The 57,732-nt window shown below is 45.4% G+C and overlaps 1 protein-coding gene and 1 long non-coding RNA gene across 2 annotated transcripts; one reads left to right on the top strand and one right to left on the bottom strand.

The window, feature by feature from the left end:
* Positions 1-23,363: 23,363 nt before the first annotated feature.
* Positions 23,364-31,103, bottom strand: LOC132402313 (oocyte zinc finger protein XlCOF6-like). The gene is made up of 2 exons (XM_059985186.1): positions 31,045-31,103; positions 23,364-28,240 (listed from the first exon to the last, which is right to left on the bottom strand). The coding sequence occupies exon 2, from the start codon at positions 27,690-27,692 to the stop codon at positions 25,602-25,604; it is 2,091 nt and encodes a 696-aa protein (XP_059841169.1). The 5' UTR covers positions 27,693-28,240; positions 31,045-31,103; the 3' UTR covers positions 23,364-25,601.
* Positions 31,102-37,486, top strand: LOC132402314 (uncharacterized). Its single transcript, XR_009514880.1, has 3 exons — positions 31,102-31,311; positions 33,496-33,684; positions 34,937-37,486. It is a non-coding gene; the product is annotated as an uncharacterized LOC132402314 (long non-coding RNA).
* Positions 37,487-57,732: the final 20,246 nt, after the last annotated feature.

Consider the following 57,732-nt stretch of genomic DNA (forward strand, 5'->3'; position numbering starts at 1 on the left):
CAAAAATTAATTGATTCTGGGATGGTTCTGGAGGAATGGAAAATTGCAAATCTTACTCCACTTTTCAAGAAGGAAGAGAGGCAGAAGAAAGGATATTATAGGCCACTTAGTCTGATCTTAGTGGTTGAGAAGACACTGGAGTCAATTGTTAAGGACATGGCTTCAGGGCTCATGATAAAATAGGCTGTAGTCAGCATGGTTTCCTGAAGGAAACACACACAAGATGCTGGAGGAACAATAGACAACAGACAGTAGGTGCAGGAGTAGGCCATTCAGCCCTTCTAGCCAGCACTGCCATTCAATGTGATCATGGCTGATCATACACAATCAGTACCCTGTTCCTGCCCTCTCCCCATATCCCTTGACCCTGCTATCTATAAGAGCTCTATCTAACTCTCTCTTGAATGCATCCAGAGACTTGGCCTCCACTGCCTTCTGGGGCAGAGCATTCCACATATCCACCACTCTCTGGGTGAAAAAGTTTTTCCGCATCTCTGTTCTAAATGGCCTACCCCTTCTTCTTAAACTGTGGCCTCTAGTTCTGGACTCACCCATCAGCGGGAACATGCTTCCTGCCTCCAGTGTGTCCAATCCCTTAATAATCTTATATGTCTCAATCAGGTCCCCTCTCATCCTTCTAAATTCCAGTGTATACAAGCCCAGTCGCTCCAATCTTTCAACATATGACAGTCCCGCCATTCCGGGAATTAACCTTGTGAACCTACGCTGCACTCCCTCAATAGCAAGAATGTCCTTCCTTAAATTTGGAGACCAAAACTGCACACAATACTCCAGGTGGGGTCTCACCAGGGCTCTGTACAGCAGCAGAAGGACCTCTTTACTCCTATACTCAATTCCTCTTGTTATAAAAGCCAGCATGCCATTAGCTTTCTTCACTGCCTGCTTGCTTTCATTGACTGATGTACAAGAACACCTAGATCTTGTTGTACTTCCCCTTTTCCTAACTCGACTCCATTTAGATAGTAATCTGCCTTTAGTTCTTGCCACCAAAGTGGATAACCTCGCATGTATCCACATTAAACTGCATCTGCCATACATTTGCCCACTCACCCAACCTGTCCAAGTCACCCTGCATTCTCATAATATCCTCCTGACATTTCACACTGCCACCCAGCTTTGTGTCATCAGCAACTTTGCTAATGTTATTTTTAATCCCTTCATCTAAATCATTAATGTATATTGTAAACAGCTGCGGTCCCAGCACCAAACCTTGCAGTACCCCACTGGTCACAGCCTGCCATTCCGAAAGGGACCCGTTAATCACTACTCTTTGTTTCCTGTCAAGCCAGCCAACTTTCAATCCATGTCAGTACTCTGCAATCAATACCATGTGCCCTTATTTTGCCCACTAATCTCCTATGTGGGACTTTATCAAAAGCTTTCTGGAAGTCCAGGTACACTACATCCACTGGCTCTCCCTTGTCCATTTTCATAGTTACATCCTCAAAAAACTCCAGAAGATTAGTCAAGCATGATTTTCCCTTCATAAATCCATGCTGACTCGGACTGATCCTTCTACTGCTATCCAAATGTGTCGTAATTTCCTCTTTTATAATTGACTCCAGCATCTTTCCCACCACTGACGTCAGGCTTACCAGTCTATAATTCCCTGTTTTCTCTCTCCCTCCTTTCTTGAAAAGTGGGACAACATTAGCCACCCTCCAATCAGCAGGAACTGTTCCTGAATCTATAGAACATTGCAAAATGATTAACAATGCGTCCACGATTTCTAGAGCCACCTCTTTAAGTACCCTGGCATGCAGACCATCAGGTCCCGGGGACTTATCAGCCTTCAGACTCAACAGTCTATCCAACACCATTGCTTGCCTAATATAAATTTCCTTCAGTTCATCCTTTACCCTAGTTCCTTTGGCCACTATTACATCTGGGAGATCATTTGTGTCTTCCCTAGTGAAGGCAGACCCAAAGTACCTGTTCAACTCATCTGCCATTTCCTTGTTCCCCAAAATAAATTCACCCGTTTCTGTCTTCAATGGCCCAATTTTGGTCTTAACTATTTTTTTGCTATTCACATACCTAAAGAAGCTTTTACTATCCTCCTTTATATTCTTGGCTAGTTTACCTTCGTACCTTATTTTTTCTTGGTGTATTGCCTTTTTTGTTATCTTCTGTTGCTCTTTAAAAGCTTCCCAGTCCTCCGGTTTCCCGCTCATCTTTGCTATGTTATAATTCTCTTTTATTTTTATACTGCCCTTTACCTCCCTCATCAGCCACGGCCGCCTCTTACTCCCCTTAGGATCTTTCTTCCTCTTTGGAATGAACCGATCCTGCACCTTCTGCATTATTCCCAGAAATACCTGCCATTTTTGTTCCACTGTCTTCCCTGCTAGGGTATTGTTCCATTGAACTCTGGCCAGCTCCTCCCTCATAGCTCCATAGTTCCCTTTGTTCAACTGTAATACTGACACATCCGATTTTCCCTTCTCCTTCTCAAATTGTAGGTTAAAACATATCATATTATGGTCACTACCTCCTAATGGTTCCTTTACCTCGAGGTCCCTGATCAAATCCGGTTCATTGCTCAACACTAAATCTAGAATTGCCTTCTCCCTGGTAGGCTCCAGTACAAGCTGTTCTAAGAATCTATCTCGGAGGCACTCCACAAACTCCGTTTCTTGGGGTCCAGTACCATTCTGATTCTCCCAGTCTACCTGTATGTTGAAATCCCCCATGACAACTCTATCATTACCTTTGCAACATGCCAATTTTAACTCTTCATTCAACTTACACCCGACATCCAGACTGTTGTTTGGGGGCCTGTAGGTAATTCCCATTAGGGTCTTTCTACCCTTAGAATTTCTCAGCTCTATCCATACTGACTCTACATCCCCAGATTCTATGTTCCCCCTCGCAAGGGACTGAATATCATTCCTCACCAACAGAGCCATCCCACCCCCTCTGCCAGTCAGTCTGTCCTTTCAATAAGATGTATATCCTTGAGTATTCATTTCCCAGGCCCTGTCCGCTTGAAGCCATGTCTCAGTTATTCCTACAACATCGTACTTGCTAATTTCTAACTGAGCCTCAAGCTCATCTACTTTATTCCTTATACTTCATGCAGAATTCAGCAGACCAGGCAGCTCCTATGGAAAAAAAGTACAGCTGACATTTCAGCCCAATACCCTTCAGCAAGACTGGAGATAAAAAAGCTGAGGAGTAGATTTAAAAGGTGGGGGAAGGGGAGAGAACCACCAGGTGATTAATGAAACCTGTTGGGGGAGGGATGAAGTAAAGAGTTGGTTGGTGAAGAGACAGAAAGCCACAGAAGAAGGAAAACTGGGGAAGGAGCACCAGAGGGAGGCGATGTGTGGGCAGTGGGATGAGCTGAGAGAGGGGAAAAAGGGATGGGGAATGGAGAAGGGGGAAGCTGCTTGGGGCCATTACCGGAAGTTTGAGAAATCGATGCTCATGTATCAGGGTGGAGGCTACCCAAATGGAATATAAAGTGTTGGTCCTCCAACCTAAGTGTGGCCTCATCATGACAGTGGAGGAGGCCATGGCTGGACATATCTAAATGGGAAGTGGAATTAAAATAGCTGGCCACTGGGAGATCCCGCTTGTTCTGGCAGATGGAGCATAGATTCTTGGTGAAGTGGTCTCCCAATCTAAGTCGGGTCTCACTGACGTACAGGAGGCCACACTGGGAGCACTGAACACAGTAAATGACCCCAACAGACTCACAGGTGAAGTGTCACCTCACTGGGAAGGACTGTGTAGAGCCCTGGATGGTAGTGAGAGAGGGGGTGTAGGGCCAGGTGTAGTACTTGTTCTGCTTGCAAGGATAAGTGCCAGGAGGGAGATCAATGGGGAGGGACAAATGGACAACGGAGTCACGTAGGGAACGATCCCTGTGGAAAGTGGGGGAAGGGAAAGATGTGTTTGATGGTTGGATCCGATTGGAGGTGGCGGAAGTTTCAGAGAATTATGTGCTGAATGTGGAGGCTGGTGAAGTGTTCCTCTTGTTCCTCAAGAAAGCTCTTGCCTGACAAACCTAATGGAATTTTTTAAAGAAATAACAAGCAGGGTAGACAAAGGAGAATGGGTGTATGTTTTGTACTTAGATTTTCAGAAGGCTTTTGACAAGGCTGCTTAACAAGTATTAAGGAAAGATTCTAGTGTGGATAAAGCAGAAACTGATTGGCAGGAGGCAAAGAGTGGAAATAAAGGGAGCTTTTTCTGGCTGGCTGCCAATGACTAGTGGTGTCCACAGGGTCCTGTGTTGTGACTGCTTTAAAAAAAAGACTTGGAAGACAGAATTAATGATTTTTTGGCCACATCTGCAGACAATATAAAGATAGGTGGAGGAACAGGTAGCTTTGAGTAAGTAGAGAGGCTACCAAAGGACTTAGGAGAATGGGTAAAGAAGTGGCAGATGGAACACCATGTCAGGAAGTGAATGGTCATGCACTTTGGCAGAATGAATAAAAGCAAAGACTATTTTCTAAAAGGAGAGAAAATACAAAAATCTAAGCTGAACAGAGGGACTTGGGGGTCCTCATGCAGGATTGCCTAAAGGTTAATTTGTAGGTTGAGCCAGTGGTGAGGAAGGTAAATGCAATTGGAGCATTAATTTTGATAGGATTAGAATTTAAAAAAAGCAAGGGTGTAATGTTGAGGCTTTATAAGGCACTGGTGAGGCCTCACTTGGAATACTGTGAGCAGGTTTGAGCACTTGTGGACGTGATCAGGAGACCCAGATGGTAGTTTGCCTCCCTGCCGCCAGGGTCTGGGATGTTTCTGATCGCTTCCAAGGTATCCTGAAGTGGGAGGGTGAGGAGCCAGAGGTCATGGTACATATAGGTACCAATGACGTAGGTAGGAAAAGGGAAGAGGTCCTGAAAGGAGAATATAGGGAGTTACGAAGGCAGTTGAGAAGGACCACAAAGGTAGTAGTCACGGGATTACTGCCTGTGCTATGCGACAGTGAGAGTAGGAATGGAATGAGGTGGAGGATAAATGCATGGCTGAGGGATTGGAGCAGGGGGCAGGGATTCAAGTTTCTGGATCATTGGGACCTCTTTTGGGGCAGGTGTGACCTGTACAAAAAGGATGGGTTACACTTGAATCCTAGGGGGACCAATATCCAGGCAGGAAGGTTTAATAGAGCTGTTAGGCAAGGTTTAAACTAATTTGGCAGAGAGGTGGGAACAGGAATGATGGAGCGGAGGAGAGGGAAAACAGAAATAGATCTAAGGTAGTGAGCAGTAAGGATGTCAGGAAGGACAGGCGGGTGATGGAGCAAATTTGCAGCCATTGGGGTGAGCTGCAGTGCAATCAATGCAAAAAGTATCAAATACTGGACTTAAGGTGTTATACTTAAATGCACGCAGCATAAGGAATAAGGTGGATGATCTTGTTGTACAGTTACAGATTGGCAGGTATGATATTGTGGCCATCACTGAGACGTGGTTAAAGGATGCATGTCTCTGGGAGCTGAATGTCCAAGGATACACGGTGTATCAGAAGGATAGGCAGGTAGGTAGAAGGGGTGGCGTGGCTTTAATGGTAAGAAATTATATTAAATCATTAGAAAGAGTTGACGAAGGATAGAAGGTACAGAATCTTTATGGGTTGAGCTAAGAAATCGCAGGGGTAAAAGGACCCTGATGGCAGTTATCTATAGGCCTCCAAACAGCTGCAGTGATGTGGACTACAAATTACAACAGGAAATAGAAAAGGCTTGCCAGAAGGGCAGTGTTATGATAATTGTAGGTGATTTTAACATGCGAGCGGATTGGGAGAATCAGGTTGGCACTGGATCTCAAGAGAGAGAATTTGTAGAATGTCTATGAGATGGCTTTTTAGAACAGCTTGTTGTTGAGCCCACCAGGGGAACGGCTGTACTGGATTGGGTATTGTGTAATGAACCAGAGGTGATTAGCGAGATGGAAGTGAAGGAACCCTTAGGAGGCAGTGATCACAACATGATTGAGTTCACTGTGAAATTTGAGAAAGAGAAGCCGAAATCCGATGTGACGGTATTTCAGTGGAGTAAAGGAAATTACAGTGGCATGCGAGAGGAACTGGTCAAGGTTGACTGGAAAGGGACACTAGCCGGAAGGACGGCAGAGCAGCAGTGGCTGCAGTTTATGTGAGAAGTGAGGAAGGTGCAAGACAGATATATTCCAAAGAAGAAGAAATTTTCGAATGGAAAAAGGATGCAACCATGGCTGACAAGAGAAGTCAAAGCCAAAGTAAAAGCAAAGCAGAAGGCATACAAGAAAGCAAAACTTAGTGGGAAGACAGAGGATTGGGAAGTTTTTAAAAGCTTACAAAAGGAAACTAAGAAGGTCACTGAGAGGGAAAAGATGAACTATGAAAGGAAGCTAGCAAATAATATCAAAAAGGATACTAAAAGCTTTTTCAAGTATATAAAGAGTAAAAGACGGCTGAGAGTAGATATTGGACCAATAGAAAATGATGCTGGAGAAATTGTAATGGGAGATAAGGAGATGGCGGAGGAACTGAACGAGTATTTTGCATCAGTCTTCACTGAGGAAGACATCAGCAATATACCAGACATTCAAGGGTGTCAGGGAACAGAAATATGCACAGTCACAATTACGACAGAGAAAGTACTCAGGAAGCTGAATAGTCTAAGGGTCGATAAACCTCCTGGACCAGAAGGAAGTAGCAGTGGAGATTGCGGAGGCATTAGCAAAGATCTTTCAAAAGTCGATAGATTCTGGCCTGGTTCCGGAGGACTGGAAGATTGCAAATGTCACTCTGCTATTTAAGAAGGGGGCAAGGAAGCAAAAAGGAAATTATGGACCTGTAAGCTTGACATCGATGGTTGGGAAGTTGTTGGAGTCGATTGTCAAGGATAAGGTTACAGAGTACCTGGAGGCATACGACAAGATAGGCAGAACTCAGCATGGTTTTCTTAAAGGAAAATCCTGCCTGACAAACCTAGTGCAATTTTTTCAGTAAATTACAAGTAGGCTAGACAAGGGGGATGCAGTGGATGTTGTGTGTTTGGATTTTCAGAAGGCCTTTGAAAAGGTGCCGCACATGAGGCTGCTAAACAAGATAAAAGCCCATGGAATTACAGGAAAGTTACATACGTGAATAGAGCATTGGTTGATTGGCAAGAAACAGAGAGTGGGAATAAAGGGATCCCATTCTGGTTGGCTGCCAGTTACTAGTGGTGTTCTACAGGGGCCCGTGTTGGGGCCACTTCTTTTTACGTTGTATATCAATGACTTGGATTATGGAATAGATGGCTTTGTGGCTAAGTTTGCTGATGATACAGAGATAGGTGGAGGGGTCGATAGTGCTGAGGAAACAGTCTGCAGAGAGACTTGGATAGATTGGGGGAATGGGCAAAGAAGTGGCAAATGAATTACAATGTCGGAAAATGTACGGTCATGCACTTTAGTAGAAGAAATAAACGGGCAGACTATTATTTAAATGGGGAGAGAATTCAAAGTTCTGAGAAGCAATGGGACTTGGGAGTACTCGTGCAGGATACCCTTAAGGTTAACCTCCAGTTTGAGTCGGTGGTGAGGAAGGTGAATGCAATGTTGGCATTCATTTCTACAGGAATAGAGTACAGGAGCAAGGATGTGATGTTGAGGCTCTATAAGGCACTGGTAAGACCTCACTTGGAATACTGTGTGCAGTTTTGGGTTCCTTATTTAAGAAAGGATGTGCTGACATTGGAGAGGGTTCAGAGAAGATTGTCTAGAATGATCCCGGGAATGAGAGGGTTAACATATGAGGAACATTTGACTGCTCTTGGACTGTATGCCTTGGAGTTTAGAAGAATGAGGGGGGACCTCATAGAAACATTTCAAGTGTTGAAAGGCTTGGACAGAGTGGATGTGGCAAAGTTGTTTCCATGGTGGGGGAGCCTAGTATGAGAGGACATGACTTGAGGATTGCAGGGCACCCGTTCCAAACACAGATGAAATTAATTTTTTTTAGTCAGGGTGGTGAATCTATGAAATTTGTTGCCACAGGCAGCAGTGGAGGCTAAGTCATTGGGTGTATTTAAGGCAGAGATTGATAGGTATCTGAGTAGTCAGGGCATCAAAGGTTATGGTGAGAAGGTGGGGGAATGGGACTAAAGGAGAGATTGGATCAGCTCATGATGAAATGGTGGAGCAGACTCAATGAGCCCCAACAGCCGACTTCTGCTCCTTTGTCTTATGGACTTATCTAAGAAAGAATGTTCTGACATTGGAGAGGGTTCAAAGAAGGTTCATGAAAATGAGTCCAGGATTGAAACATTTGTAATATGAGTAGTGTTTGATAACTCTGGGCCTCTACTCACTGGAATTCAGGTGAATGAGGGGTGATCTCATCGAATGTTGAAGGGCCTTGATAGAGTGGAGGTGGAGAGGATGTTTCCTATGTTGAGGAAGTCTAAGACCAGAGGGCACAGCCTCAGAATAGAGGTGTGTCCTTTTAGAACAGAGGAAGAGGAATGAGGAGGAATTTCTTCAGCCAGTGAGTGGTGAATCTGTGGAATTTGGTGCCACGGGTAGCTGTGGAGGTGAAGTCATTGGGTATATTTAAGGCAAAAGTTGATAGATTCTCAATTAGTCAAGGCTTGAAAGGATATGAGGAAAAGGCATAAGATTGGGGCTGAGAGGGAAAATAGATCAGCTGTGATGAAATGCAGAGCAAACTCAATGGGCCAAATGGCCTCATTCTGCTCCTGTATCTGATGGTCTTGTGGTTTAGCTGTGATTGGTGTATCCAGGAGAAGAGGAGCAATTGGTAGATGGGAGGAGGGGAGAGTAGGAATAGTGACAGAAGCTAGGATGTGATGGGTGGATCCAGATGAGAAAAATGGAGCATGGAACCAAATAAGGGAGGTGAGGTGGCACTGGGATGAACAGTGGGGGGAGATTCAGTGGGAGGAGTGTGCAGGTGATGGGCAAATAGTGTGGATGAAGGAGAGGATAGAAAAAGTGCTAGAGGCTGAGGTGGGTATAGGAGGAATGGTTTAAAATCAAGAAGAGGGAGAAGAGAGATATAAGGGACTGCAAATGCTGAAACTAGAGTAACATACTCTAGTAGGTTGGTGGAACTCAGTGGGTCAGGCAGGATCTGTGGAGGGAAATGAACAGTTCATATTTGCAGGTCGAGATCCTTCATCAAGACTGGGTTACCGAAACTGTGGTCCATATTCCAGGGTCCAGCAGGGGATTAGCAGACAGATTTGGCCTGTGGGTGGATGTGCCCTAGAACATTGCCGAGATAACGTCCTGAACCAGAATCCCATCTAGTTCCCAGCTCTCAGTGATTGGGAGGGAGCTGCTGTGGAAGTCTGCGCCACCTGCAGGAAGGGACTGGCATGGCAATGACCGCCTGACTCCTAAAGACACAAAAAGCCAGGAGCTGTCTGCTGGATGGACTAGGCATCTGTGGGGGAAGGGGAAAGGAAGCGTTGGGGTTTCTGGTCCTGATGTAAGGGTTTTGATCTGAAGCTTCAATAGTTCAAATCCCAGCACAGACAGGGCTCAATCTTGAGCAGTCTGTTTCTTGACGAAGAGGAGTCCTTCAACCATCAAGCACCCCTCTATTCTGATCCTATTTAAATATCTCACGTTTCTAACAACTGCCCCTTTGATTGTACCTCCCTCCCACACACTGGAGGAAAGTTACAGCAACTAATTAACCCACCTATTCCCCCCCCACCCCCCCCACCACCAGTTGGGCAACGCAGTAGCATTTGTGGAGGTGGTGGCTCTCAGCACTTGCTTTTGTCCCGCTTGCTCACGCTTTTTCTGCTCAGAAAAACTCAACGGGTTTGTCAAGTGCAGGGTGCTTGGACTCAAGGTGCCAAAGCAGTTTTGAGGGCTTCATTGCCTCATTAGACAGCTTGTCTCCACATATCACACACAGGGGGCTAGGAGCGTGCGACTCACCGGTCGCATTAAAGCCATATTTTATGTATGACTCGTATTATTTTCTGTTGAAGGAAGCTTTTTTTTTTGCAGTCTCGGCCCCAGCTGTTTCCGCGCTATCATCATCGTTAGGTCTTTTATGTCCCCTACCACCTCGTCCAAAGAAACTCTCAAGCAAGGTTTGTTTTTTACTCATCGAGTAGTTGTAGGTTAATGACCCGACTGATGGCCTCGCGTGCGTTCAAATTCAGCAGTGGGCGTGACAGGGAATGAGGAAAGGTGCAACTCACTCATACGGTTTCCTCGTGGCCCGGTGGTTGGGGACCACTGCCTTAGTGGTTAGCATAACACCATCACAGCAATAGTGACCCCAGTTCAATTCCCACCACTGACTGTAAGGAGCTTGTATAGTCTGTCCTTGAACATCTGGGTTTCCTCCAGGTGCTTAGCTTTCCTACCACAGTTCAAAGATGCACAGGTCAGTAGATTAATTGATCATGTGGGTGTAATTGGGTGGTGTGGTCCCCTTGGGCAAGACGGGCCCGTTACCAAGCTGTATCTCCATATAACAAGTAAACCCTGCACATCTCTGAGATGTGATAGGTAACAGGAGTACCAGGGGAAACAAGCCCAGTCACTGGAAAACCCAGGGGAAACATGCCTGGTCATAGGAGAACCCAGGGGAAACTTGCCAGTCAACAATGTTGAGCACCCAGGGGAAATATGCCCAGTCACTGGAGAAAGATGGGGCAAGGGCGCCTGGTCACTGGAGCACCAAACAGAGACATGCCCTGTCACTGATCAACCAGGGAAAACACGCCTGGTCACTGGAGATCCAGGGGAAACAGGCATCACCAGGGAAACATGCCCTGATGCAGGTTGCAACCAGGGGAAACTGTCGGACACTGGATCACACGGAATAAACCTGCTGGAATCACGCTCCTGGGCAAGGAGTGCTCAGGGCAAACTCGCCCGGTCCATGGGGCACTTCAGGCAAAACACGCCCGATCATTGACGCACCTTGGGGAAATATACTTGCTCATTTGAGACCCAGGGAAACTGGAGCTGTTGGGACTGGTTTAAACTAATATGGCAGGGGGACGGGAACCAGTATGACAGCGCTGAGGATGAGCCAGCAGGTTTACAAGTAGATGATGGATGTAACATGAATGTAAGGAAGGACAAGCCTATGAATAGTACAAATGCAGACAGTGCAAAGAGTTAAATTGTACAGCAGAGGCAAAATTTAAAAGGGTGAAGAGTACAGGGCTGAAGCTGCTGCGTTTAAATGCATGAGGCTTTCGGAATAAGGTGGGTTAAGTAGTGGCACAATTAGAGATTGGTCGGACAACACTGTGGCATTACTGAGTCATGGCTGAAAGAAGACCATAGTTGGGACATTAACATCAAAAGATATACTTTGTATCCAAAGGATATGCAGGAAGGCATAGGTGGTGGTGTGACTCTGTTGGTAAGAGATGGAATTTCATCATTAGAAGGAGGTGACATAAGGTCAGAGAATGTTGACTCTTTGTGGGTGGAGTTAAGAAACTGCAAGGAGAAAAAAACATTATGGTAATCATATGTAGGCCTCCAAATAGAAGCCAAGATGTGGGTTTGAGATTGCAATGGGAACTGGAAAAGGTGTGTAATAAGGGTAATGACACAGTTGTAATGGGGGACTTCAATATGCAAGGAGATTGGGAAAATCAGGTTGATGTTGGATCTCAAGAAAGGGAATTTGTTGAATGCCGATGAGATGGCTTTATAGAGCAGCTTGTGCTTGAGCCTACTCAGGGAAAGGCTGTCTTAAACTGGGTGTTGTGTAATAACTCAGGTCTTAATAGGCATCTTGATGTAATGGAACCTTTTGATGGCAGTGATAATAATATGATTGAATTCATACTGCAACTTGAGAGGGAGAAGCATAACTCACATATATCTGTATCTCAATGGAATAAGGGGAATTACAGAGGCATGAGACAGGAGATTGTCCAGGTGGATTGGACAAGGATACTGGTGGGGATGATGGCAGAAGTTTCTGGAAATAGTTCACAAGGCGCAGGATACATATGTTCCATAGAGGAATGTCAGAGGTTGGCAACCGTGGCTGACAAAGGAAGTTAAGGACTGCATAAAAGCCAAGGAATGGGCATATAAGGTAGCAAAAGTGAGTGGGAAGTTGGATGATTGTGAAGCTTTTAAAAACCAACAGAAGGCAACTAAAAAAAGCTATAAGAACTTGGATTAACCAAAGGCATTTATGAAATGTCACACATGAGGCTGCTTAACAAGATAAATCCCTCTGGCGTTACAGGAAAGATACTGGCATTGATAGTGGAATGGCTGACAGGCAGAGAGAGAGGGGAGAGAGGAGGGAGAGGAATGGGAGAGAAGTGCAGGGAGAGGGGGAGAGAGAGGAGGGAGAGAGGGTTGAGAGAGGGAGAGATGGGGATAGAGAGTGGTATAGAGGAAGAGAGGGAGGGGAGAGAAGGAGAGGGAGAAGGAAGAGGGTTGGGGAGAGTGAGGGGAAAGAGGAGAGAGAGTGGGGGGAAGAGGAGAGAGAGTGGGGGGAAGAGGAGAGAGAGTGGGGGGAAGAGGAGAGAGTGGGGGAAGAAGAGAGAGTGGGGGAAGAAGAGAGAGTGGGGGAGGGATAGAATAGAGAGGGTGAGGGGGTGAAATTGAAGGGGGAGAGAGGGAGAGACAGGTGTGAGAGATAGGAAGAGTGAGGTAGTGGAGAGAGGTAGGAAGAGAGTGCAGGAGAGAGGGATGAGGCCGAGTGCACTGTGGGAGAGAGGGGACAGGAAGAGGAGAGAGGTGGAGGGAGAGGGGAGAGCGGGGTATACAGAGAAGGTGAAAGAGGAGGTAATGAGGGGGAAGGGCAGAAAAAGAGATGGTAGAGAGAGAGGAGAGAGGGGAGAGTAACGGGGAAAATGAGAACAGTAGTTATCATGGGGGCTTTAACTTACACATAGATTGGGTGAATCAAGTTGGTCAAGGCAGTCTTGAGGAGGATTTCATAGGATAGCATCCATGATGGCTTTCTTGAACAGCATTTTACTGAACCTCCAAGGCAACATGCTATCTTAGATCTGGTCCTGTCCAATGAGACAGGTAAAATTAGTGATCTTGTAGTTAGGGATCCTCTTGGAAAGAGTGATCACAGTATGATTGAATTTCTCATACAAATGTAGTGCAATAGTTCAATTTAAAACCAGTGTGTTATGCCTAAACCATGGAGACTTCAATGGGATGAGGGAGGATTTGTCTAGTGTAGAATGGGACCACAGGCTTTATGGTGGGACAGTTGAGGAGCAGAGGAAGACTTTAAAGGTTTCATGGTGCTCAGCAGAAGTATTTTCCAGTTAAAAACAAGGACAGTAAGGGTGGGGAGAGCCAGCCTTGGATAACAAGGAAATAAAAGAAGGGATCAAATTAAAAGATCATGCATACAAAATCACTAAGAATAGTGAGAAACTGGAAGATTGGGAAAACTTTTAAAAACAAAGCAATATCTAACATGTCAAAGAGAGATGTTATGGATGCAATGGGAGATGAGGACCTCGATACAATAACTATCACTAAAGAGGTAGTGCTGAGCAAACTTGTGGGCCTGAAGATAGACAAGTTCCCTGGTCCCTCCCTCTCTCTCTCCCCTTCTCTCCAACTCCCCTCTCTCTCTCCCCATTCACATCCCCCTTCCAAACCTCTCTCCCTCCCTCTCCCTACCACCCCCCATCCCCTACCCCATTCCTCTCTCCCTCCCATCCTGCTCCCCCTCACTCCCCCCTCCGTCTCCTCTCCCACTCCCTCTCACACCCATCTCTCCCTCTCCCCCTCTAACTCCCTACCTCTCCTTCTCCCCTCTCTCTACCCCTTGCCCTCTCCCACCCCCTCTCTCCATCTCTCAAACTACCCTCACCCTTGTCCTTGCCCACACCTCCCCTCCACATATGCTCTCTCCCCATCCACATCACCACCTCCTTCTCTCTCCCTCTCACTCCCCCTCTGCCTCTCCATCCCTACCCCTTTCTCCTCCTCCTGCCCTCCCTCCCCTACCCCCTCCTTCAATGTCACCCACCTTCTCCCCACTCTCCCATTCCCTCTCCCCTAACCTCTTTTCACCCTCCACATCTCCCTCCCCTTCCTCCTCGACTGCCCTTCGCTTTCCAATCCCCCTCCCCTCCCTTCACCATAATTCTCATCGTCCCACTCCCTCTTGCTCTCTCCCTCTCTTTCCATCTCTCCCTCTCTTTCCATCTCTCCCTCTCTCCCAATCCCTCTACCTCTCAACTCCCCCCACTCCACATCCCAACCCATCCCCCTTCCCTCTTTCTCCAACTCCGGCTTTTCCTCCCCCTCCTCTTCTCTCCCCGTGCCTCCCCTCACTCCTTCTCCCCATCTCTCTCCCCGCCCCTTCTTTCTTCCCCCTCTTCCTTTCCGCCTCTCCTCACCCTCCTACTCACCCCCACCTCCACATCCCCCTCACCCTCTTCCTCCCTCTCTACTCTTTTCACCTCACCCTATACCCTTCCCCTCCTCTCCATCCCCCCCCCCACTCCACCTTCCCCTTTCCTATCAGCTTGAACTGGTCTGGCTATTCTCCTCGAACTGCTTTCATTTACAAGGCATTTTCACCCTCAGAACTGCTGCTTACTGCAAGCTTTCTTTGTTTTTGCACCATGATCTGTAAATTGCTGAGACTGTTGTGAGTGAAAATCCTATCCACGGTGTCTGAGAGTCTCAAACCACCCTCACAGTCGAAGTCACTTGGATCATATTTATCCCTCATTCTGATGTTTGGTCTGAACAGCAACTGAGCCTCTCGAGCACCCCGGCATCCTTTTATGCGTTGATTGCTGCTACATGATTGATTGATGCAGAATTTACATTAACAAGCAGGTGTACAAGTGTACCTAATAATGTGGCCACTGAGTGTAGAACAGCACTGCTCAAGTACTGGCCCTTCGTCCCACCATGTTGTCCTGAACTTACTAAGCAAGTAACTAAATGCCCCAGGCAGAGGGGTGAATGTGTGGAATGGGTTGTTGGTGATGGTAGTGGAGGCAGATACGAAAGGGTCTTTTAAGAGACTCCTGAATAGATACATGGAGCTCAGAAAAATAGAGGGCTATGGGTAACCCTGGATAATTTCTAAGGTAAGGACATGTTCAGCTCAGCTTTGTGGTCTGAAGGGCCTGTATTGTGCTGTAGGTTTTCAGTTTCCATGTTTTAAATATACCCACGGACTTGGCCTCCACTGCAGTCTGTGGCAGAGCATTCCACAGATTCACAACTCTTTGGCGAAAAGGATTCCACCTTACTTCTGCATCATCTCTTTGCTTATATATTTTATTCCCCTTGAAATAAATTGCAACATTACATTTCCGCTCTTTATCACAGACTCAACATGTGAATTCACCTTCTGGGAGTCTTGCACAAGAACTCCTATGTTCCTTTAACTAAAATGCATTATCATCCATTTCCCTGTTCTGTATTCCATCTGCCAATTTTTGGCCCATTCTTCCAGTTTGTTGAAGTCCTACTGCGATCAACTGCATCCTCAACACTACCTACTCCCCCACCTATCATCTGCAAACTTTGCCACAAAATCATCAATTCCACTATCAAAGTCATTGACAAACAGTGTGAAAAGCAGCACCCTCAAAACTGACCCCTGAGCAACACCACTGGTCATAGCACAAAACAGGAAAAAAAACCTTTATTCCCACTTGCTGCCTCCTGCTTGTCATTCATTCCTCTATCCATGACAGTACAGGATGTTATCTTGTTAAGCAGCCTCATGTGAGGGACCTATCAAATGCCTTCTGAAAATCCAAGTACATGACATCCATTGCTTCTCCTTGTCCACCTTGCTTGTTGCTTCCTCGAAGAGTTCTAACAGATTTGTCTGGCAAAATTTCCCTTCACAGAAACCATGCTGACTTTTAATTTACTTTATCACTAATCTCCAAGCACCCAGAAACTTTGTCTTTAATAATAGACTGTAATATTTCTCCAACCAATAAGGTGATGCCAAGTGGTCTATAATATCCTTTGTTTTGCATTCCTCCCTTCTGAGAGTGGACTGACATTTGAAATTTACTGATCCCCAGGGACCCTGCCAGAATCAAGTAATCAATTTGCAGGGGATGGGAACCAGAGTGCCAGAGTAGATAGTGGAGCGGGGGTGAAAATAAATGATGTTAAAGTTTCATGCAAAGTCACAAATAGAAGGTTTGTTTGTGGTGGTAATAATCTTCTGAGGTGTGTCTATTTCAATGCGAGGAGTATTGTGGGGAAGGCTGACGAGCTGAGCCTGTGGATTGACACATGTCATGGTAGGGGTCGAAGAGAGTGGACCCAAAAGCAAGACACAGACACTGAACTACTAGAAGCAGAACTTGGCATGAGAAGGAAGCAAGGGAAGTGAGGAAGAAAGGACGCTGGACATGACAAAGGCGAGGCAAGGCTCCAGGCAGAGACAAGGCGAGGCGAGGCAAGGCAAGGCTCCAGACACAGGTTGCAGGGCACGGCCCCAGGCACAGGTTGCAGGCAGGGCTTCAGAGGGAAGGAAGGGAACAGTCCAGCCTCAGGGTAACGGCAAGGATGGCCTGACTTACCCCACAGAGGCGAGGACAGGATACTGATGGGACAAATTCACACAGAGGCATTAAAGGCGTTAAAGTCTAGACAGGTTAGAGTTTGTAAAATGTGTTCAGGAAAATTTTCTAAATCAATATATAGAGGTACCGACTAGAGAGGATGCAATATTAGATCTCCTACTAGGAAATGAGTTAGGACAGGTGATGGAAGTGTGTGTAGGGGAACAATTTGGTTCCAGTGATCATAACACCATTAGTTTCAACTTGATCATGGATAAAGATAGATCTGGTTCTTGGATTGAGCTTCTAAACTGGAAAAAGGCCAAATTTGAAGAAATGAGAAAGGATCTAAAAAGCGTGGATTGGGACAGGTTGTTCTCTGGCAAGGATGTGATTGGTAAGTGGGAGGCCTTCAAAGGAGAAACTCTGAGGGTGCAGAGTTTGTATGTTCCTGTCAGGATTAAAGGCAAAGTGAATAAGGATAAGGAACCTTTGTCATAAGGGGACAGGAAGCTGGACCCAAATGCAGGACACAGGCACTGAAGTACTAGGGGCAGGACAAGAACAACTAAAGGATAGAACAAGATGGGGAGACCATGGCGTGCGTGAGGGATGTGGCATTCAAAGGTGATCCTGGGGTTCAGAGATAGTTCATGGCAAGGCAGGATCTGGGAGTTCATGGCAGGCAGGATCTTGGCTAGGCTAGAGGATGGGTCTATGGGACAAGGAATGCCCCCTGGGCGGGCTGCATAACTCCTGGGCAGGGCTCGGCCTCCCAGGCAGGAACACAGGGGCCTGGGCAGGTCCGGGGCACAACCCATTGGAAGAGAGTCAAGCCTGCAGCCTCTAGTCTCAAGCCTCGACCCAAGCCTGCCTCTAGCCTCAAGCCTCGAGTCAAGCCTGCAGCCTCTAACTCAAGCCTTGACCCAAGCCTGTAGCCTCTAGCCTCAACCCAAGCCTCAAGACCCCAAGTCCCTAGCCAAGCCTCATCACGTCCTCGCCTGGGTTTGGGGGTGAGCCCAAGGCAAGACCCAGGTTCTGGGTCCTTGTCCAGTCTCGGGCTCGGAGTCCACCCCAGGCTCCTTGTTCCCAGTCCCTTGTCCTGGTCCTGCTTCCCTTGCCTAGACTGCATCCCATCCCATCTTTGGGTTTTGTCTTGTCCTGTTTCCAGGACTCCAGTGTCTGTGTCCTGCAGTTGGATCCTGATTCAACATCCGACATGACAACCTTGGTTCTCTAGGGATAAACAAACTCTGATAAAGACGAAGAGAGAGATGTATGGCATGTATAGGAACCAGGGAGCAAATAAGGTACTTGAGGAGTATAAAAAGTGCAAAAAAAATACTTAAGAAAGAAATCAGGAGGGCTAAAAGAAGACATGAGGTAGCTTTGGCAGTCAAGGTGAAGGATAATCCAAAGAGCTGCAACAGGTATATTAAGAGCAAAAGGATAGTAAGGGATAAAATTGGATCTCTTGAAGATCAGAGTGGTCGGCTATGAATGGAACCAAAAAAAACAGGGGAGAACTTAAATGTTTTTTTTTGTGTCTGTATTTACTAAGGAAACTGGCATGGAGTCAATGGAAATAAGGCAAACAAGTAGTGAGGTCATGGAACCTATACAGATTGAAGAGGAGGAGGTGCTTGCTATCTTGAGTAGATAAATCCCCAGGACCTGACAGGGTATTTATTCCCTTGGACCTTGAAGGAGACTAGTGTTGAAATTGCAGGGGCCCTGGCAGATATATTTTAAATATTGGTATCTACGGGTATCTCAGATTATCCCCAATCACGCTGTGACACCCATCTGCACAATAGATGGTCCCCGAATCATTTCAAATATTTCAGAAAATGTCTGCCTCAACATTAAAAATCCGCACGGAACCCAAAATTCTTGTGCAAATCTTGATATGCCGGGACATGCTAAACTGAAATCCGTGTACACCCCATGTTCAACAACGCACTCCTAACACTGTGCACATCACAAAACCTTGTGTCCAACCCTGTATTCGACAACCCACTGCTAAAGCTCTGCGTATCCCCATGTCAATGACATCCCAAGTATCTGCACATTGTCAAATAACATTGACAACGCACCCCAAACCCACATGTACATTAGATTATCGCAGAATAAGAATAATTTCAAACACAAAGTGCATTGCAGATGCTGTGGTCAAATCAAGACGTACAAAAAAGCTGGATGAACTCAGCAGGTCGGGCAGCATCCATTGAAAGGAGCAGTCAACGTTGAATAATTTCAAACAGTTCTCAAACTGAGCCATAAAAATTCACGAGCTGAGATCAAAGTTCAAATGTACTATTAAATGAAAGCAATTGGAGATTGTTCACACCTCTAAATTTGCAGATACACCACATCTGTGAGGACCCTAAAATCCATGCACACCTCCAAATCCGTATGCACCCATATTTATGCACATCCTGAAACTGCTGATACTCCTACATTCTAATTCAATTATCCCAAACAAGAATTATTCCAACAAAATATCTCTCCACCTTAAAAATAGCAAGAACAAAGTTCAAAGTTCATCTACTATTAAAGTATCTATAAATGAAACAACTTTGAGATTCGTCACAACTCCAAAATCGCAGACACCACAAATCTCTCAGAACATCGATATCCGTGTGGAAGCCCACCGCAAATCCATTTATACCCACAAATCTGTGTGGATATTAGTAGTTTTGCAGTCTTTGTGTGTAGGTTCTCATTGATTTTATTGCATTTCTGTACTCCAATGTAAATGTCTGCAAGCACATGAATCTCAAGGTGAGATGTATGTACCTTAATAATAAACTTAATTTCATATTTGAACAGAAACACCACACACGAGCACGGGCACAGGCATGCTCACAGAGACATAGTATCACACACACAACCATTAACACAGACTCTCCCACGGGCAGACAGACAGATACACACACACAGGTTCACCCACACGCATATGAACATGGGAACTGTTTGAGACTGTCCCGGGGTGCAGAGCCACGGTGTGTCCAGAGTTCACAGTAATTGTTCCTCAGTCATGGTTCAGCAGTGACGATAAGATCCCAGCCTGGAACACAGCTCATGCCTGCCGGCGAGCCTTTTAATCTCTGAGCACATGTGCGGTTTTCCAGGATGCTGACCTTCACGCATGTGCATTGCATCGCCATGTCGCGGTTGGCGATTTCTGGAGGCAACACGAGAAAATCTGCAGATGCTGGAAATCCAAAGCAATTTACACGAAACACTGGAGGACAGCACCTATGTAAAAGGATAAACAGACGGCATTTTGGGCCAAGACCCTTCCGCAGGGTCAGTGTTGGCACGTGGCCAAGTGGTTAAGGCATTCGTCTAGTGATCTGAAGGTCGCTAGTTCGAGCCTTGGCTGAGGCTGCGTGTGTGTCCTTGAGCAAGGCACTTAACCATACATTGCTTTGCGACGACACCGGTGCCAAGCTGTATGGGTCCCAATGCCCTTCCCTTGGACAACATCGGTGGCGTGGAGAGGGGAGACTTGCAGCTTGGACAACTGCTGGTCTTCCATAAAAAATAGCTTGCCCAGGCTTGCGCCCTGGAAATTTTCCAAGACGCAAATCCATGGTCTATCGAGACTAACAGAGGCCTACACGCAGGAAGGGGGAACCAGAATCAGATTCATGTTTTTTTATCACTGGTTTGTGACATGAAATTTGTTAACTTAGCAGCATCAGTTCAATGCAATACAGTATATGTGTATTGAATAGATTAAAACAAATATGCAAAAATTACTGTATATTTAAAAAAGTGAGGTAGAGTTCAATGTCCATTGAGGAATTGGATGGCAGAAGTGAAGAAGCTGTTCCTGAATCACCTAGTGTGTGCCTTCAGGCTTCTGTACTTCCAACCTGATTGTAACAGTGAAATAAGGTCATACCCTGGATGCTGGAGATACCCAGAAGCCAGAAAAAAATGGGGAGGGGCAAGAGTCTAGCTGGACGGTGATAGGTGAAGCCAGGTGGGTGGGAAAGGTCAAGGGTTGGAGAAGAAAAAATCTGATCGGAGAGGAGACTGGATCAGAGGAGAGACAAAAGGAGCAAGGGACCCATGAGAAGTAATAGACAGGTGAGAAGTAAAAGATCAGAGTGCGGAATAGAGGTAGGGGTATTTGCTTATCGGAAGTAGAGATCAATATATGTGCCATGGGGTTGGAGGGTACTCAGACCAAATATAAAGAGTTGCCCCTCCACCCTGATGGCAGTCCCATCACGGAACAAGAGGGGGCTGTGGATCGACATGTCAGAACAGGAATGGGAATCAGTATTAAAATGTTTGCCGACTGGGAAGTTCTGTTTGTGGTGAATGGTGCAAATGTGCTCGACGAAGTGTTCCCCTAATTAATGAGTTCACAATCAGGAGGGAGAAGCACCAATTAATATTCTGTCTTGATACCGTCCAACCTGATGAACTGAACTGTAGTGCACCAGGTTTGCCTTCGGAATCTAGAGCCCCAAGGGAAGCTGACTTTGTATCTAAATAATGGTCCTTTTTGACCTCCTGAAGATCTGTTTTTGAGTATCACTTGGACAATGCTCCCAGCTGGTCTCCATCCCACTGTAACCTCAGACAACCCTCACTTTCACCACACACCAGTTGTGGTATCATTCACAACCTCACTAATTGTTTGACCTTCACTCTCCTTCAAATCATTCACACTTGTGATCAACACCAGTTTACTGCAAGATGACAGAAAAAAGTGACAGTAGAGCTCAGCTCAATCAAAGAAGACAAGCGAAACAAAGAGCAGGAGAGTAATGGTGGAGGGGAACTCATTGGGTCTGGTGTCCAGATGGAAACAGCGATCTCTGTGGTTTCCTGGTGGTAGGTGGGAGAGTATCCACAGTGAAAATAAGATGATTGGGGCCAGGGAACTTGAACTCATTGAAAACATTTTGTGCATGTTACTTGCATTTCTAGCGCCTGCAGATTTTTGACCAGGAATTCCATTTGTTGTGAACAGAGCAAATGTACTTGACAAAGTGGATTCCCAATCTACATTGGGTCTCACTGATGTAGAGGAGGCCGCACAGTTGATCAATCTGGCAGACTCGCAGGTGAAGTGTTGCCTCACCTGGAAGGCCTGTTGTGATCCAGAATAGAGCTGAGGAAGGAAGCAAATGGCAGTGTGTAGAACTTCCCTCGCTTGCAAGGATATGTTCCAGGAGGGCGATTAGTGGGAAGGGACAAATGGAATCCTCGTGTAAAGCAGGAAGTTGTAGGGGGGAGGGAGGATAAAGGTAGGAAGTGGTTTAGTCAAGATAACCATGCTAATCATTAGGTTGAGAAAAAAAAGTCAGCGAGTGTGAATGTGTTTTGTGAGCCCAAGCCACCTGCCATAGTCAGTGTCTTTCTCGGGTCAGCTGTCACCTGAATGCGCCAGGGTGGATGGTGGAGTGTTTTACAGGAATCCTGAGTGGTGTAGGGATCAGGCAGGTTTACAAAATGGTGATGGATACAGGCTTAGAAATGTTTTCAAAGTTGGTTGGGGCTGCAAGGATCGCAGGTGTTAACAGAAATGGGGCGAGGTGTAGGGTTTGGAAGGGTTTTCACAAGGGTGAGGGGTGTAGGAATGCTTCTCCACCACTGTGGAAATGTACTTCATTTATAGTACCAAAATGGTGTTTTTACCTGTAACTTGTAACAGAGTGCTTTGCTAATAATGTTTGTGCAACATGATGCTGATGGTACCTGAGCACTTGACTGCAGACCCGCAGCTGTGTTACTGGAAGAATGCCAAATACACTGATTCAGCAGACAAACAGAACGCACCCTGTCCTTGAGGTTGTCTCCAAAGGAGTCTGTGTGAGTGGTTTTTATTGGACAAAACTATTAAAAGCACCTGGGCTGTGCTAGTCTTCTCTTGCTGCAAGTAAAAATAAACGCACTTATGATTCATCCACTCTGAGGAAATTGTTGTTGGTTCTAAGACAGTGAAAAGGTGCTTCACACCACCTTCTAACCGGACACCCAATCTTACCTGCACCCGCACCTTACTCCCCACGGCTTCGCCAACTCACCACTATACGACTAGTCATAGGAACTGAAATACTCATTCTGTCCACTGAGTCAACTCCACCGTTCGATCACAGCTATTGGCTTTTCCCTCAAAATTCCATACTGCGCTTTCACTGTGTGCTGCGTCTGCGAGGCTGGGTCTGGCGGAGCTTTCATCGTGTGCTGTGTCTGCGAATCCAGCGGCACCGTGGAAGTCCATAGTGGGGGTATTCCCTTCTGTCGCCTGCGTGGGATGGCGAGTCTATCGGGACCCTGAGGACTTGTGGAAACTGTGTGGTGGTCTCTTTCGAACTTATACTCTTTTAACATCTTTGGAGTATTTTTACTGTGCCCATGGTCTGTTTTTTTTAATCAATTATGATATTGTTTGCACTATTGTAACTATATGCTAACTATAACTATATGGTTTTGTGTAGGTCTTGCAGCTTCAGTTTTTGGTTTGTTGGGTGGTGGAGTTGGTGTCCTGACTTGGTGTGTATGGGTAGTCTTGTTTCGTCTGGTGGCTTTGGAGCTCCTTTCCAGGGAACGCACTAAGATGGCAGCGCGATATTAATACGCAGCAGCCTCTCCGGACTCTGGATTTGGGGATTGCCAAATGTTATGTGGATTTTCTGGTGTAGTCTGTTTTGTCATGTGCTTTTGTGATATCATTCTGGAGGAATGTTGTTTCATTTTTTAACTGCATTGCAGTTGTGGTTTCTAAATGACAATAAACCGAAATTCAATTCAATTCTACCTGTCACCTTTGATACCTTTATTAAACAATAACCCACCATTTACTTACATAAGGCCTGTTACACTGCAGGTGTTTAGGGTAGCAACAAAGAGGGTCACCAAGAAGTCTGGATTAGTGGCATGAGCTACTCTGTAAGAAGAGTTTGGACAAACTGCTTTCTTTGGAGTGGAGGAGGCTCAGGGTGACCTGAAAGAGTTTGATCAGATTACGAAAGATCTCAATAGAGTAGATGGCTGTATAGATATTTAACCTTCCGGGTCACAATGTCTAATCCCAGAGATCATGCGTTTAGGGTGATGAGGGACCTGTGGAATTCGTTGCCACGGACGGCTCAGAGGCCAAGTCATCGGGTTTATTTAAAACAGACATTGATCGGTGCTTGATTAGTAAAGGCGTCAAAGGTTATGGGGAGAAGAAAGGGGTTGAGAAGGAAAATAGAAGACACTGGGACAGGGACAGAAAGAGGAAACTTTAGAGTGAGACGTGTCAAGCACAGACAGATGGGACAGACTCTGATAGGGGTTCTTGTTTGGCACGGAGCCGTGGGGCTGAACACGGGTTCACTTTCCACTCTCGGACCTTCACTGAGACCATTTCTCATCAGTACATTTTACAAACAATACATTTCAACGTTCAAATTCAACGTAAATTTATTATCAAAGTGTGTTAACCAGATGCTATTGAACAATTCATTTTCTTGTTGCAAGGCAACTCAATCCTCAGCCCCAGCCTGGGGAAGGGAATGGGGGAGGGTGGGATAAGTCTGAGACTTTGTTAAGGAGCCCTCACTCCATCCTCCTCATTCCCCTTTTCCCTTCTCACTCCCCACTCTCACTCTCCACTGCATGTGTTTGTGAAAGAGAGAGACTTGTCTGCCCACTCACCCTCCATCAACGATGTTCCATCTCCCCCAATGCACTCACACTCCTGTGCACACAGCAATCCTTGTGGGCTAAAATCATTCAAATATCTTATGCCCTCCCTCCTACATCAACTCCTTAGCCACGTGTTAAACAGTATATTCTTCCTATTCCTGGCACCTGACATAGAAGGCAATCTTGAGGTCACAGCCCTGGATGAGCTGCCCTTGAACTAAGCACCTCACTCCCTGTGCTCCCTTTGCAGAACCTCGTTACTTTACCAGCCTTTATCATTGGGACCCACATAGACCACGACCTTCACTATTCACCCTCCTGAGGAACGCTGAGCACTCAAACCAAGATGTCCCAGATCCTAGCACACAGGAGACAACATACCACCCTGGAATCTCATTCTCACCCACAGAACATCCAGTCAGTTACCTTTGCTAACGAATCACCTAGGACCACAGCTCGCCTCCTCTCCACCCTTCCCTTCTCAGTCTCAGAACCAGAGACCCTTCTGCTGTGACCTTCCTTTGCTAGGTATCCCACCATCCCCAACAGTATCTAAAGTGATATATGTGTTGTTCAGGGGGATGGACACTGGGGTAAACTGCACTTCCCCCTTTCCCCTCCTGACTGTCACCCAGTTTCCTGTGCCTGCACCTTGGCTGCTACTACCTCTCTATATGTCCAACCTATCACCCCTTCAGCCTCCCGAATGATCTGGAGTTCATCCACTTCCAGCTGCAACTCCTTCATCTGGATTGTTCAGAGCTGCAGCTAGATGCACTCCTCACAGGTGTAGTTGTCAGGGACACAGGAGGGTCCCCTGACTTCCCACATCCCACAAGAGGAGCTTTCCACTATCCTGCCTGGCATTTCAACTGTTCTAGCTGAGCAAATGTGAAGGGGGGGGGGGGGGGGAAATTCCACCTGCAGGATAATTTTGCCTTCTCTGACTGAAGGCTCTCCTCACTGAAACCTCAAAGAGGTAAAGCCTTGGAGTCTCTGCTCCAACCCTGTCCGCTCCATTTGATCCTGCCTGACTTCTTGATATTCAATCCTAAGTGCTAATTGGCCACTACTGAAAACTCAAAAATAACCTGCCTTGATCCATTGCTTTTAATGCTCGATTGGCAAACGTCCTCTCAAGCTTCTGATCTCTCTGATGGGTGAAAGCTCGATATGGCGACACAAGGATGAATGACTGATTGAAATCCACTCCACATTCAGAGCATGTCACCGCCCTCACCACATTGTGAACCTGCCACTGTCTCTGCGATGTGGTCAAGTATGAGAATGCCTTCCCACAGACTGAACAGGTCGAAGTCCTCTCACTGCTGAAAACAGTCTGGTGTGTTGGTAGGTGAGATGAACGGGTGAATTCATTCCCACAGTCTGAACAGATGGAACGGCTTCTACCCAGTGTGAACTCCCTGATGTTCATTCAGTTGAGAAGTCTGAGTGAAACCTTTCCCATATCCTGAACAGGTGAGTGGGGTCCCCCAGTGTGAATTTGCTGATGTACTTTAAAGTCAGATGACTGAGTGAATTCCTCCCCACATTCAGAACAACTGAATGGTTTCTCCCCGGTGTGAATTCGGCTGTGCCTCACAAGGCTGGATGACTGAGTGAATCCCCTCCCACATTCAGAACATCTGAATGGTTTCTCCCCGGTGTGAACTCGCTGATGTTCAATCAATTGAGATGACCGATTGAATCCTTTCCCACAATCAGAGCAGGGAAAGAGCCTCTCTCCAGTGTGACCTCGCTGATGTTCAATCAGTTGATATGACCGAGTGAATCCCTTCCCACAATATGAGCAGGCAAATGGCCTCTCCCCGGTGTGAACTCTCTGATGTATTTTCAAGTCAGATGACCGTGTGAACTCCTTCTCACAGTCTGAGCAGGTGAATGGTTTCTCCCCAGTGTGGACTCGCTGATGTACATTAAGGCCAGATAAACGTGTGAATTTCTTCCCACAATCTGAGCAGGTGAACGGTTCCTTCCCAGTGTGAATAAGCTGATGTACTTTCAAGTCAGATGACCGTGTGAACTCCTTCCCACAGTCTGAGCAGGTGAATGGCCTTTCTCCAGTGTGAACTCGCTGATGTTCCTTCAGTTGAGATGACCAAGTGAATCTATTCCCACATACTGAACAGATGAATGGTTTCTCCCCAGTGTGAACTCGCTGATGTCTCAAGAGCTGAGATGACTGAGTGAATCCCTTCCCACATTCGGAGCATGCGAATGGCCTCTCTCCAGTGTGAACTCGCTGATGTACCTTCAGTTGAGATGACCGAATGAATCCCTTCCCACATTCAGAGCAGGAGAACGGCCTCTCCCCAGTGTGAAGTTGCTGATGTTCCTTCAGTTGAGATGACCAAGTGAATCCCTTCCCACATTCTGAGCAGATGAATGGTTTCTCCCCAGTGTGAACTCGCTGGTGTCTCAAGAGCTGAGATGACTGAGTGAATCCCTTCCCACATTCGGAGCATGTGAATAGCCTCTCCCCAGTGTGAACTCGCTGATGTACCTTCAGTTGAGTTGACCGAGCAAATCCTTTCCCACATTCAGAGCAGGAGAATGGCCTCTCCCAAGTGTGAACTCGCTGATGTTCCTTCAGTTGAGATGACCGAGTGAATCCCTTACCACATTCTGAACAGATGAATGGTTTCTCCCCAGTATGAACTCGCTGGTGACTCAAGAGCTGAGATGACTGAGTGAATCCATTCCCACATTCAGAGCACGTGAATGGCCTCTCCCCAGTGTGAACTCGTTGATGTATCTTCAGCTGAGATGACCGAGTAAATCCCTTCCCACATTCAGAGCACGTGAATGGCCTCTCTCCAGTGTGAAGTTGTCGATGTGCCTTCAGTTGAGATGACCGAGTGAATTCCTTACCACATTCTGAGCAAGTGAAGGGCCTCTGCCAAGTGTGAACTCGGTAGTGCCTCACAAGTTTGGATGATTGAGTGAATCCCTTCCCACATTCAGAGCAGCTGAACAGTTTCTGCCCGGTGTGAATTCGCTGATGCACATTCAGTTGAGATGATGAAGTGAATCCCTTCCCACATTCAGAGCATGTGAAAGGTTTCTGCCCAGTGTGAAATAACTTGTGTCTCAGTAGATGAGATGGCCGAGTGAACCCCTTCCCACAGTCTGAGCAGGTGAATGGCCTCTCCCCAGTGTGAACAAACTGATGTTCTAGCAGGTGATTTGCCTGACTGAATCCCTTCCCACATTCAGAGCATGTGAAAGGCCTCTCCCCAGTGTGAACTCGCTGGTGTCTCTGTAGTTTGGATGAGTGAGTAAATCCCTTCCCACAGTCTGTGCAGGTGAACGGCATCTTCTCAGTGTGAACTTGCTGATGTTCATTCAGTAGAGATGACTGGACTGAACCCTTTCCCACATTCAAAGCAGGTGAATGATTTCTCCCCAGTTTGAACTTGCTGGTGTCACTGTGGTGTGGCTGATTGTGTGAGTGCCTTCCCACATCTGAGCAGGTCACTGTCCTCTCACAGGTGAGCTTTAGCATCAATAACAGAATGATTTGCTTCCCGCAGTCAGAAAAGGTGGAGCATCACACTATGATGTGAACTTGCTGATATATCTTCAGGCTGGATGACAGAGTAGTTCCACACACAGAGCAGGTGAATGTCCACTCCCCACTGTGAACTCACTGGCGTGTCTGTGGGTAGGCTGTGAGTGAATCCCATCCCACACTGAGAGAAGGAGAATGATATCTCACTGCAATCAATTCTCTGGCAATTCAGAAAATCAGATGTTTGAATCCCTTGTACAATCAATGCAGTTGAAGAACTGATCTCCAGTGAACAAATGCTGGTGTGTTCTCAGCACCCCGGTTCCAGTGGATTTCACTGAGTTACAACAGAAAACTTCATTTCAGACACAAAATATATTGCCAGCTGTGATGAAATAATTCTTCATCTCCAAGGATTGAAAACAGATATGCTGGTGTTGCAAAGAAAGTATTTTCTCACTCCTTAAATATTTGGACAGAGAGAGCAACAATATATTGTTGTGTTTGAGATTCCCATACACAAGTGTTCTGCCAGTTAAAACCTGTAAAAATATTTGCAAAAGACATCAGTGGGTGAAGGACAATATTTCAGGTGAGATTTTAGTCTGTTGTGAGAAAGTAAGGAGCAGGAGTAGGCATCTAGCCCATCGAGCCTGCTCCACCATTTAATAAGATCATGGCTGATGGACCACCTGTCCACCTGTCTGCCTTTTCCTCATACCCCTTAATTCCCCTACTATGCAAAAATCTATCAAACCTTGTCTTAAATAAATTTACTGTAGTGGCATCCACTGCTTCATTGGGCAAAGAAATCCACAGATTCGCCCCCCCCTCTGGGAAAAGCAGTTCCTCCTCATCTCCATCCCAAATGCCCCGAATCTTGAAACCTCCAGTTCTAGTCTCACCTACCAGTGGAAACAACTTTCCTGTTGTTTCCAAACCAAATATGACCATATCTATCCCTTTCATACTTTTACATGTTTCTATAAGATCTCCTCTCAATGTGAGCTCTGGTATCACAATTTTACCCAGTTCAACTCAAGTTGAGATATAGCCCAGGCTACTGTGGGAAGTGAGGTAGGAGATTACTGCCTCTGGCAATGGCATTTGTATCATCAATAGGGATGGGAACAGTACCAGAGGATTGGAAGACATTGTTCCCTTGTTCAAGAAAGGGAGCAGAGGTAACCCAGGAAATTATAGACCAGTGAGTCTTACTTCAATGGTGGACAACGTTGTTGGAGAAGATCCTAGGAGGCAGGACGTATGAACATTTGGAGAGACATAATCTGATTAGGCGTAATCAGCATGGCTTTGTCAAGATCAGGACATGCCTTAAGAACCAGATTGGATTCTTTTAGAGGATGTTACAAAGCACACTGATATAGTAGAGCATTGGATGTAGTGTACATAGTTTTCAGTAAGACTTTTGATAAGGTTCCTCTTGTGAGGCTCATTCAGAAAGTAATGAGGCAAGGATCCAAGGAGACCTTGCTTTGTGAACCCACAACTGGCTTGTTCACAGAAGGCAAAGGATGGTTGTAGATGGTTTGTATTCTGCATGGAGGACGGTGACTAGTGGTGTTCCACAGGGGTCTGTTCTGGGACCCATCCTCTTTGTAATTTTTACAAATGAATTTGATGAGGAAGTATAAGGGCGGGTTTGTAAGTTTACTGATGACACAAATGTTGGGGGTGTTGTGGTTGTCAGAGGTTACACTGGGAAATCGAAAGGATGCAAAATTGGGCTGAGAAGTGGCAAATGGAGTTCAACCCAGTGGTTCATTTTGGTTGGTCACATTTGAAGACAGAATACAAATTAGGACTCGGCAACGCGATCTTGGTGTCTGTGTCAATAGTACATGCAAAGCTACTCTGCAGGTTGACAATGTTGTTAAGAAGGTCTTCATCAACTAAGGGACTGAGTTCAAAAGCCATGAGGTAATGATACAGATATATAAGGCCTTAGTTAGACCCCACTTTTGTACTTAATTCAATTCTGGTCAACTCACTACAGGCAGGATGAGGATACTGTAGAAAGAGTGCAGAGGAGATTTACAAGGATGTTTGGAGAGCATGCCTTATGAGAATAGATTGATTGAACTTTGGAGTGACCAAAGATGAGAGGTGACCTGATAGATAGAGGTGAATAAAATGATGAGGGACATTGATTGTGCAGATAGGCCTTTTCCCAGGGCTGAAATGGCTAACACGAGGGGCATAGTTTTAAGGTGCTTGGAAATAGGTACAAGGAGGATGACAGCGGTATGTTTTTCACACAGTGATGGGTACGTTGAATGCACTGCGAAGGTGGCAGAGGTGGATCTTTTAAGCGACTCATAGATAGGCACATGGAGCTTAAGAAAATAGAGGGCTATATGGTTGGGAAATTTCTCAATTCATTTTCACCGTCTGTACAACATTGTGGGCTGAAGGGCAAGTAATGTACTGTAGATTTCTATGTTTCTATATGAACTCCTCCTTTTCTAACAAGACAAGGAGGCATCCAGAGTGACCATCAAGTTCTCTGAATGTATTGTTGTCTGTATGAGAATGGGCTATTTCTGCTTTCAATCAACCTGTGACTTGGCTCAATTTGTCTCTGTCGTTAGTGATTATTTCAATTTCTGGTCATGTTCCACAACAGTACAAAGAGCACTTGTTACTACATGTATGATCCCGGAGATTTTCTAATTACTCAGATTCACTCCACCCAGCTGTTTAAGAGTGATGAACCCACCAATTGCAATGCCAATGAACATGAAGGGGAAGGCATTAGTTATTCTCATTGGAGTGGAGTGTGGCATTTTTGTGACGTGAAAGCCACAAGCCACTTGTTATTGAACACAAGGGTGTTTCATACCATCATCTACCCAGAGAGAAGTAAAACCAGCTGGATTTTTTTTCTTTCCATACAGCACTAATTGATATTTTTACCTATTGGAAGTTAGACTCTTCATCGGAGATTAACTGGAAAATATATTTTTGTTACGAGTTACTAATCCTTGGATTTATATAGCTGGAGTTCCGCAGTGTTTGGGAGATATTCTACCGACTGTAAGGGGCCAACGCTGGCAGTGTCACCAATGGATACTTCTTTCCCCAGAAGGCCCCACGAACGAGAAACCTGCCCGCCGCCGAAGGATCCAGCGATGCGCATGCGCCGCAGAAATGGCGGCGGCTAGAGCGCTCATCAGCCGAAAGCTACCCGGAGCCCGAGTACGGATCGTGGGGCTGAAAGAGGGAAAGGACCGGGACTGTCCATGGGTGCAGGACCTCACAGTATTAGTCCTTCAATCGCGGTTTGGACGCCGATGATTAATTCCCGCCCGCAGCCCTCTCCTACCTCTGGCCGATCCTTATGAGCCTCTCGCCTACTGAGCGCTTGCGCGATATTTGGATTCGGTCAGACCTCTGCGCATGCGCAGTCGATCAAACGGGAAACTATCAGCTGATGCGGAAATCCTGAGCAACATGCAGAATGCTGCCGGAAAGTTAGGTGGGCTGACAGCGCCTATGGAGAGGAGTGAACAGTCGGCGTTTCAGACCGACACCAATCCTTAGGACTTGAAAGGAAGGGACGGAGTGAGGTGATAGGTGAAACCGAGAGAGGGTGAGGGGTGAAGTTCACCATATAACAATTACAGCACGGAAACAGGCCATCACGGCTCTTCTAGTGCGTGCCGAACGCTTAGTCCCACCTACCTGCACTCAGCCCATAACCCTCCATTCCTTTCCTGTCCATATATCTATCCAATTTTTTTTAAATGACAAAATCGAACCTGCCTCGATCACTTCTACTGGAAGCTTGTTCCACACAGCTACCACTCTCTAAGTAAAGAAGTTCCCCCTCGTGTTACCCCTAAACTTTTGCCCCTTAACTCAACTCATGTCCTCGTGTTTGAACCTCCCCTACTCTCAATGGAAAAAGCCTATCCACGTCAACTCTATCCATCCCCCTCATAATTTTAAATACCTCTATCAAGTCCCCCCTCAACCTTCTATGTTCCAAAGAATAAAGACCTGACTTGTTCAACCTTTCTCTGTAACTTAGGTGCTGAAACCCAGGTAACATTCTAGTAAATCTCCTCTGTACTCTCTCTATTTTGTTGACATCTTTCCTATAATTCGGTGACTAGAACTGTACACAATACTCCAAATTTGGCCTCACCAATGCCTTGTACAATTTTAACATTACATCCCAACTCCTATACTCAATGGTCTGATTTATAAAGGCCAGCATACCAAAAGCTTTCTTCACCACCCTATCCACATGAGATTCCACCTTTAGGGAACTATGCACCATTATTCCTAGATCACTCTGTTCTACTGCATTCCTCAGTGCCCTACCATTTACCATGTATGTCCTATTTTGATTTGTCCTACCAAAATGTAGCACCTCACACTTATCAGCATTAAACGCCATCTACCATCTTTCAGCCCACTCTTCTAACTGGCCTAAATCTCTCTGCAAGCTTTGAAGACCTACTTCATTATCCACAACGCCACCTATCTTAGTATCATCTGCATACTTACTAATCCAATTTACCAGCCCATCATCCAGATCATTAATGTATATGACAAACAACATTGGACCGAGTACAGATCCCTGAGGCACACCACTAGTCACCGGCCTCCAACCTGACGAACAGTTATCCACCACTACTCTCTGGCATCTCCCATCCAGCCACTGTTGAATCCATTTTACTACTTCAATATTAATACCTAACGATTGAACCTTCCTAACTAACCTTCCATGCGGAACCTTGTTACTGAAGTCCAGATAGACAACATCCACTGCTTTACCCTCATCAACTTTCCTAGTAATCTCTTCAAAAAATTCAATAAGATTTGTCAAACATGACCTTCCACACACAAATCCATGTTGACTGTTCCTAATCAGACCCTGTCTGTCCAGATAATTATATACACCATCTCTAAGAATACTTTCCATTAATTTACTCACCACTGACATCAAACTTACAGGCCCATAATTGCTAGGTTTACTCTTAGAACTCTTTTTAAACAATGGAACCACATGAGCAATACGCCAATCCTCCGGCACCATCCCTGTTTCTAATGACATTTGAAATATTTCTGTCAGAGCCCCTGCTATTTCTACACTAACTTCCCTCAAGGTCCTAGGGAACATCCTGTCAGGACCTGGAGACTTATCCACTTTTATATTCTTTAAAAGCTCTAGTACTTCCTCTTCTTTAATCATCATAGTTTCCATAACTACCCTACTTGTTTCCCTTACCTTACACAATTCAATATCCTTCTCCTTGATGAATACCGATGAAAAGAAATTGTTCAAAATCTCCCCCATCCCATGAAGTGGGAGGATCCTCACCCTCCCACTTCAGGATATCTTGGACACGATCAGAAACATCCCGGACCCTGGCACCAGGGAGGCAAACTACCATCTGGGTCTCCTGATTACGTCCACAGAATCGCCTATCTGACCCCCTAACTATCGAGTCCCCTATTACTACAGCCTTCCTCTTCCTTTCCCCACCCTTCTGAGCTACGGGGCCATCTGGGAAGTTGATTGGTGAGTGAGATAAAGGTCTGGAGAATAATAATAATAACAATAATAAATATTTTTGATCCTAACTGGTGAATTCTTTCATTGCAGCAGCAACATTTAAAAACACACTTAGCAGTGTGCAGAGTTTACTAAAAATAAAATAAAGAATAATAATATACACAATAATAATGTACCAATGTGCAATAATAATGTATGAAATAATAATGCAGAGACAATTGAACTAAGATGTGTGTTCTCCTGTCGCAGAAAATAAACTGTGGTATACGCTTACTGCATTTGGTAGGAAAGAGTTTCTGTAACAATCCTTGTGACACAAATGTGATTCTGACAATGCCATCAGCATGATCCCAGTGGGAGTGAGCTCGCTGCAACAGGTAGATGATGACATCATTTACACCCTCATGACGTTGGTAGGCAAACTGCAGAGGGTCCAAGGTAAGTCTGGATCAGACCTTCAACACAAGATGTGAGGGCAATTGGTCTGTAGTCATTAAGTTCAGATGGAGTTGCTGTATTGGGTAAAGGAACCAAGCAGGAAGTCTTTCACAGCACCATTATCTTTTCCTGACTCAGTCTCAGATTGTAAAGGTGCGACATAATATGAGACAGCAGGCTTGCACAGGCCTTCAGTACCCTGGGGCTGATGCTGTCAGACGGGTCAGCAGATGTGGTCTCACCGTCTGTCTCCTACCCTGACCTGCAGTCACTGTCAGACGGGTCAGCAGATGTGGTCTCACCGTCTGTCTCCTACCCTGACCTGCAGTCACTGTCAGACGGGTCAGCAGATCTGGTCTCACCGTCTGTCTCCTACCCTGACCTGCAGTCACTGTCAGACGGGTCAGCAGATCTGGTCTCACCGTCTGTCTCCTACCCTGACCTGCAGTCACTGTCAGACGGGTCAGCAGATGTGGTCTCACCGTCTGTCTCCTACCCTGACCTGCAGTCACTGTCAGACGGGTCAGCAGATGTGGTCTCACCGTCTGTCTCCTACCCTGACCTGCAGTCACTGTCAGACGGGTCAGCAGATGTGGTCTCACCGTCTGTCTCCTACCCTGACCTGCAGTCACTGTCAAACGGGTCAGCAGATGTGGTCTCACCATCTGTCTCCTACCCTGACCTGCAGTCACTGTCAGACGAGATACTCCAAGCTACTCACACTCTGAGATGGCGTGGCGCTAGTGGCAGCTTGTCGCAGCAGCTTCTTTGTTTTGCCATTTTTCATATTATTTTATGGTACTTTTATATTTTTTGTGTGTTATTGTGTGCCAGGACCATTTCTGACAGTGACCGTGTGTGTGGATGTTGTGCCTGGATGCTTGAATTGCGCCCAGTCAGGAGATGAGGTCTTCCTCCTCCGACCAGTGCTGAGCGTTGCTAGAACAGTCTAATACCAGAGATCACCATTAAGATTAAAACTTTCATCCATTGATGACCTTTGCAGAATTTTGACAGCGCGGAAAAGGCAAAGTGTTTGTGTGTGGGAATGTCAAACAGAACAGTACGTCAGTTCTGTTGTGTCCGTCAGTTCACCAGCACTCGAATGTGGAGGAGGAGATGCTGGAGAAGACAGCACACCTGATGTGGCAAGGAGTATCCGAATATGTGTACACGTTCATGATCTGACGTGATGAATGGCCAGTCTGTTGGTAGCGGTGGGATGTCATTCACTGTCTCTCATTTTTTTTAGGGATTCACTAGGCCATTGTACCTGCAGCAAATTCACACTGGGGAGAGACCGCTCGCCTGCTCAGTGCGTGAGGAAGGATTCATCCAAACAGCAGATCTGCAGAAATACCAAGGAGATCACACTGGGAAGAGCCTGTACACCCGCCCCATCCATGGGAAAGGATTCACCCAAACATCCGACTTCAGAAATACCAGGCTGGTCACACTGTGGGGAGCCCGTTCACCTGCTCCGAGTGTGGGAAGGGTTCATTCAGTTACCCAAACTACTGAAACACTAGCCATTTCATACAGCTGTACACCTGTTTGGAGAGTGGGCTGCGCTTCATTCAGTTAACCCACCTTGAGACGCTCCAGTGTGTTCAAATAAGTAGAGGCCACACTTCTGTCCTGAGTGAGCACAGAGATTTACTCAGTCAACCCACCTGCTGAAACACCAGCAACTTCACACCAGGAAGTTCAAGAAAGCTGTCTGTTAAATGCTTAAACATGATGGTGACTAAATCCAGTTGTGAGTTGACGAGGAAGTGTTAATGTCAGATTCTGCAGATACTGCAGCAGCTCCTCATACCCAGGTCTGAACCCTGGTCACTCAGCATTGCAGGGGATTGTTAGACCAGAACTCCATAAGATACAGGAGCACATTCAGGTCATTCGGCCCATTGAGTCTGCACTGGCATTTCATCAGGGCTCAATGTCGGTTCATTGCTCAACACCCAATCTGGAATAGCTGATCTCCAATAGGTTCAACCACCAGCTGCTCTGAACAGACATCTCGTAGGCAGTCTACAAATTTCCCTCTTGGTAATCAACACTGACCTGATTATCCCCCATGACTATCATAACTTTGCAACTTTGACTTGCATTTTCTGTCTCCTGTTGTAATTTGTAGACCACATCATTACGACTGTTAGGGGTCTGTATATAAACTCACTTGGGATTTTATTACACTTAAAGTTTCTTCGCTCTATCCACAGAGTATCTACATCTTCTGATCTTATGTCGCCTCTTTCTTTCAATGATTTGGTTTCATATTTACCAGCAGACCCACCCACCCCATTTGCCTACCTACCTGTCCTTTTGATACAATATGACTCCTTGAATGTTAAGTTCCTAGCTATAATCTTCCGTCAGCCACATAGAGTGATGCACACAATTCACATCATGCTACTAGTTCACTCTGTTATTATGTATGCTGCGCACATACAAATAGAACACTTTCTGTCATGCATTCAACACTCTTATTGATGTTGTCCCACTTTAATGCTGCAACTCATTCCATTGACTGTAATTTTGCTGACATCAGCCTCCCCTTGCTAGTACTCTCACAGCACAGTACGTCTATTTGCCAACCAACTACCTCATCCTCAGCACTATCTCTCCGGTTTCCATTCCTTTGACAAATTATTTTAAACACTAGCTCTAACAACCCTGCCCACGAGAATATTGGACACTGCCAGATTTAGGTGCAACCCGTCCCCTTTGAACAGATTGTTCCTTCCCTAGAAGAGATCCCAATGTTCCAAAAATGTGATCCATTGCCTCTGCACCAGTTTCTCAGCCACACATTCATCTGCTGAATCATCCTGTTCTTACCTTCACTGATGTATGGCGTGGGCAGCAGTCCTGAGACTATTAACCTGGATCACCTACTTTTAAGCTTTCTACCCAGCCACCTAAAAAGTCTCTTGAGGATTTCCTTATGCTTCCTATCCATGTGATTGATGCCAACATGTACCAAGACTTCTGGCTGCTCACCCTCCACCTTCAGAGTGCTGTAGACCCAATCCGAGACATCCTTGACGATGGCAACTGTGACACCCCACTAGGGTATCTCTCCTGCATTCACAGAACCTCATCTCTATTCCTCTGACTATGGAAACTCCGATCACTACTGTAGTTTTCAACACTTCTGTTCTCTTCGGAGTCACGGCACCAAACACAGTTCCCGAAACCTGGTCACTGACCTAGTTGTGAGTGGCCTGCCACTGTGCCTGGGGTATGTTACCCAGGTTTCCCTGCATTTTGGATATGGAAATGGATATGGACTGTGGACATTCTAGATATGGAAATGGATATGGACTGTGGACATTATAGATATGGAAATGGATATGGACTGTGGACATTCTAGATATGGAAATGGATATTGACTTGGACTATGGACTGTGGACATTCTAGATATGGAAATTGATATGGACTGTGGACATTATAGATATGGACTGTGGACATTCTGGATATGGAAATGGATATGGTCTTGGATTATCGACTGTGGACATTCTAGATATGGAAATAGATATGGACTGTGGACATTCTAGATATGGAAATGGATATAGATTTGGGCTATGGACTGTGGACGTTCTTCACTCACAGTTTGTATATATTCTGTGCCTCCCGCCCCAACATTCTCGTTTTCTTTGTATGGGGGAGGGGGATTTGGGGTCGATGTGCCTGTTCCGTTGATCTTTTTTTGTGCAGAAAAGATGGAATTGGGAAAATGCTTGTGCTGTCGTTCTTTTCTTTCTTGGTTTTGAGGCTATCTGGAGAATAATTTCCAGACAGTGTTGGAACCTTTGTGCTTCCTCTCACTGCCATCCCATGAATATTGTGATCTATGACAAATAAAACAGTTCTGTTTCAAACCCTGTGTCCCTGCTGCTTACTGTCTCTGCACCACGCGAACTGTACAGGGGAGGTGCCACTCAGTCCAGCCGGTCCCTGCTCATGTTCCTGTTCTATATCAGTACTTTCAAATCCATCCTTAGCTGTTCACTCTCCCTCTCCCCGTGATGACCAACTGTAAATCATCACGGCTCTGTGGGTGAAGCGGTTTACTTTGAATTTCTTCAAAAGATTTCTGCAAGCTGCAGAAGATACTGAATTCTCTGGGGGTTTGTCCCAAATATTCCTCATTCCTTGGGGCTCTGGGTCAAAGAAGAATGTCATGTGTGGTTGTCCCTTCCTTACTCTTTTCACTGATTTCAAAGGGCTGCATGTCAGCTGGGTTGTTGCAATACAAGGTCTCTACCAAACAATGACAGCAGAATGGTGGGTAAATGGGTCAGAATCGAAAGAGGAGCCAAATCTGAGTTTTGAGGCTCTTGGCATGGGGAAGAGGAGGGAATCAGACTGGGATGATGTGGCCACAAATGAAAGATCGGCTACATTAGGAATCTGATTGTTTGAAAAAGAAGTTTTATTTCTGTAAGGTGCTGGAGGACCTCAGCGGATCGGGAGCATCAATGGAGAGGAATAAATATTCGACCTTTCAGGCTGAGACTCTTCACTATACCAATGCAGTTTATTCCTGTGCTTAGATGCTGCCTGAGCTACTGAGTTCCTGCAGTACTTTGTGGGTGTTGCTCTACAATTTATTTCCAGCATCTTCAGGTTCTCTTGTATTTTATATCTGCATTTGTAAGTGGATTGGATTTTGACAGTTGAGAGACTGTATGCCCATTGATATTGAGTGCATTGATTGTGGGATCTTAGAAATATAGAAAAAACTACAGCACAATACAGGCCCTTCAGCCCACAAAGTTGTGCTGAACATTTCCTTACCTTAGAAATTACTAGGCTTACCCATAGCTCTCTATTTTTCTAAGCTCCATGTACCTATCTAAAATCCTCTTAAAAGACCATTGTATCTGCCTCCACCACGGTTGTCGCCAGCCCATTCCACACACTCACCACTCTCTGAGTAAAAAAAACTTACCCTTGACATCTCCTCTGTACCTACTCCCCAGCACCTTAAACCTGTGTCCTCTTGTGGCAACCATTTAAGCCCTGGGATAAAGCCTCTGACTGTCCACACAATCAATGCTGCATTAAAGTGGGTGCCAAGCTTCCTGCATAAAAGCATTAAATACTTTGATGCACATGGTGTTGAACTTGCAGACACAGTTAAAGGCACCATCCTTACCCAGAATCCTCCATGATTCAGGTAAACAAATGCGCATGCGTATGGGCTACACACTCAGCCCCTGAACCGCACATGCGCTCAGTTGACAAATCGACTTGATATTTTCAGCAACTCACACGAATTGCTGGAGGAACTCAGCAGCTCAGGCAGAATCTAGGGAAAAGAATAAAGAGTTGGCATTTCGGGCCGAGATCCTCCTTCAGGTTTGTGATTCTAAACTATCGGTGGCAGGAAGAGCGGAGCTCCAGGTATGCATTCTATCATCATCGGTGAAGCACCAGTGAGGAACAATTACTGCGAAGTCTGGGCACGTTGTGGCTCCACATCCCGGGACAGTACCAGTTCTTTCACTCTGTCCCTCGGGTACTGGGGAGATTTTTGCAGATCAGTGAATGTGGGCAATAGACGGATCTCCCGTTCCTGGGGCATCCTGCGTAGAGAGGCAGCCATGAATGACACTACCAGCGCTTTCCCTGCCAGTCCATCGGGCGTGTTAGGAAGCACCGGCAGAGGGACTGGGAATGGATGGATCTCCTAGATATGTCATTACATGGATTAGGAACTCGAAACAAAACATAGTCTCCGCTTAATCTCAGAAGTATCTATCTTGCAATCAATGAACATATTGATTAGAGCTGCAGGAAAAGAAAGAACAAAACCCTTCCATCAGATTTAATTCTTGCAAAAATCACCTTTGCACTGCCTCCTTTTGTTCCAGACCTTTCTGCACTTGAGAAATGTTCTGTACCATTCTCTCTGGGTACAAAAGATATCAAACACCTTTGTATTGCTTCCGTTTGTTCCGGACCCTTCCGTACTTGGGTAATGTTCTGTACCATTCTCCCCAGGTACAAATACCTTTCTCCTGGACATCAAGTGACCGATTGCTCTCACATCAAAACATATGCAATGCTCCAATAAGAAAGACTACTGCCCTCCCTGTTATATTCATTGGCACCACCATCGATGGCTTCACCACCGTCAGTCGTGGTGGGGAGGGGGTGGGGTTTCAGAGACCTTGATAGTCAGTTCAGATGCCTGCACCATGCCCTGCAGGAAGATGACTTCTTCTCCCATGTTGGCTTGAACCCTTTTTTAACAGTGTGCTGTCAAAGCTCAGCATAGAGACTAAAATTATCTCATCTGAAATAAGATTTAGGAGCAGAACTGGGCACTGAGTTTGCTCCACCAGTTCATCATGGCTGATCCATTTTCCCTCTCAGCCCCAATCTCCAGACTTCTCTCTGTATCACTTCATGTCCTAACTAATCAATAATCCATCAACCCCTACCTTAAGTATACCCATTCACTTGGTCTGTACAGCCTCCTGTGGCAATGAATTCCACAGATTCTGCACTCTGGCTGAAGTGAGTGTCAGGAACGGGGGCCGGATGGACCCAAACGCTGGACACAGACACTGAAGTACTAGGGGGAGGACAGGATGGGGATGCCATGGCATTTAAGGGTTACTGCAGGCAGGAGGATCCTGGAGTTCAGACGAGGCAGGCAGGCAGGAGGATCCCAGTTCAGACGAGGCAAGCAGGCAGGCAGGCAGATCCCACAGTTCTGGGCAGGCAGGCAGGCAGATCCCACAGTTCTGGGCAGGCAGGCAGATTCCTCATGGTGGGCCGCAGGGATCCTGGGCAGTGCCGCCTCCCAGGCAGGAACACAAAGGCCTGGTCCAGTCGCGGACACCTGGGCAGGTGCGGGGCACAATCCATGGGAAACGAGGGAAGGAAAGGGTAGGAGTCCCTAGGGCGGGCCACATGGATCCCGGGCAGGGCCACCTCTCAGGTGGAAAACACAGAGGCCTGGGCCAGTCGTGGACACCTGGGCAGGTGCGGGGCACAACCCTTAGGGAGTAATAGGTGGAAAAGGCAGAAACCCCACCGGGCAGCGGCAGTCCGGCTGGACCCGCCCGACAGAGGCAACGGGTAGGAAACTGGGTCCAGGGTGAGCAGCAGAACTACAGTGACCACCAGTAGTAATGTACAGGTACATTAGTAAAGGCAACCGAAAGTGCGGGCAAGATGAATGAGACGGCTAGCGCACCTGAGAGGAGCAGGAAAAGCATGACAAACCGGGTAAAACAGGTACAGAGTGGGTAGCAGAGTGGAATAGAGAGCCGGTTGCAGAACAGGCAAAAGGCAGGATATGGAGCAGGATTCGGAGCAAAAGAACCAGGTGTATAGGTTAAACCGACTTTGGAGCAGACAAGGAGTAGACGAACCAGGTATAGAGCTGGTTAAACCAACTTTGGAGCTAACAGGATGCAGAACAAAATGACCACCTGCCCGGTCTCCGTCCCACGGCCCCTTATAAACACCTGCAGTCGAATTGGCCGCAGGTGTGCCTCCTTGATCCAGGATGGTCTTAAAAGGCTCAAAGGGGCCAGGAGGGACAGCTGCAAAACCTGGAGTCCGGAGCACTCGGACTGGATCGAGACCCAGAACGCAGATTTCAGACCAGACTGGACCCTGACAGTGAGTCCTTTTCACTTCCTTTCTAAAAGGACATCCCTGCATTTTGCAGCTCTGCCCTCTGGTCTTAGACACCCCCACAACAGGAAACATCCTCTCCAAATCCACTCTGCTGCCACTATTCAGCATTCAATAGGCTTCAATGGGGGCTTCCATCATTCTTCTAAACACCAGAACGTAGAGGACCTGAGCCAACATATACACCACATTATGACAAGCCTTTCACATCCAGAATCATTTCCATGAACCTTGGCTGATCACTCTCCAATGTCAGAACATCCTTTCTTAGATAAGGGGTCTAAACCTGCTCACAATACTTCAACTGAGGCCTCACCAGTGCTCTATGAAGCCCCAACAGTGCATTGTTATTTTAATATTTCGGTCCTCCTGAAATGGCTATTGATCCATCGTGGTTGCTGAATCCAGAGTAAAGTTGAAAAATGATTGTTGGTGTTGAACTCTGCAATTATTGTTACTGTTCATCAGACCCAGTTCTGTACCCTGGTCACTGGGCATGGGAGGAGTTTCTTCTGCTGATGTGCACCTTCAATCAGACTGGAGTTTAATATTCTGGATCTGTGATAAATAAACCAGTTCTATTTTAAACTGTCTCTGGTACTTATTGAATTTACAGCACACCTGGTGTACAGTAGGGAGTCAACTCAGCCCAGCTAATCCCTAGTTTCTTCAGTAAAGTTAGTTGAAAAGAAAAAGGCAATTTGTTCTTTAATAAAGTTAACAAAGTTTAAGTCCTGAAGTAGAGTAGAATTGAACCGCCATTGTCTCGTGCTGAAAGTTACATAGTTAATTTGATTGATAGTTTCAAGGGTGCATGATTGGAAACAGCGATTGCATTGTACTCACAGGCAGTAACAGATCGAGAGTCAGTAAAAAAGTAATCAATTCCAGAGTATTTATGATATACATGAGAAAAGAATGAGAACTCTTTATCGTTATGATATAAAAACCTCCAAATTTCTAAAATTTTGGAGTCAACTAAAAAGGAATTAATAAGAATAGCGGATTTGTTTGGAGGCACCTGATTGGATGCAGACCTGTCCATCAAGGGATTCATGCAACAGTTAAAATCTCCGCCCATTATCAACATATGTTCATGTAAATTAGGAAGAGATGCAAATAGATGTTTAAAGAATTCAGGATAGTTGGCATTTGGTGCATAGATATTAACCATAACAACTTTTGGGTTATAAAGTAAACCAGTAATTAATAGAAATCTACCATTCGGGTCTGAGATTGTTTCGTAGTGAACAAATGAAATCAAGGGGTCTATAAAAATAGATTCACCTTTCACCCTAGCCTGTGAATTAGAGTGAAATTTTTGATCTTTCCAAAACCAAAAAATATGCTGATTATCCTCCTTCCTCACATGAGTTTCCTGAGCAAAGTTAATCTGTGCATTCAATCTATGAAAAACTTTTAAAATCTTCTTCCATTTAATCAGATGGTTCAAACCATTTGTATTCCATGAGACAAAGTCAATAATATTATCCATTTTATTTGAATAAACCATATGTTATGTAAAGGGTTAACCTTACTGCATAAGAAACTCATGAATCAGGAAGAGGAAAAAAGGTTTAAAGTGGAACTGGAAGTTACAACAATTTAGATATATTTGTAGTTTCAGTTCAGTCCAGATGAAAAAAAACTAAACTAAAGATAGCCCCACCCCCACCCACAAAAGCCTGAAAACTGACCAACAGACAGCCAGAAAGCTAACTAGAAACTCCCTTACCCCCATTCTCTTGAAGGCAAATCTCCAAAATTGAAAAAAAAGCAAAATGCCACCCATCGTCAAAACATTGAAAGAGGAATGTCGTAAGAAAACATTAGACAAATCTGCCATTTTAAAAAAATCTGCTATTTGCAAAACATTTTGAAAAGCTAGATCTTGAAAAGTGAACCAGAATGCAATCTTATTAATACTTCAAGGGAAAAAAATCAATCAACCACCAGATCAGATTCTTGATTATTTTCAAAACCGAACAATTGAAAATAATAAAGTAAGTTAATAAAGAAAAAAGAACTTTAACATAGAAACATGACACACATCTATACTCCAAAACAATGTACAAGTATTATCAAACCAAGGGCAAAAATTTTCAAACTTTAACAGTCCAAATCTATAAACTGGTTATTAACTTATAAACTAAATAAATACAGACACGAAAAAAATTGAAGAAAATGCAAAATGTTGAGAAAGGAATGCTATAAACACCAAACAAATGTTAAAAAAGATAAACCATTTGCAAAACATTTTGAAAGGCGAGTTCTTGAAAAGTGAAACAGAATACAATCTTATTAATATTTCAGGGGAAAAAACAGTTGATCACTAAATCAAATTCTTAATTATTTTCAAAAATGAACAATTGAAAATAATAAAATAACAAAGGAAAAAAAGGAACTTTAACATAGAAGCATGATAAACATCCATACTCTAAAACAGAATACGAGTGTCATCAAACCAATGGCAAAAATCTTCAAACTTTAGAAGTCTAAATCTATGAACTGTTTATTAACTTATAAACCAAATGAATACAGAGACGAAGAAACAGTAAATTTATTAGACAGCTGGGATTGAATATCGATCTTCAAGGAATTGATGAGCTTCTTCCAAGGATTTAAACCATTTTTGTGATATATCAGGTAGAACACCCCTTAAACGAGCTGGAAATAGCAGAGCTGGTTAAAACTTTCTTTGATAAAGCTCGGACGTCACCGGTTTAAAAAGCAATCTTTCTTGCATCACCTCAGGACTGTAGTCTTCAACCAGACGAAACTTGAGGTCTTCAATAACCCCTTTCCAACGTGCAATTCAAATTAAATGCTCCTTGGTTTGCACATAGTGGAATGGAGTATAATAGGTCGGGGCTTCAACTCTTTAGGAGATTTTGCTCTTAAAGCCCAGTGGGTGTGATCAAGTATAGGGGCAATAGAGAAAGCTTCAGAGCCGAACACGTCCATTAAAAATTGGGAAAAGAATTTAGTAAGCTCACCACTCTCTACGTCTTCTCGGAGTCCTATTATTCGCAGGTTCTGTCAACAACTGTGACTTTCCAGGTCAATAATCTTGAGTTTATATTGTTCCAGTGTTTAAGTAGTGGAAGTTAATTTCTTTTCTAATCTGTGATCTCTCTGTCTTCCAGCTTCATCGAGTTTGGATATTTGCCGTCGTTGTTTTTCACTCTCCTGCTTAAGAGCTCCCAGTCTACTTTCGATCTCCTTTAACAATACTTCCAAAGTAGAATTTTTTTAAATCAAATTTATCATCCAGGAGTTTTGACATAGCTTCCGAAGTGAGTGGAGACTGTTTAAGTTGTTTAGAATCACCTTCTTTCCTTTCACGTTCATTACCGGCTTCCTTGCCTTCGGCCGATGCCTTTTGTCCTCTGGTATTCATTTTCAGTGATTAAAAATCAAAGTTCAGGCATATAAAAGTGTTATAAACACTTTAATATAGCTAGTGAAAGGGTGGTAAAAAAATGAAAGATGTACCAAGAAATGCTAAAATACTCCATCTAGTGCCCCAAGAGAACTCCAATCGACTTTATCAACTTTTCCCCCCAACTTTCATCATGCCCTCAAATTCACTTAGTCCAATTACGACATCTCCCTCCTCTTTCTCAATCTTTCTGCTTCAATCTCGAGAGACAGTTTATCTACTGACATCTATTATCAACCCACTGACTCTCACATCTACTTCGACTGCACCTCTTCCCACCCTGTAATTTGTAAAGTTGCCATCCTTTTTTCTCTGCTCTCATGATGAGGCTTTTCATTCCAGAACTAAGGAGATGACTTGTAGGAGGGATGGTTTAGTAAATTTGCTGATGACACAAAGGTTGGAGGTGTTGTGGATAGTGTGGATGGCTGTCAGAGGTTACAGCGGGACAATGATAGGATGCAAAAATGGACTGAGAAGTGGCAGATGGAATTCAACCCAGATACGTGTGAGGTGGTTCATTTTGGTAGGTCAAATATGATGGCAGAATATAGCATTAATGTTAAGACGCTAGGCAGTGTGGAGGATCAGAGGGATATTGTGGTCCGAGTCCATAGGCCACTCAAAGCAGCTGCGCAGATTGACTCTGTGGTTAAGAAAGTGTATGGTGCATTGGCCTTCATCAATCGTGGAATTGAATTTAGGAGCCAAGAGATAATGTTACAGCTATGTAGGACCTTGGTCAGATCCCACTTGGAGTACTGTGCTCAGTTCTGGTCACCTCACTATAGGAAGGATGTGGAAGCCATAGAAAGTGTGCAGAGGAGATTTACAAGGATGTTGCCTGGATTGGGGAGCATGCCTTATGAGAATAGGCTCAGTGAACTCAGCCTTTTCTCCTTGAAGCTAAGTCGGATGAGAGGTGACCTGATAGAGGTGTACAAGATGATGAGAGGTATTGATCGTGTGGATAGTCAGAGGCTTTTTCCCAGGGCTGAAATGGTTGCCACAAGAGGGCACAGGTTAAAGGTGCTGGGGAGCAGGTACAGAGGAGATGTCAGGGGTATGTTTTTTACTTAGAGAGTGGTGAGTGCGTGGAATGGGCTGCCGGCAACAGTGGTGGAGGCGGATACGATAGGATCCTTTAAGAGGCTTTTAGATAGGTTTATGGAGCTTAGTAAAATACCAGGGCTATATGTAAGCCTAGTAATTTCTGAGGTAGGGACATGTTCGGCACAACTTTGTGGGCTGAAGGGCCTGTATTGTGCTGTAGGTTTTCTATGTTTCTATGTAGTCCTTCTTCAAAGGACTTCAGGGGCTTCCTTTCCCCATCATCAATGCTGCCTTCACCCCATCCTCCTGCCCCCTCCACAGGATTATTGTTCTCACCTACCGCTCTACTAGCCTCTGCATTCAGCACGTAATTGCCCATAACTTCAGCCATCTCCAATGGGATTCCAGAACCAAGCAAATCTTTTTTCTCCTCCCCCCCCCACCCCCGCTGTGGCCTCCTGTATATTGGTGAGACCCGACGTGCTTTGGGAGAGCACATCTGTCTGCCAGAACATGTGATCTCCAGGTGACCACCCACTTCAACTCTACTTCCCATTCCAACATACCAGTCCATGTCTTCCTCTGCTGTATCCATGAGGCCACACTCAGATTCAAGGAGCAACACCTTATATTTTGTCTGGGTAGCCTTCAACCTGATACCATGAACATCGATTTATTGAACGTCAGTAATTGGCCCCATCTCTCCTTCACTGTTCCCCATACTTGTTTCCTTCTCTCACATTATCTCCCTGCCTGTCCATCACCTCCCTCTGGTGCTCCTCCAACTTCCATGTCTTCCATGGTCTTCTACCTTCTCTCCCTTTTCTAGCACTTTATCTTTTCCATCAAACCTCCCCAGCTCTTTACTTATTCCCTCGCCCTCTCCTGGTTTCAGCAGTCATCTTGTTCTTTTCCTCCCCTCCCACCACCTCCTATCTCTGAACCCTGATCTAGTTCTGATGTAGGGTCTCGACCCAAAAAGTCGACTGCTTACTCTTTTCCACAGATGCTGCCTGGTCTGCTGTTTCTCCAGCATTTTGTGTATGTTGCTTGGATTTCCAGTAATTGCAGACTTTCTCATGTTTGTGATCTCTCCGTGGCTGATGCACTACGTCTTGAATTTCCTCTTCAACTTTGTACGAAATGAAAAGAGAAGCTGACGCAGTTACGTTTGATGTGTTCTTCATGCATCTGGGCCGAGGTAGAACGACATTGGTAGTTAACCTCCATCCTCCCTGCTCATGTCAATGTTATGGGTCAGTTTCACTGCTTCTAAAGGGTGGTGTGTCACACTGCTGGGTTGTTAGAGTACACCACAGTTGGTCATGAAGGAATTAAAGTACAAAAGAAAACATTGAACTTCAATGAGTCAAGGACAGTTGAAGTAGAGAAATCAGTCTGACTTCTTGCCATGAGATCAAAGTAATGGGGTCTGCCATTTTGTGAAGCTCTTCTGTAACCTCCATTCTGTGAACTAGTTGATGAACTGAATCTTGCTATGGGATAAGCTAATCTGAGCAATTCAACCTGGACACAAGGAAGATGCAAAAATAGGTGGAGGCACATGCAGTTTTGAGGAAATCGAGATGCTACAGAAGGATTTAGATAGATAAGGAGAATGGGCAAGGAAGTGGTAGATGGAATACAGTGTCAGGAAGTGTATGGTCATGCACATTAGTGATGAAATTGAAGGGTTGACTATTTTCTAAATGGAGAGAAAATCCAAAAATCTGAGGTGCAAAGGGATTCCCAAAAGGATAATTTGTAGGTTGATACTGATGTGAGGAAGGCAAAAGCAATGTTAGAATTTGTCTCAAGAGGACTACAACATAAATGCAAGGATGTAATATTGAGACTTTATCAGGCACTGGTGAGGCCTTGCTCAGAGTACTGTGGGCAGGTTTGGGCCCATTATCTTAGAAAGGATCTGTTGAAACTGGAGAGGGTTCAAAGGATTTTCACGAAAATGATTCCAGGATTAAATGGCTTGTCTGATGAAGAGTGATTGATGACTCTGGGCCTGTATTCAATGGAATTCAGAAAAATGAATGGTAACATAATTGAAACCTGTCGAATGGTGAAAGGCCTTGACAGAGTGGATGTGGAGAGGATGTTCCCTATGGTGGGAGAGTCTAAGACCAGAGGACACAGCCTCAGAATAGAGATGTATCCTTTTAGAATGGAGATGAAGAGGAATTTCTTTACCTGAAGAGTAGTGAATCTATAAAATTGCCACATGCAGCTGTGGAGACTAAGTCTTTATGTATATTTAAGGCAGAGGCTAAATGATTCTTGATTGGTCAGGGCATGGAAGGATATGGGGAGAAGGCAGGAAATTAAGGCTATAAAGAAAAATAGATCAGCCATGATGGGGCAAGCTCGACAGGCCAAATGTCCTCATTCTGCTCCTGTACCTTGTGGTGTTGGAACAGCCTCTCATTCAATGTCAGTGAGAGCAAGGAGCTGATTTCTGACTTTAGGAGGAGGAAACTGAAGGTCTCTGAGCCAGTCCTCCACGGGGATCAGAAGTTTTGTTCACTGTAGAGAAAGGCACGTAGCCTGGGGAATTCAGGGAAGAGGATGATAATGACCTGAAACGTGAAAAAATGAGGAGGTGCTGTCAGTCTCAGACACATAAATCTGAATAAATCCCTGGGGCCTGACCAGGTACATCTTCGGACCTTGTGGGGAGACAGCGAAGAAATTGCTGGGGCCACAGCTGAGATATTTGGAACATTACATGGAACAGTACAGCCCAGGAAAAGGCCATTCAGCAAAGGATCCCAGGTCAAATATTTGCTTGTGGTAGGAGGCAGAGAGTGGTAGTGGAGGATTGCTTTGCAGATTGGAGGACTGTGATTAGTGCTGTGCTGTGAGGATCGAAGGTCAGTTACTATTATTTGTCATTTATAGTAACGATTTACATGACAGGTTGGTGCCATGATTAGTAATTTTATGGATGTGAGGCATGAGGGGAATATTTAAGAAGAGCTGAAGGAAAGCATTTTTCACACACACAGAGGATGGAAATAGCTGCAAGTGGAGCTGGTAGAGACAGGTACCACCACAATGATTAAGGACAGTTAGACAAGCACATGGGGAGGAAAGGTTTAGACAGAGACAGGCAAACGGGAGGATATTGATGGTCACCTTTGTTGCCATGGATGAGTGGGGTCAAAGGGCATGTTTCAATTGTGTATTTTACAAAAACAAAGTCCATGGAAACAATCATGTGACACTAGTCACATCATTACGATTGCATGGTCCACCTAGAGTCATGTTTTGTTTTCTGTGTGCACGGCTTGTCCAGGGCCCAGGCACGGAGCTGAAAGTTGGCGGTTTGTTTTATATAAACACAGTCTGAGTTCCTCATAGAATAAACATCACAGAAGATTCAAACTCCATCAAACGATCTGCCTGTGCACTTTACTGTCAGTGGGTTTAAGTCCAAAAATGGTCCATGTGGGGTCCTGGTGAGAGCAGACTTGAACAGCCAACATGACCCAACAGCAAGTAGTAGTGTCATCTGCACCTTGAAATTGCAAGTTCAAACTTAAACTCAGAGTAACAACTTAGAGGGTAAAAGTACTTTTTCTTATTGCAAGTGGATTCAATAGTAGTCTTGCCGAAATCATTTTCATCTAATTATCAAATAGTCAATCGGATAATCATATCTCTTTTGTGTTCTGATAAATAGACAATTATGTGGATGATTTGGATGGGAATGTGGGGACCTGATCAGTAAGCTTGCAGATGACACCAACGTTTGTGGTGTGGTGGACAGTGAAGATGCTTACAGCAGAAGATCAACTGGGAAAGTGGACAAGGAATGGCAGAAGGAATTCAACTCAGACAAATGTGGGAAGTTAAGCCAGTGGATGTCAGGCCCTTGGGGAGTGTTGAAGAACAGAGATACTGATGGAAACAAGCACATCATTGCCAGAGTGAAGATATGGGTAGGGAAAGTGGAGAAGGCATTTGATACTCTTGTCTTCATCAAATAGTGTATGAAGTGCCAGAGATGTCATGGCATGGTGTAACTGTGCAACAGACAGGTGTAAACGCACTCAGAGTACTGTGCAGAATTTTGGTTGCTTGGTGGTAGCAAGCATAACATTAAGCTGGAAAAGGTGCCGATAATTTTCATTATGATGTTGTCAGAACTACATCTTGAATGATATCAGAGGAACCGGCTAGGGTGTCAGAGGAGCCCTTCGGGATAACAGGGGAAGCTGTTGGGGTGTCAGAGGAGCCCGTTAGGATATAGGAGGATTCTGTCGATATGTTTGGATGAGCCGGTTTGGGTACAGGTGAGTGTCCTGTCTGCAGACTGTGCTGACAGCTACCCGGAAGCATCGGAGATTGTCCAGGGCATTTCACTTGCGATCACAAGACTGTTGGACAGTGATAATATAAATTGCCTTGTGTCTGTTACCTGTCTGGTGAGGGGACAGCCGACACTGGATCTGTGTAGCCTTAGATGTTGTGAGAACTAGGCCTCAGGCTTTGGTCGTTCCTGCTGCTGCAGACCAGGTGACGGTCTGGAAGCGTTACAGCATGGTTGAGCTCGGCTCGGCTGGGGCCTGGCCGCTCACATTGGTGCTGCCCTCTTGTGTTCAAGCGGTGGAATGATGAACTAGATTGCTATTGCCTCTACAGACTGTCAAAAGGCTGTACCGTCGATTGCTGGACCATGCCACTCAGGGTCATGAACAATATATGTTATTTTTGAGTGAATATGTTTCTTTTCTTTATATTTTGAGTTAAGGTACTTGCTATCTCTGAATGTTTGCTTGCTATTTTGAATGTTTTGCATGTTGGACATAGAACAATACATGCCCGTTTGCCAACAAAGCTGTGCTGAACATGTCCTTACCTGAGAATTTTCCTAGAGTTACCAATAGCCCTCTGTTTTTCTAAGCTCCCTTTACCTGTCCAGGAGTCTCTTAAAAGACCCTATCGTATCTGCCTCCACCACCGTTGCCGGCAGCCCATTACACACACTCACCACTCTCTGTGTAAACAACTTACCCCTGACATTTCCTCTGTAGCTATTTCCAAACACCTTAAAACTGTGCCCTTTCGTGCTAGCCATTTCAGTCCTGGGAAAAAGCTTCTGACTATCTACACAGTCAATGCCTCTCATCATCTTATAAACACCTATCAGGTTACTTCTCATTCTCTGTTGGCCCAAGGAGAAAAGGCCGAGTTCACTCAACCTATTCTTATAAGGCATGCTTCCCAATCCAGGCAACATCCTTGTAAATCTCCTCTGCACCCTTTCTATGGTTTCCACATCACTTCTATAGTGAGGCAACCAGAACTAAGCACAGTTCTCCAAGTGGGGTCTGACCAAGGTCCGATTTAGCTGCAACGTTACCTCTTAGCTCCTAAACTCAATCCCATGATTGATGAAGGCCAATGCACCATATGCCTGCTTAACCACAGGGTCAACCTACACAGCAGCTTTGAATGTCCTATGGACTCGGACCCCAAGATCCCTCTGATCCTCCACACTGCCAAGAGTCTTACCATTAATATTATATTCTGCCCTCATATTTTAACTACCAAAATGAACCACCTCACACTTATCTGGGTCATCTGCCACTTCTCAGACCATTTTTACATCCTATCAATGTCCTGCTGTAACCTCTGTCAGCCCTCCACACTATCTACAACACCTCCAACCTTTGTGTCATCAGCAAATTTACTAACCCATCCTTCCACTTCCTCATCCAGGTCATTTATAAAAATCATAAAGAGAAGGGGTCCCAGGACAGATCCCTGAGGTACACCACTGGTCACCGGCCTCCATGTAGAATATGACCCATCTACAACCAGTCTTTGCCTTCTGTGGGCAAGCCAATTCTGGATCCACAAAGCAATGTCCTCTTGGATCCCATGCCTCCTTACTTTCTCAATAAGCCTTGCATGGGGTACCTTATCAAATGCCTTGCTGAAATCCATATACACTACATCTACTGATCTGCCTTCATCAATGTGTTTAGTCACATCCTCAAATAATTCAATCAGGCTTGTAAGGCACGACCTGCCCTTGACAAAATGCCGACTATTTCTATGTTCAGTACAGCTTTGTGGGCCAAGGGCTGTATGATCAGTAGGTTTTCTATTGTGCCTCTCCAAATGTTCATAAATTCTGCCTCTCAGGATCCTCTCCATTGACTTACCAACCACTGAAGTTTAGTTGTATCTATGTTTGTTTTGAATGAAAATTAAACTTGATTTCATGACGAGAAACCGGATCAACCTGGGCATTTTTGCCTGAAACAAATGACGCTGAGGACTGACCTTACTGTGGTTTATAAAATCACAAGATGCACAGGTAAAGTGGATGGTTACTGTCCTTTTCCAAGGGTCACAGAGTCTAAACCTGGAGGGCAGACTTTAAGGTGAGGGAAAGAGTGGTGAATTTGTGGAACGAGCTGCTCGAGGATGGTCTAATTAAAACATTTGAAAAACAACAAATTACATCATAGGTTAACTGTTTGATAGGAAAGATTTTGAAGGATGAGGACCAAATGTCAGCAAATGAGTCATGTTCAGGATAACAGTTTGGGTTGCAGAGATATTTTTGTCCAAAAGGCCTGTATCTGCATCTAATCAGGAAGAGCAGGAGCTTACAGCACAGCAGGTCTGCACGGGGTGAAGTCAAGAAGTTTTCCTGCAGCCCTGTCAGAAATCTCAGTGTATCCGACACCTCTCAATGTCATGTTGCATCAGAATCCCCATCTTACTGAGAATGTTTGCCTGACCATTATTTATACTTCACCACAGGATAGAAGGTAATGCAGTAAATGCAGGAACAGGCCCTTCAGCCCAGCATCTCTGTCCTGACCATTTATTTATTTATGTTTTCACCCTCCTCCTCTGTACCTCTATTTATTGACCAGCGCCTTTGAAGCTCCCTTAATTCAGTCAGTCTACAAACATCAGGAACAGAATTGAGAGAGGCCATTGAACCTCTCACCTGTTCTATTAAGTCAAGCCAAGACACTTTTTATTGTCATTTCGACCATAACTGCTGGTACAGTACACAGTAAAAATGAGACAATGTTTGTCAGGACCATGGTGCTACATGAAACAATACAAAAACTACACAGAACTACGTAAAAGCAACACAGAAAAAAAAAACTACCTACACTGGACTGCAGAAAGTGCACAAAACAGTGCAGGCATTGCAATAAATAATAAACAAGACAATAGGCACAGTAGATTCAGATTCAGATTCAGTTTATTATCATTTAGAAACCACAAATGCAATGCAGTTAAAAAATGAGACAACATTCCCCCAGAATGATATCACAAAAGCATATGACAAAACAGACTACACCAGAAAATCCACATAACGTTTAGCAATCCCCAATCCAGAGTCCGGAGAGGCTGCTGCGTATTAATATCGTGATACCGTCTTAGCGCGTTCCCCAGAAAGGAGCTTCAAATCCACCAGACAAACAAGACCAAAAACTAAAGCTACAAGACCTGCACAAAACCACATAATTACAACATATAGTTACAACAGTGCAAACAATAACATAATTGATAAAAAAAAACAGACCATGGGCACAGTAAAAATAGTCCAAAGATGTTAAAGGACTATAAGTTCAAAAGAAATCACCACACAGTTTCCACAGGTCCCCAGGGTCCCGACAGACTCACCACCCTACGCTGGCAGCAGAAGGGAATACCCCAGCTATAGACTTCCACTGTGCTGCCCGACTCAGCCTCGTAGACGCAGCACACACCGAAAGTGACCTGACCGCAGCAGACTCCAAGTCCATCGAACCTCCAAGCCAACGACCATCCCCTCCAGCACAGCTTCTCTGAGCACCATCCTCTGCCGAGCGTATTAAGACGACAGTAAGTTAGTATCAGTCCAGACTCTGGGTATTGAGGAGTCTGATAGCTTGGGGGAAGAAACTGTTACATAGTCTGGACGTGAGAGCCCGAATGCTTCAGTGCCTTTTCCCAGATGGCAGGAGGAAGAAGAGTTTGTATGAGGGGTGCGTGGGGTCCTTTATAATGCCGTTTGCTTTGCAGATGCAGTGTGTGGTGTAAATGTCCGTGATGGCGGGAAGAGAGACCCTGATGATCTTCTCAGCTGACCTCACTATCCGCTGCAGGGTCTTGCGATCCGAGATGGTGCAATTTCTGAACCAGGCAGTGATGCAGCTGCTCAGGATGCTCTCAATACAGCCCCTGTAGAATGTGATGAGGATGGGGGGTGGGAGATGGACTTTCCTCACCCTTTGCAGAAAGTAGAGATGCTGCTGGGCTTCCTTTGCTATGGAGCTGGTGTTGAGGGACCAGGTGAGATTCTCCAAGAAATTTGGTGCAGTTTACAAATTCTACCGAGGAGCCGTCAGTGTTCAGCGGAGAGTGGTCGCTCTGTGCCCTCTGAAGTCAACAACCACCTCTTTTGTTTTGTTCACATTCAGAGACAGATTGTTGACTCTGCACCAGTCCGTTAGCCACTGCACCTCCTCTCTGTAAGCTGACTCGTCATTCTTGCTGATGAGACCCAGCATGGTCATGTTATGGGCAAACTTGATGATGTGGTTCGAGCTGTGTGTTGCAGCATAGTCGTGGGTCAGCAGAGTGAACAGCAGTGGACTGAGCACACAGCCCTGGCGGGCCCCCGTGCTCAGTGTGATGGTGTTGGAGATGCTGCTTCCGATCCAGACTGACTGAGGTCTCCCAGTCAGGAAGTCTAGTATCCAGTTGCAGAGGGAAGTGTTCAGGCCCAGTAGGCTCAGCTTTCCAATCAGTTTCTGAGGGATGATTGTGTTGAATGCTGAACTGAAGTCTATGAACAGCATCCGAACGTATGTGTCTTTTTTGTCCAGGTGGGTTAGGGCCAAGTGGAGGGTGGTGGCAATGGCATCATCTGTTGAGTGGTTGGGATGGTACACAAATTGCAGGGGTCCAGTGAGGGGAGCAGCAGGGTCTTGATGTCCCTCATGACGAGCCTTTTGAAACACTTCATGACAATGGATGTGAGTGCAACAGGACGGTAGTCATTTAGGCAGGTCACTGAAGACTTCTTCGGCATGGGGACGATGGTGGCAGCCTTGAAGCATGTTGGAATGGTGGCGCTGCTCAGGGAGATGTTGAAGATGTCAGTGAGAACATCTGCCGGCTGGTCTGCACATCCTCTGAACACTCTACCAGGGATGTTGTCTGGTCCAGCAGCCTTCTGTGGGTTGACCCTGCACAGGGTTCTTCTCACATCGGCCACGGTGAGACACAGCACCTGGTCATTTGAAGGAGGGGTGGACTTCCTCGCCACCATGTTATTTTCCATCTCAGAATGTGTAGAAGTTGTTCAATGCATCTGGGAGGGAGGCATCACCCGCACAGTCAGGTGATGTTGTCCTGTAATTGGTGATGTCCTGGATGCCCTTCCACATGTGCCGCATGTCACCGCTGTCCTGGGATTGGCTGTGGATTCGCTGGGTGTGTACACGCTTTGCCGCTCTGATGGGCCACAACAGTTCGGCCCTTGCTGTTGTTAGGGCTGCCTTGTCTCTTGCTCTGAAGGCGGAGTCGTGGGTCCTCAGCAGCACACGCACCTCCGTGGTCATCCATGGCTTCTGGTGAGCGCGTGTAGTGATGGTCTTGGACAGAGTAACATCATCAATGCACTTGCTGATGTAGTTGGTCACTGATGCTGTGTACTGCTCTAAGTTGGTAGAGTCGCCATCGGTTGCAGCCTCCCTGAACATGTGCCAGTCAGTGTGCTCACAGCAGTCTTGAAGAGCAGAGATGGCTCCTGCTGGCCAGGTTTTCACCTGCTTCTGAACTGGTCTGGAGCGGTTCACCACTTCACGGTGCTGATGCAATTTCCACTGAATCCCCATTCCATTCACATCCAAACCTCTACCCAGTCAGTTGAGATTGGAAGCAACATCCCCTCCACAATCTCCATCAGAATAGGTGCACCACAAGGCTGTGTGCTTCGCCCCCCTCACCCCCAGATCTACTCGCTTTACAATGGGGACTGTGAGGTGAAGCACTACTGCAATGCCACATTTAAGTTTGACAGCACACCGCTGTTGGTCAAATTGAATTTGGCGATGAATCAGCAGAGAGGAGGGCATTTGAAAATCTGGCTGAGTTGTGTCACAACAACAATAGACAATAGACAATAGGTGCAGGAGTAGGCCATTCGGCCTTTCGAGCCGGCGTTGCCATTCACAGTGATCATGGCTGATCATCCACTATCAGTACCCAATTCCTGCTTTCTCCTCATATCCCTTGACTCCGCTATCTTTAAGAGCTCTATCTAACTCTTTCTTGAAATTCAACCTCTCATTCAATGTCAGCAACAGCAAGACCTTAGGAGGAGGAAAGAGGAGCCAGTCCTCATCAGGGATCAAAGGTCAGCAACCTTAAATTCCTACATGTTAACATTTCAGAGGATCTGTCCTGGACAATTACATGGAATGCACAGTTAAGTTTGTTAAGTTTACAAGATTCAGCATGGCATCTAAAACCTTGAAAAACTTATGCAGATGTGTGGTGGAGAGTTCATTCAGTGGTTGCCCCACGGCTTGATATGGAAACACCAAAGCCCTTGAATGGGAAATCCTACAAAAAGTAGTGGATATGGCCCAGTACATCACAGGTAAAACCCTCCCCATAATGGAGCATATGGAGCCCCACTAGCTAGATCATGCTCTCTTCTCACTGCTGCGACCAGGAAAAAGGTGCATGAGCCTCAGGACCCACACCACCCTGTTCAGGAAGAGTTATTACACCTCAGCCATCAAGCTCTTGAACCAGAGTGAATAACCTTACTCAAATATACTCACCCCGTCACTGAACTGTTCCCACAATCTACTGAATCACTTTCAAGGACTCTTCAGTTCATCTTCATGACAAATTTTTAAAAACTTTTTTTCTTTAGTACTTGCACAGCTTGTTGTCTTCTGCACATTGTTTTCTTTGTCCATCCTGTTGAGTGTGGATTTTCATTGATTCCATTATGGTTCTTTGATTGAATGAGTATTTCCACAAAAAATCAAATCGCAGGATTGTACATGGTGACAGGCTTATAGAATATAGAATAATACAGCACATTACAGGCCCTTCAGCCCACAATGTTGTGTCGACCCTCAAACCATGCCTCCCATATAACCCCCCACCTTAAATTCCTCCATATACCTGTCTAGTTGTCTCTTAAATTTCACTAGTGTATCTGCCTCCACCACTGACTCAGGCAGTGCATTCCACACACCAACCACTCTCTGAGTGAAAAACCTTCCTCTAATATCCCCCTTGAACTTCCCTCCCCTTACCTTAAAGCCACGTCCTCTTGTACTGAGCAGTGGTGCCCTGGGGAAGAGGTGCTGGCTGTCCACTCTATCTATTCCTCTTAATATCTTAATATACTTTGATAATAAATTTACTTTGGATATATAAATTTGCCGATGTCACAACTATTTTTGGTGGAATTTCAGACGGTGACGAGGAGTACAGGAGCGAGATAGATCAGCAGGTTGACAGGTGTTGCAGCTACAACCTTGTACTCAACATCATGAAGACAAAGGAATTGATTGTGGATTCAGGAAGGGCAAGTCCAGGGAACACACACCAGTCCTCATCGAGGGATCAGAAGTGAAAAGGGTGAGCAGTTTCCATTTCCTGCCTGTCAACATCTCTGAGGAACTATCCTGGGCCCAACATATTGATGCAGTTACAACGAAGGCACAACATCGGCTATATTTCATTCGGAGATTGAGGGGAATCGGTCTGTCACTGAAGACTTTTGGAAATTTCTACAGATGTACTGTGAGAGCATTCTAACTGGTTGCATCACAGCCTGGTGTGGAGCGGCCACTGCACAGGATCAGAAACTGCTACAGAAA

Source organism: Hypanus sabinus, chromosome 11, assembly GCF_030144855.1.
Source record: "Hypanus sabinus isolate sHypSab1 chromosome 11, sHypSab1.hap1, whole genome shotgun sequence".
Lineage (NCBI taxonomy): Eukaryota > Metazoa > Chordata > Chondrichthyes > Myliobatiformes > Dasyatidae > Hypanus > Hypanus sabinus.

Excerpts from the sequence above, each read along its gene's own strand:
- LOC132402313 (XM_059985186.1), bottom strand. The coding sequence starts at position 27,692 with ATGCTAAAGCTCACCTGTGAGAGGACAGTGACCTGCTCAGATGTGGGA.